The sequence below is a fragment of the Ochotona curzoniae genome, unplaced genomic scaffold (assembly GCF_017591425.1).
Source record: "Ochotona curzoniae isolate NIBS_2020 unplaced genomic scaffold, NIBS_Ocur_1.0 contig_584, whole genome shotgun sequence".
NCBI lineage: Eukaryota > Metazoa > Chordata > Mammalia > Lagomorpha > Ochotonidae > Ochotona > Ochotona curzoniae.
Window position 1 is genome coordinate 286,073 of NW_024466480.1, and position 71,245 is coordinate 357,317.

Sequence of the window (71,245 nt, forward strand, 5' to 3'; positions counted from 1 at the left end):
GCAGTTGCTGCTGGTTTACGTGAGGGTAGTGTTTGTATTGGGCAGGATTATGTTAGGCTGCAGCATCCATTGTTTCACATAAGAGCGCTCCAAAGATAGGTGCCAGGAGATTCCTCCAGGTCTCCCATGTGTGTGCAAGGGCCCAATACTTGGGCCACTCCCTGCTGCTTTCCCAGGCAGGTTAGCAAGGAAATGGATCAGAAGTGAAACTAGAACACAAACTGGTTCCTTGTATATCTGGATTTTCATAATACGTCTCTCAAGGGTAGGCGTTTAACGTCATGGTTAAGACGTGGAGATGTCTGGGTTGAATTTCCAGCTCTGCTTCTGATCTCCCTGTTCTGTTAATGGAAAACCTAGGAGGCAACAGAAAATCACTACAGCATACACTGCTGTGACAATATGGGGGGAATTTACAACGAAGGGGATTTGGGGGAAAGTGGAAGGGAAGTTCCAGAGCCTATGGAAATGTATCACAAAATAATAATCAAAGATTAAAACAATAACAAGGAGAAAAGATTAAAAAGAGTACACATCAGTCAGGATCATCCTACGCGGTCTGGTGCTCTGTGGCGTTGTGGGTAAATCCTCCGCCTGTGGCTCTGGCAACCCTTATGTCACAGCTTTGAGTTTCAGCTGCGATTACGTTCCAAGGGGGTTTTTTTGCCCCTTGATCCACGTGGAAGATTCATTAAAAGCTCCTGCCTGGTGCAGCCATTTGGGAAGTGAACAGCGGATGTAAGATTTCTCTGCCTCTTTCGTGTACCACTCCTCACCTCTCTCTGCAACTTCATTTTGACTTTCACATAAACAGAAAAATATGTAAAATTAATAGCCTGTATATAAGTGTTTTCAGAATACTGTTTTCGTCAGCAGGCTTTTAGCATCATGATTACCATGCCTCTTGGGATGTTTGACAAGTGTGTGTAGGTTTCTGGGTTTCCATTTCAGCTGTAATTGTAATACCCACTGTAAGTTAATATACCCACTATAAGTTAACATGCTGTTGTAAAGCAGCAGAGGTTGGCTACAGTATTTGGGCCTCCTCCCTCTGTGTGGAAGATCCAGGTTCTGTTTTCAGTACTGGCTCTAGCCTTGCCATTAGCTCTTGTTGGGGACTTTTGTGGGTGGACCAGCAGATGGGATTTGTGAAATAAAAATAATATCTAAGAAGGCTGGCTATGTGTTAAAATCTTTCCCTAATGGAATGCTAAGCCTATAATTGGGAAAGCAAAAATATGCAAAATAAATATTTAACTTAAAAAAAAAAAGAAGGGTGATAGTAGTTGGAGAATGTGGGCATAGGCAGGGTCAGTGAGAAGCAACAACATGCCTATGAATATGTTTTGTGAAATCTGCTTTTTTTATATAAATAAGTTGTTTAAAAAAGTGTTATTCTAGTCTGGTAAAATTTGTAACTATCTCTTCCCAAACTCATGGAGTTTGGAAGGCTCAGGCCTGTCTGTCTTCCCAATAGTCCTGGTGTGAGAGCCCCAAGGCATGCATGGGGATGGACCCTCATTTCCCAGTGAGGCCCCTTGTTATGGACGTCCATCCCAGTGAGTTTTGTTGGACCCAGAGGCAGAAGGAGGGTGAGTGGAAGCATTGCAGGTGAGCAGGATAATGGAGATCATTTGTTTCATGTGGGGAAACCAAGAGTTGGTGGAAACAATTCGTTCTTTTCATGCTGGTTCATTGTAGAGTAAGTCAAGACGTGTACATCACACTATATAATAGGAATAACTGAATCATTTTACATGCATGTCGTCTTTCAAAAATGCATATTATAAAGCTTTTAATTTGTTTTATTTTCTACAAACTTTTAAAAATAATCTCTTAGACTTCTATTGTAGTATGGATGTCAAGTATAAAATAAAGAATAAACACATAAGTCAGGACAACTCCAGATTGGGCATGCCTGGAGGCACCTTGATCCTGCTTGCCCAGTAGAGGTACTGGGCAAAATCAAGGGACCTGTGCTGGTTCCTCTTGCCTCTGCTCACCCAGTGGTGGCAGAATTGAATCCAAATTGGGTGACCCGGAGCCAGTGGTGCCAAGTAAATTCCTCTGACCGCCCAGCAGCAATATGGTCTAAGGATTTTGGTGTGTCAGCTTACATGGCATATGGACCATGGCCCAGGGGAAGCTAAGCAGGGACCTCAGGGTTCATGTACAGTTGAGGAATGGCTCCAGAGGGACATGCATGGACAAGGCCAGTGCACTTTCGGATGAGCAAGGGTGCTGAAACCAAGTAGTTTGGAAGGGGTAAGAGGAAGGCTTTTAAAGGTCAGTCCAAAGCACCAGTACACATGGGAGACCCAAGCTGGGGTAGTTAGCAGTGACAATTACACACACTAACTGGCACAACATTAAAGCTAGAGCTGGAGGCCTACCTGGCAGGGCTAGGTCACAGTACCCACAAGTGAGAGTCTGAGCAGGAGACAGGTAATGTTAGGTAAAGACACTAACCAACACATGAGAGAACCAGGTCTGACGGACGGATATGTTGGGGGTGTGTATGGGCTTAGCGCAGTACAACAGCAGTCTTTGCTGGCACATGCAAGATCTGTGGCTGGGGACAGGCATGGCTGGGGAGCTAAGGGGATGTCCCAGCTGGGTTGGGGTGCGAACACTGAATGCGACAGCCAGAAAGGACGCAGTGGACTGGGCTGTGCATGGCTGTAGGCCCCCTCAACATGAATATGGACTCATTTTTTAATTTTAATTATATTGCATTATGTGACACAGTTTCATAGGCTCTGGGACTCAGCAAGGACTGGGACACATGACCCAGGTCCTTGAGTCCTCCTGTGTGTTGGTGATGGGGTATGAGCCTCAGAATTCAGGGGTCTGGCAGGATCTGGGTCTCTTGGCCCGGGGTCTTAGATCTGCCTGTGCAGTGGGTGCTAGATCTGTGAGCCCTGGGGCTTGGGGATCTGGTGAGGTTTAGGTTGCCTAGCCTGGGTTGTTAAGCCTTCCTGCATGGTGGGTGCCAGCTCTGTGAGCCCTGGAGATAGGGAGGGTTGGCATGGCCTGGTGCCCCTGATCCTTGAGCCCACCTATGTGATGGGTGCTAGGTCCATGGGTCCTGTGGGCGGGGGAGGGTATGTATATCCAGTGAGCTCCAAGTTGCTCGGTCCTGGTCCTTGAGCCTGCCTGTGCAGTGGGTGCTGGGTTCATGAGCCCTGGGTGTTGGGGGTTCTCCAGTGCCCAGGTCACCTGGCCCAGGTACTTGAGCCTTCCTGCAAGGTAGATGCCTGGTCTAGGAGTCCTGGGTGTGGGGTTTCCTGAGAGGCCCATGACTCTTGGCCTGGGTCTTTGGGCCTGTATATTAAAGCTTAATCTCCTCAGTGGAGGATATGGCAGTCCACTGGATTCTGCAGAGGACATCTGGCGCCATAGCAGAGGAAGGAGAACAGAGCAAAATGGACATCTGCCCCAGCCAAATGATGACGCAAGAATCTGGGGGAATGGAGATCCTAAGATCAACTGCGTTGGCCAATGGACATGGAAAGTGTTCCCTCATCCTTCTAACGGCTATCAAAAACACTTGGGGAGAGATCTTGGACCATGTGCCACAATGGGACACTGGGTGACACTGAGTGGCTGGTCCCCAACCCCTGGTATTGGGGCAGTTGGGAAGTGGGGCAAGGCTTCACCCCTTATCTCCGCCCTTCCCCCAGAAAATAGGAAGAAGCAATAGAAAAAGCGATCACACCCATTGCCTCCTAATCCTCAATCCATGACCCTAACCAACAATGTATACCCCAGTAATTTTTTTTAAAAAGAAGAAAGTGTCAATAATTTTAATGTTACTGTACTTTGCTAAGAGACAAAATGTATAAGTGAATATTATATCAGTAAAATGTTGTAAGTGTTTTTGAAAAGAAATAGAAAGCAGTGTTTAGAGACTAATGACATGAAAAGGACTGAAAGAGATATTGGCTATTTTGGATAAGAAATCTAATCTCTTGATTTTATAATCAATCCAACGCATGTCACACATAAAACTCACACATTGAGTTGAAGTTGAAATCCAAAGTTTGGGCTCGGCGGCGTGGCCCAGCGGCTTAAGTCCTCGGCTTCAACGCCCCGGGATCCCACATGGGCGCCGGTTCTAATCCCGGCAGCTCCACTTCCCATCCAGCTCCCTGCTTGTGGCCTGGGAAAGCAGTGGAGGACGGCCCAAAGCTTTGGGACCCTGCACCCGTGTGGGAGACCTGGAAGAAGTTCCTGGATCCTGGCTTCGGATCGGCATAGCATCGGCCGTTGCGCTCACTTGGGGAGTGAATCATTGAATGGAAGATCTTCCTCTCTGTCTCTCCTGCTCTCTGTAGATCTGACTTTCCAATAAATAAATAAATCTTAAAAAGAAATCCAAAGTTTGAGTTTTAAGCCAAGATCCTGTATTGGAAAGTCAGCAGCAAAAAAAAAACACAGATGAGATGTCTTGTGTCTGGAACCCAGGGATACTTCCCCATTCCCTCCTCTATCAGTGTCAGCCAGTCCTCAGAGACTGGGGCACTCTGGACCTACTGTCTAACGAGGAGCTCTGAGCCCTGAGCCCCCAGGGTCTTCCAAGTGTAAATAATGAGCCAGCACCTTCAGACCTTGACTTTGCCGGTGGAAATCTGGCAGCATCTTTCTATGATAAATGCCCCTGCGAGCACCTGCTGGTCAGTAGTTCCCCTCTGTAGTCCAGAAAGTTGGGAGACGCCACTGGGATGTCAGGAGCATCTTTGCTTCTCATCAGGAAGAAAATGACAAGAATGAGGTACAAAGGGAGAGGGGATGTTTTAGTTTAGGAACTTGTGACATTTTAGGAACTTGGGTCTCATCACTGTCTCAATGATCTCACTCTGTCTTGTTCTTTCCTTGACACTGACATCTTCCCACTGACGCCTCTCTCAGGATAGTAGCAACTGAGCCTTGTGTGAACTTCCTTCACGTTGCCAAACAGAATCATGATAGTGGTGACAAGGATGCCAGGAACAATAGCACCATAAACATTCAAGAACAGTCTCTAAGCTACTTCATCTGTCTTTTTTTTTTTAAGATTTATTTTATTTTTATTGGAAAGGCGGATATACGGAGAGGAGAGATAGAGAGGAAGATTTTCCATCCGATGATTCACTCCCCAAGTGAGCGCAACGGGCCTAAGCCAGGAGCCTCTTCCAGGTCTGCCGCGCAGGTGCAGGGGTCCAAAGCTCCCAAAGCTTTAGGCCGTCCTCCACTGCTTTCCCAGGCCACAGGCAGGGAGCTGGATGGGAAGCAGGGCTGCCAGGACTAGAACCGGCACCCATATGGGATCCCGGGCGTGCAAGGCGAGGACCTTAACCACTGTGCCATCATGCCGGGCCCAACTGCCTCATCTTTCTACCTAATACTTCCAAGAGCATTCTTGAATGGGATAGTCTGGTGGAAGATGAGTTGGGCTGCAGACTCTGTTGGAGCATGGTCACCTGCCCATCACCTACACCTACACCTCATCCTGAGCAATCATTTCTCATTCCTTTCCACTAGGGAGAGACCTCCTGCTCACTGCGCCCCAAGTGACCACAATGGCCGGAGCTGAGCTAATCCCAAGCCAGGAGCCCTGAGCCTCTTCTAGGTCTCCCACGCAGGTGCAGGGTCCCAAGGCTTTGGGCCGTCTTTCACTGCTTTCCCAGGCCACAAGCAGGGAGCTGGATGAGAGGTGGGGCTGCCGGGATTAGAACCAGGTCCCCTATGGGATCCCGGTGTGTGCAAGTTGAGGACATTGGCTACCGCACCTGCCCAGCTTTTAACTTTTTTGCACACCTCTTGTAATCACTTCAACTACTTTTGCCACTAAAAACAATTTGAGTAATGTATCTTTCAGAAATCTTCATTCGTGAGACATGGAGAGGAACAGAAATTTTGATCACAGTAATAGACAAGTCCCAGGAGGGTCTCTTAGTTGACGAGGGGACCGATGAAGCGCTTACAGGCAGAGTGTGCACTGAGAGAAAGACTTCAAAGGTCAACGCACACTCTTGGGGTGAGCAGCAGTAAGTGCAGTGCGCCTCGTAAAAGCACTAGGAACACGTTTCGTGCAACTTGTAAAGAAAACTATTGAGTGCTCTTGCATCCATACTGACATAAGGGGTGTGTATTGTGATGCCATGGGTTCAACTTTAGTTTCAGAAGACAGCATCCCGTGTCACATTGTCAGATTCAAGTCTCAACTGCTCCATTTTCGATCCAATTCCTGTTCATGTGCACTGGGGGAGACCCCATGTTTCGGCATTTGCTTTCAACCTGCCAAAGCCCCTAGGTTTCTGAACAGTGTAGGGAGTTAACTAATGCAAAGAGGATGGTTCTTTGTCTTTAGCTGTGAAGGAAAAAAATGAGCAAACAAGGAACATAATAAAAAAATCTACAGCTCCATTCTACAATAACTCCCTAAGGTCCGTAATTACTGTTTCCTTACAGTTGAAGCAAACGCTTGCTGTGTTCATATTCTTTTCTGAGATTCTTTGTTATGCAATTTTTCATTTACTCCAACAGAATCTGAACTGTTAATATCATAAACTAGAGTTGGCCTTTGCCTGCCAAAGTTAGAGAACTGCAATCCATGAATCAAGAGGGATGACATGAATCTATTTTAACAGTGCACAGAACATTTGCAACTCCATGCTGGCTTTGGACCTTCTTTACTTTATGCCTAAATAAGGGGGCTGATCATAAAAACCGCTTCTCCATAAAAGAGATGAAAAGATGAGATAGCTAAAAAATATTTGAGAAGTACAGCTCTAACATCCCAGATACGATGTGAAGATCATGCTGAGTGCTTAAAAATGTTCCTTCAGGACTAAAAATCCAGACACTTCTAAACAGGTCCCTATTTCTAAGTAATTGAGTCACAGAAGACGCTAAGGTACCGTTTGTGATCCCGTGCTTTCCTGTGGTTATCTGCAGCTGACGAAACCACATAGAACACAATTTGACAGGCTCTGAAGGAGAGAAGTTATAGATGAAATGATTTATTTTTAAGTCTTTGATTAGTATCAGAACAGGTTTTGTGAATCCTATAGGAATCCCTCTTACCCCACTTGCCTGCTTCCCCTAACACGCCCTGTCTCCCTTCAACAATATTTGCAAGTCATCACTTTCGTCCGCTGTATTCACAGGCTGCACTGGACACTAATCATAATATTCAACATGCAAGACTCAAGAAGATGGCCAGATCACATACAAACATGGGTACAAACATGGGCTCAAAATGATCATTCTATCCTAAAGTGACCATTTCTTTCCTGCACTTTTTGGCATGCTCTACATGACAGATTAAAATGTCTCCTCCAACATGTTTTGCTTCCTAGCTCTGGCTTAGGACTCAACCTCTTGCCAGTGCAGACTGTGTAAGGCAGGGATGATGGCACACACATGTTTGGTTCATGCTCCCCACGTTGGAGACCTCAATTAAGTTCCAGCTACCAGCCTCTGTGTTGGTCATGACACCAACAATACAGGCATTGGGGGTGGGGGTCAGCTCTCCTCTTCCCTGAATCTCAAAGCAAAAGAGATAAGGCAGGGACTTCAGAAAACTGAGAGTGACAAAATCCTAAGAAAAACAAACAAAAAAACAAATAAATAAAAAACCCAAACCACAGTATTTCCGTATCCTAAACAATCGGTGTTCATGCTTCAATAGTACAACCCTAGCTTTTGTAACAGTTGCAAATCACACTGCTCTCCATTGCTTTGGAGTAGCATGCTGCTAACTTCAAAGACAGAAAGATTATTTCTTACTATTTGGTTGGTAGAGTTGGGTGTCTTTGATGGCATGTTGGGGTTAATGTTTTTGGACATTTTAATATTGTTCAGATTAATGTCACTAAAGCAGGGGTATACAGAAGGTGATTGAACTGGCACTGTTGAGACAGATGGCAGGCGTTATATGATAATCAAACTTGGAACTGAGGTGGAGTTCTTGAAAATATGGGAATAAAACCTATCTCCAGAAATCATGAATTTCCAAATAACATACACCAAAATGTTTTTTAATGACATTTATTCTATCAATCCATGTGTTAGATCCATGATGTCCTCAACGGAAATGATGTACAATTTCTGTACAACTGTTAGTACGGTGCAGCGGGCTAACAGCACCCCGAGGTAATTCCAGGGTTAAGATGCAAGTTGAGAGATTGTGACACCTGAAGTGTTTTGAAATCTCTGGCTGCTGTGTGTTAATGAGAAACTGAAACCCCTGGCTCAGGCCATTGGGTGCTGCAGTTTCTGGAGTGTGGGCAGGAGTTGCCATTGTAAAGCTTGGAAAATAAAAACTCATCCTACGCTTTGGTCCAGCGTGATCTCTCGCTGCATGCCCAAGTGCCTGCTTTCCCTGAAACGAACAATATTTCCTTTTACACAAGGTTCCCAGGTTATTTTGAAAGCCAAAATGTCACACGTGTCTCAGAATTCCATCTCATCAGCTTCACAGACAGCGTTGAACTCAGACGGTCCCTCCTCCTGGGGCTGTTCCTCTCCATGTACCTGGTCACGCTGCTCGGGAACCTGCTCATCATCCTGGCTGTCACCTCTGACTCCCACCTGCACACACCCATGTACTTCTTCCTCTGCAACCTGTCCTTGGCTGATGCTGGGCTCACCTCCACCACGGTTCCCAAGATGCTTGTGGACATCCACACTCATAGCCCAGTTATCTCCTATGCCGGCTGCCTGACTCAGATGTCTGTGTATCTCCTCTTTGTATGCATGGATGATTTTCTTCTAACAGTGATGGCTTATGACCGGTTTGTCGCCATCTGTCACCCCCTGCATTACCAGGTCATCATGAACCCCCGCCGCTGTGGCATTCTACTTTTACTGTCCTTCGTGGCCAGCCTGTTGGATTCGCTGCTCCATAATTTGATCATCTTACAAAGTTCCTGCTTCAAGGGAGTGGAAATTGCTAATTTCTTCTGCGACCCATCTCAGCTTCTCAACCTGACTTGCAATGACACCTTCAGCAGTGACATAGTCACATATATTGTAAGCGTCATGTATGGCTTCATCCCAATGTCAGGCATCCTCTTCTCTTACTACAAAATTGTCTCCTCCATCCTGAGAATCCCATCTCCAGGCAGCAGGTACAAAACATTCTCCACCTGTGGCTCTCACCTCACTGTGGTTTGCTTATTTTATGGAGCAGGCCTTGGTGTGTATCTCAGTTCAGCTTTCTCTGGTTCTGCTGGAAAGGGTGCCTTGGCCTCAGTGGTGTACACGGTGGTCACCCCCATGCTGAACCCCTTTATCTACAGCCTGCGGAACAAGGAAATTAAGAGAGCCATGTGCATGCTCTTCAAAAACACAGCCTCAACTCGGTCCTTCTGCCACACATTTGGACTTGGTGGGGACAAGCAGCAGACCTAAACATTAGTTCTTCAAAAAATTAACCTCCTTCAACTCTTGATATATGAGGCCCATTTTTTCCCCATAGTTCTGTCTGAATATTGCCTCTTTTAGTACTTTTAATGTAGAATATTATGGTTATTTTTTATAATATGTCTCTACCGCTGCTCTCCTGAGACTCATTTACCTATAGACTTCTCTGTGTATTATTTTTTATATCTTTTACCTCTCCGTAATTCGTAGGTATGCTCCACACACATTTTGAATCTATCTAACTTAAATTTGTACATGCTTTTAGGGTGCCTGTTTAGGGAACCACCGTTGGTGATTTAACAAATCTCACGCCTGGGGCTCATCACAAAAGATTCTGGTTTCTTCAAACTTTTTGAACTGAGATGAGCACTTTCTCAGGAACTTTGAAGATTTGCTGGAAACTCCGCTCCTTTTTTTTTTTTTTTCTTCTGACTTTGAACAATCTGGTTATCATCTGCTCTGGTGATTAATTTTATTTGGATTGACTTTAGTGGAAGTTTGTTGAGCTTTCTGAGCGTATATTTTTGCTTCCTCATTCACTATCTGAAGGTTTTGAATTTCACTTTGTGGCTTCCACATGGCTCCACTCCCCGGCCTGGCACCCACCAGCAGCCAGCAGGCTGCTGGAAGTTTCAACCCTAGACCCAAGGTTGCCCCCTCCCCAATCCATTTACACCGCAATGATTGCTTCACATTTTTGCTGCAAAATTAAAACTACACTGAAACAACATGTTAAAAATAAACATATAAATGCTAGTGAATAAATTATTTGAAAAGCCAAAAATTGGCTGACTCTGTATATTTTACCTATATAGCTTGCTATTGAACACTATGATACATGCACTCCATGGCCAGACCATAGAAATGACTATTACCTCCATGGTTAGGGTTCTGAGTCCAGCAATTCAGTTGGGGGAATCCCCATAGAAACATCATCTGAGTTGATCTCAGAGCTGATTCTTGTGTGTGCTTACCAAGAAAGGGTCCAGCACCAGTCTATCACCAAAATTGGCTTAAGTACACGCTGGTGGTTGCAATTGCTGTGTCAGTTTTGTCTCCATCCTGTGTTTCATACAAACCAATGGGTGTTGCAGCCCAGCTCGATCCACTACACATTCGGCTCTCATGCAAACCAGTCACAATGACCTGCATTAACCCCCAACCGGCCCACATCCTTCCCTGGATCCCATGCTTGCCAGTACACAGAGCAGACTGGTCCAGTGTGTCCCACATCCCATTCAGCTCTCATACATGTCAATGGGCATTGAAGTCTAGTTCAACCCAATCAGCCCCACTATCCAGCCAATACACATCTACCAGTGGGTGCCACTCTCTGTCTAGCCATGCCTGCTCCAGTCTTGGTTCTTGTGCTCACCAGTTGCAGTGGCAACCCTAGAGTGAGGTGCCCACTGTATCCTTCCTGGGACCACCCCCACTCCCGTATCTTGCACTCTCCCGGTGGTTCTGCGGTTTGACTTGACAGAATGTGCCCCTCGTGCCAATATGTACCAGTTAAAGCACAGACAATGCCCAACAAAACCACACCTACTCTGAATTATGCAGGCACCAGTAGGAACAGTCAATCCAACCTGACTTTCCCCTGATCCAACTCACACGAGGCCAGTAAGTATTGTTGCTCTGCTCAGCCTGGTCTGCCCCCAACCTGCACCAAATGTGTGCCAGTGGGAACCATTACCCTGACCATTGTCAGGGCTGCTCCCTATTGTGGTTCTTACACTCACCTGCAGGGATTATGTCCCAACAGTGGAGTTCCTGCAGCTCCTCCATGAGAACCTCTCCCAATGTCAGATCTCACGCGCATTGGTGGGTGTATGGGCCAGTCCAACCTACTGAGTCCACCTCCTGTCCTAGCAGGAACATTCGCCTTTCCTGACTGGCCTTCACCCATTCTGATTTTAACTATGGGGTGCTACAGCCCAACCAAGCCTGATCCACATCCAGACACAGCTCACACATGGCTCAGCAGGGTTAGAGAACTAGCCCAACTTATCCTACACCTGCCTTGGTATTTAGGAGCACCAGTGGCTGGGAGATTCAGACACATGCAGCTTTGCCCAGACTATTTATCTGTAAGATGATTGTTTTGAGTCTGTCTTTGGAAAATAAAATATCACTACATATTTAAAGACAGTTAACTACTTTATTTCTGGTGATGCAATTTATTCCTTCAACTTGGTTTATTCCCAAATTTCTATGTAGTGCTTGTAGTCTCTGTTCAGGCATGAAAAAAAAAAATCTTTCCATTTTCTGAGTAGATTTCAAACAGGAAAAGACCCATACCAAGGGAAAAACCATCACCACGGATATACAAAGTTTCATCAGCAATGACTGCAAGCAAACACATAACAGCAAAGTGAGTAACACAGAAAAAAAAAATGGGTAGATTTCTGGATACATAATCTACCTGAATCAGGATAACACAGGAAAACTGAAAAAAACAAAAAAAAACCAAGAAACAAGACAGAAACTGAATCTGTAAGACACACACACCTAAAAACAAAAGCCCAGGAATGTGTGGCTTCGCTGATGAATTCCACCCAAATTTTAATGAAGAACTTACTACCAAAAAATTTTTTACATTATTTTTTAAAAGGAAAATTAGCAAATCCCCTGAAAATTCCTTTTAGGAGACCAGAGAAATGGACAGCAGAGAACCATAAATCAATACCCCTGAGGAACACAGATGCAAAAATTCTCAACAACATCAACGAAACAGGAAGCAAGATTCCTACTGTATACCTTATATAAAAATAAATTGAAAATCAATCATTTTGGATCTGACATCATCAAATTACTAGAAGGAAACATCTAGAAAGGGAAAAAAAATGCTACAAGGCAAACCAAAAGGAAATATTAAGGATACTGTTGCCAAGACACAGGCAGTAGGCAAAACTTTCGAGAAGATCCCAGAAGCAAAGAGAATGAAAGTTCATAGCAAGAAGCACAGATGAGGTTTTCCGCTGGAAATGTTCCAGATACACTTTGTCTCCATTCCCTCTTCACCACTGTCAGCCAGTCCTTTGAGACTGGGATACCCTAGACCTATGGGCTAATGAGGAGCTCTGAGCACTGAGTCACTGAGCCCCAAGCATCCTACAAATGTAAATAATGAGCCAGCACCTTAGGACCTGGACTGGCATTCTGTTCTACGACAAATACCACAGTGAGCACCTGCCCGAGGAGGACCTGGCGTGAGTGTGGCTAATCTCAAGACCTGAGCCAAGAATCGTGAGGCGCCACTGCATGAGGGGGAAGAAGAGGAATAATGGAGTCCTCACCCTGGGCCATGCCTCAGCTGAGAGTCATTCCGGCCCGGTAGGTGCTGGGGGAGGAGGGGCTGTTAGAGAGATCTGGGAATGTCAGAAGAATTGTTTTCTCATAGTCAGGATGAAAATGGTTGTTGCGATAGACAGAGGGAAAGCAGCCAACACAATGTGTTGGCAGTTCGTGGTCCTCCAAACAGGCCTGGATAATCTCAAAGTTTTTTCTTTCCTCTCTTGTCCCGTCCAGCAGGACAGTCAATGGGGGGTCGCAACCACCTAGGAGAGAATGGGGGACGAGAGACATGAAGAATGGACAGCAAGACAGGATGTCTGATCAAGCTGTCAGTTTATTGATTTTAATTGAGGGTTTTTATATTCTCCAGTAACTAAGACTCAGGGAGGAAAGGAGACACTAGGATGCAAGCCATGGTCTCCAGACCCATTGTTCTTGAGCAGCCACCATATTAACAGTAGTAACCAGCATATCGACAATAGCATAGGTAATCAGTAACATGATGTTGGCAGGTACAGCATAAATCACATTCTAAAACAGTTGCTAGAAACAATTGAAGCTAAGCATGTGATTAGTTTCATAACTTCTTTCCCAAGCATCTAGCCAGCCAGGGATTTTCCACTGGCCCATAGTTCTATATTCAAAATGGCTTCAGTGTGGCTACAGTACATGGTTCCTGACATGGCTTCAGTGTGGCTACAGTACACGATTCCTGACATGGCTTCAGTGTGGCTATAGTACACGGCTCCTGACACTCTCTCATCCACAAGTCTTCCCATTGGGAGAAAGGAGTGGCCACTGAGTCTATATCCTGCCTCTGCAAACACAAGCATGATCATGAAATTGAGCATGCCAGCAACCAAAGCATCATGGAACGTATGCTCTGTGATTTCAATAGCTTGCTCCATTGCACTACATCATCTGTCAAGTTGCATTTGCACACTTCATCTTTTTCTAGAAGACAAGTTCAACATTTAGATAGAAGGAAAAGAAGCCACATGTGGACCAGGGGATCGGACTCCAGTCCACGTGGCCAATCTTGCCCGCTGGGGACCCAAGCAATTGTTTCAGACTTCTGTCTTTTCAGGAAGAGTATCCCTGATTACCGTGCTCTGACGCCGTAGCTGGAGTGTCAGATTCCATGCTTACTGCAGGAGCTGGAAAGAGCTTGACAATGGATCCCAAATGTACCTGATGTTTTGATCTGCTGTCGGATAACTGGGAAAGAATGGACATCCTTAATGCATCAGACACAGAGAAAATAAACTTTTTGTATCCTGCCCACTGCACTGTTTATTTTCTTTTAATATATTTTTATTACATTTAATTTTATAACAACTTTTCATAAGCTCTGAGGTTCCCCCTTCCCCTCCCCTTGCCCTCCCCCTGTGGTGGATTGCTCCAGTATTACAGTTCAAATCTAGTCTTGTTTCTTTCAATGCAAGCATGTGCCTTGCCTAGTGTCCAGTATCTTATTGCCCAGCTGAATTCAACAGTTTCTTGGGGAGACCAACTCTGGTCTGGAGACATAGCTGGAAGATTATCGTTCTGACCAATTAAATGCCATAACATAACATCAACGACAGTTTCCGACATGATGGGGTTAATTAACATTGTAATAGTACATTTCACAGGTACCCTTTTACAAATTGTCAGCATTTCAACTTAAATTAAGGCAAACATGCACTGTTTATTTCTGTGCTGTGTTGGTGCGGAAGGTCTTCTTGGGATCCTTGACACTAGCCATTGTCATCCATGTTGACTCACTGAGGAGATCACATCAAGTGAAGGATGAATTGGAAATGGCAGCTGCCTATGTGTTCTATAAATAATAACAAATGGACCCAAGCTGGACAACATACATTTTAGGCAATGCTGTTATTAATTGATTCTTTTGTTTAATCTCTCAACTGAAATATTTCCTGCCTTCATATTATACTTTCCCTTTTTATAGGAGATTTTGTTGCTTTTATTTTTACAAGAGAGGATTTCAAAGCTGACAGAGACACAGCCCAAAGAATGTGACATTATTTTGGATCCAGCTTTTTTTTTTTACAATCCACGCACAAATTTTTGATAAGACATCTTTTGTACAATTACAAAATCATAGATTCCAACTATTTTCTGTGTTGAAATGATTTCGCACTTTAATTTCTATTCATCCTAAAACCTTGGAGCGTATAAATATACCCTTATAAACATACATACTCTGTACTGGAGGACAAGCAAAGATATTCTTTCTGTGATTGTACAGATATTGTGTTGCACAGAGGAGGCATCACCCGTCTCTATTCCACATTGAACAAATATTTCGCGGGCTCAGAATAATAACTTTCTGTGGTGTATGTGGCTTCAATACACCTGAGGCTTTCCAAGTTTTATCTGCAACCTTCTCAGGAATGCACAACAACTCGACACAACATGATCACATCGGCTTGTGTCTCATAAAGGACACGTAAAGGTTAACATCTACAACAATGCTACTGCTTTGGCTATTCCGAAACAAAGGCAGGCACTGTTTTAGATATGGGAGAAACATAGAGTCTGGGGTGGAAATTGTTTTGTCTGCAATGAGACATATTGTAGAGTTAGGCATTACTGTAGCTTCCAGTACTTTGGATCGTGGTATTTTTTCAGTTGAATCTTGTGATTTCCATCAGGATGGAATTCTGTGTTGAAAAAAAAAGCATCGGGGAAGACATTTAGGTTTTAAACATTCCCTGGATGTTGTACTGTTTTAGAAATGAGCATCACTCTGTTCATAGCCAGTGGAGAATACCGGCATGAACACAAAGGGGTGGAGAGCTTGGTACACGTTTGACTGAATGACTTTAATGAAAATTGGAAGTTCCTCAGAGACAAGGATAGTAGTTACAAACCGAATGATTGTTAAAAGGCATAGGATAAGACACCCACCTCCCACACACGGGAGAGCCTGGATTCATATCCAGGTCTGGTCAGACTCCAAGTTCCTGCTAATGCAGATGCTGCGAGGCCATAGGGATGGCTCAGCTTCTTGGATTTCTGCAGCATCTGTGGCATTCCTGGATAGCATGCCAGTCCCAGTTCCATTTTGGTCCAACCAGAAACAAGGCAGCTTTTGGGAAGTGCACCAGTGAGAACGCTCTTGTTCCCATTTCCGTTCCTGCTACTCATAAAGACAACTCTCATCTGAGTGCGTGCTTCCATGTGAACAGCAAGAAAATCAGAAAACTAAGAAAGATTAAACTTTACTCATCACAACGGCCAAAATAGTTCTTGATTGTGAGGCCGCAGCTTTTATTCCGTGTTTACAAAATGCAATCTTTTAGCAGGGAACTTATGAACAGCACAGGTAAAAGCCATGTGTGTGCTCTTAAAATCAAAGTCGATGTATCTGTTCATTAGAACACTGTATTTCTTACAGAGAAAGGAGCTATCTATTCTTTCTGGCATTTGCCGAAAATGGACTTGTTTGGTCTAACGCTGTTGGTCTTCTAAGATTTTTAGCGGAGTGTTTGCACAGCAAGTGTGACAGAGGAAGTGAAAAACAGAGAAGCCATTCTTGAGAATTCTAAAAAGATTGAGGTTGTTACCATCGAGGGAAATGGCAGACACAGTTGTGGCCCCAAATGGTTAACACGAGAGGGGTCGTCAGATTATCCCATACACCAAAATGGTTGGACTTCAAACTAGATTTCACCAAAACAAACACGTTTTTAAATTCCATATTCCATAATTCTTTTGAAGAACACTTGTATTGCAGCCATGACTGTTTCATTAAAAATGTATACAGTTCCATTTTCTGTTCCAGAAGGAGTCCAAGTTGTTCTGAAACCCGAAATCTCACGCGTGTTGTCTCAGAATTCCACCTCTTGGGCTTCTCCGAGGATCCAGAGCTGCAGCCCCTCCTCCTGGGACTGTTCCTCTCCATGTACCTGGTCACGCTGCTCGGGAACCTGCTCATCATCCTGGCTGTCACCTCCGACTCCCACCTGCACACACCCATGTACTTCTTCCTCTGCAGCCTGTCCTTGGCTGACGCAGGGCTCACATCCACCATGGTTCCCAAAATGATTGTGGGCAACCTCACCCATAGCACAGTCATCTCCTATGCCGGCTGCCTGACTCAGATGTCTCTCTTCATCATTTTTGTCATCATGGATGATTTTCTTCTGACAGTGATGGCCTATGACCGGTTTGTTGCCATCTGCCACCCCCTGCATTACCAGGTCATCATGAACCCCCGCCGCTGTGGCACCCTACTTCTGCTGTCCTTTGTGGCCAGCCTTTCTGATTCCCTGCTGCACAATGTGATCTTATTACCAGTTGCATGCTTTAAGGAGGTAGAAGTTTCCAGTTTCTTCTGTGATCCTTCTCAACTTCTCAACCTTATTTGTTCTGACATATTCACCCACGACGTGGTCATGTACAGTGTCAGTATCCTATATGGCTTCGTCCCTATGTCAGGGATCCTCTTCTCCTACTATAAAATTGTGTCCTCCATCCTGAGGGTCCCATCTCCAGGTGGCAGGTACAAAGCCTTCTCCACCTGTGGCTCTCACCTCACAGTGGTTTGCTGCTTTTATGGAACAGGCCTTGGTGTGTATCTCAGTTCATCTTTCTCACTCTCTCCCAGGAGGTGTGCAGCAGCCTCAGTGGTGTACACGGTGGTCACCCCCATGCTGAACCCCTTTATCTACAGTCTGAGGAACAGGGACATCAAGAGGGCCACGAGGAGGCTCCTGGGCATGGAAATCTAACCTCAGTACCTCTGTCATCCTCCTCGATTGTAGATTGGTAAAGGATTTGGGTGTCAGAAAACCTTACCTCTCTCAGCACGTCATATGTGAAGCCATCATGGCTTTGTTTTCTGCACATTTTTAAAAAAGATTTACTTTGTTTTTATTGGAAAGTCAGATAGATAGAGAGTGGGAGAGACAGAGGAAAAGATCTTCCACCTGATGATTCACACCCCAAGCAGCCACAATGGCTGGAGCTGTGCCTATCCCAAGCCAGGAGCCAGGAGCTTCTCCCAGGTCTCCCACATGGGTGAAGGGTCCCAAGGCTTTGGGCCATTCTCCATTGCTTTCCCAGGCCACAAGTAGAGAGCTGGATGGGAGGTGAGGCTACCAGGATTAGAATCAGCTTGGAAAGCAGCTGAAGCTGGCTACAGTATTTTTGTGGAAGACCCAGGTTCTGTTCTGACTGGCTCTGGTCTCACCATCACTTCTTGTTGGGGTCTTTGATATGTGGTCCAGCAGATGGGATTTGTGAAATAAAACAATCTAAGAAGCCTAAATATGTGTTGAATCTTTGCATAATGGAGTGCTAAGCCTGTGATTGGGACAGGAAACCAAATATATGCAGCGTAAAAATTAAATTAAAAAGAAGGGTAATAGTGGATGGGGAATGCAGACCTAGTGAGGCCCATTGGGAATCAACACTATGCTTGTAAATATATTTTCTAAATTTATTTTCTTTAGGTAAACCAGTTGTTAGAAGGGAAATAAGAAGGAGACTGTAGAGGAAAAGTCTACTATTGCATTCTGTTAAAATTTCACAACTGTATTTCCATTCTCAAGCTCATGGAATTTGGAAGGCCCAGACAACTTGGCTGTTTTCCCAGCAGTCCTGGTGTGACAGCCCCAGCTCTCACTGCTCACAGGGCATGCCTACAGATGGACCCTCATTTCCCAGTGAGGTCCCTGGCTATGGGCACCCATCCCAGTGAGTTTTGTTGGACCCCGGGGCTGAAGGAGGGTGAGTGGAGTCATCAGAGGTCAGCAGAATAGTGGAGATCATTTGTTTTATGGGAGAAACCAACAGGTGGTGGAAAGAATTCATTCCTTTCACTCTGGTTCATTGCAGAGTAAGTCAGGATATTTACATCACACTTTATAACAGAAACAACTGAATGATTTTATGTGCATGGAGTCTTTCATATATCATGGAAAATGCATAATATCATGATGTTTTATTACCCTTTGTGCAAACTTTTCAAATAATCACATACTACTATGATTGCATGGACGTCAATTCTAAGATATACGCTTAAATCAATAGTTTGGTAAGAGACATAACTTCTAAGTGGAAATTCATTCAAATGATTAACAAGCCATATGTTGCCAGACATCAATTTCTAATGCAAACAAATGCCTTGAAAACAAATAAAACAACAACAACAACAACAAAACTGTGTTGAGTCTAGTAAAATGAAAGAAATTAAAAATGGTATTGCGTTTTTTGGATAGAACATCTAATGCTCTCTTGATTTTATGATTAATCCAATGCTTTCACACACACACACACACACGTTCCATATTCAGTTGAAGTTGAAATCCAAAGTTTGAGTTTTAAGCCAAGATGCTGCACTTGCAAGTCAGCAGCAAAGGAGCACAGGTGAGATGCCTTGTGTCTTGGTCCTACTGGCTAATGAGGAGTTCTGAGCTCAGAGCCCCCAGGGTCTTCCAAGTGTAAATAATGAGCCAGCACCTTCAGACCTTGGCTTTGCCGGTGGAAATCTGGCAGCTTCTTTCTATGATAAATGCCCCTGTGAGCACCTGCAGGAGAAGGAGGACATGTTGTGAGTCTGTCTCTTCTTCCATCCAGAGTCAAAGATGGGAGGCACCACTGCCTGAAGGGAAGGAGAGAAGCAGCAGAGCCCTAACAGGGCTACCCCTCACGTGCTTTCTGGTAAGTTCTTAGGGAGACAGCAAACGGATTTGCACGGATCTGTGGAATGTCAGGAGTATTGCTTTGTCATCAGCGGGAAGAAAAATCCCAGCTGTGTAAGGACAAAGCAGAGGGCTTGTTTTAGCTGCTCAAGTTGTGAAGTTTTATAAACTTGGTTCTCATCAGTGTCTCCAAGATCTCATCCTGAGATTGTTTTTTTTCTTTCCTTCCCACTGGCATCTCCTTCATGACAGTAGCCACTAAGTCTGTATATAAACTTCCTTCAAATTTCCAAACATAATTGTGATCGTTATGATAAGACTTCCGGTAATCAGTTTGTGAATTAGACCACCTCATCCTACTGTTTAATGCCTCAGGGCACAGAACACATATCCTTTCACTTTATGTAGAGAAGAGCTCAGCACTTTTGGGTAACTTTCTTGTGTCAGCTGTTCAGGTAGGAAGTGAAGCCACTTCTGAACCAGGAATTGGGTTCCAGACGCTATTGTAGCATGGCCACCCTCCCCTTCTCATGTCCCAAGCAATCCTTTCATGATTTTTTTCCTCTGGGAACAGAGCTGCTGATCACTGTTCTGTCTCTTGTGGTTTGCTTGTAGACCACAGTGGGCAGCAGCCAGTAAGTCATGACCAAGTTCAAAGCTAACATCACAGAAAGGGCAATCACAGGGTCATACAGGAACAGCCTTCTCTTGACCCTCTCTAGGATTTCACATCAGCCTTCAACTCCTTGCACGCCTCCTGAAATCACTCCACTTCATGTGAAAAAGTAACACGAAATTGAGGTGTTAGATCCCAATTCTACTGCAGGAAACGCAGAGAGATGAACACAGGAGCTCAGAGGTACCTCATGTGACCTGTTGGAACTCTACTGAAACATTCTGATGCTTGGAGCCAGTGGAGATCGCTAATACAGCAGACCCAGGGACAATGTCATTTGCAAGCTAGTCTACTCAACTGACCACTCTTCTTCTGTGGGGTGGGTTCTCAGAATCTGTGACAGTGGGCACGGCCAGCTGGCAAAACTGGTGCCTCCGTGGCAACACTGCTTTGAGCAATGAATGACCTTGTCATGAAAGGTTGCTCTCTGTAACAGACGGATATCCAAAGATGGATAAAATATGCTTTAGCTATTGTGATTGGGATTTGAAAGTTAATCTTCATAAATTTTAATGAAATATAACTTGGTTAACACTATTCATTTCTGTCTCTCTACTGGTACTTGTTACTCCTGCCACGGTCTGAGAGAACTTCAAATGTTCGTGGAAAACAGGAGCAGTTGTGGACAATTCTCAAACATTTTTTTTCTAATAATCTACATTCAAGTTTTTTGATAACATTTACTTTCCACATATAGTTATACCAAAAAGAGTTACACCAAGAATGATTTTTGCATTAAATGAAACACACTTTCAGCATTCCCAAAGCATGTTTAAGCCAGAGCATGTCCCCACAAAGGTGGACTCTGTGTGTTTGGGAAGAATGACTGACTCCCACGCCTGCATGTGTTGCTTACACAGAGGAGGCCTCCAGGGCCTATGTATTCCATCCTGAACCGAGTGGTCCATGCCTCACGGTCACTGGCCCTAGCCAGTGTGGCTTCCACACATCCACTGCTGTCTTGCCAGTAACTTGATCCCTTCCAGGAATTTGATGGAATCAGGGATGCATGGGCACATCGGAAGAGCATGGGCTGGTAAGTCCGAGGTGGACATGAAGGTCTGGTAACTTCACTTCATGGAGTCTACAGTACAACTCTTCTTGAGGAATCCTGACAAACGAAGGCAGAGATATTCAGGTGTGCAATAAAAGAAGCAGATGAGGCAGATGTTCTACCTGAGGTGAGACACGTTATAAAACTGGGCATCATTGCAGCTTCCGGTCTGTTTTGACCATGACTTTCAGGATAAACTTGCTCTTTCTGTGACAAAATCCATATTAAAAAATAAGAATAATAAAAACCACAAGACGTGTGCAAGTTCTAACCTCCCCCTGGATTCTAAACCTGTCACAGATACGAGATGTTCTGTGTATTTCCAGAAGATGATGGAATTACAGAGAGGTGGCAAGATTTGCAGGCATGTGTGTATCCCAGGTGAATGATTCTTGAGTGGCATGCTGATTTCTTTATATCTTTCCCATCTCACTGGTTCCACCATTCAGCAGAAAGAAATCAATATCCCCCTCTCAGGTGAGATCTCATGAAATGACTGCTTCCAAACATTCCACTGCGAGATATTGATTGTTCATCTTAAAGGACAGAGAAGGCAGTAATCATTTTTTTTCCCAGGACAGCAAATACAGCCGGTGTATAGCAAGATGGCATTTTAAACCAAAACCAATTTCAGGAATGGTCTTTAAGAAATTTGCACATGTGAGACATCGAGAGAGGTACAAAAATTATGAAAATGTGGTCATTGTAATAGACAAGGCAAATTATGTCCTCCCTGGCAGGGATGGGACAGACCCACGGATTAAACGAGATGCGTGTGCCCAAGAGAAAGAATAAAAATCAAATGTCAGAGCACACTCCGGCATTTAGCGGTAGTATGTGCAATGCACTTCTTAAAAGGACTATGAACATGTTTCTTGCAGTTTGTAAAGAAAACTCTTTCGGTGCTCTGAAATCAGTGCTGACATAAAGGAGTTTGTGTTGTGCTGCTGTGGATGAGAGCTCCACTTGGGAAGACCACAGACTACGTCACAGTGCTTGTGGCTGCTTGATCACTCCACTCCTGATCCATTCCTGTTCTTGTGCCCCTTGGCGTACACCAGATGTTAATACAAGACATGAGTTCCTGCCATCACGTAGGAGACTTGGCTGCAGTCTCTGGCTTCAGATTTGTTAGGTATTATGGGCATTTGAGGGAGTGAACCAATGGATAGAAAATGGCTATATCTTTCTGCCTTGGGAATAAAAATGGAAAAGTGATGAAAATAATATAAAATTTACAGCAACTGCCTATAATAGTCCCTGAGGGCCATATTTGTTGTTCACTTACAGATGAAGAAATTGCTTGAGTGTGTTTTATATTATTTGATTTCATGGGCTCTAAAGGATAGAAATTACATGCAAATTGATTTATTTTTAAATTTTATGTAAATGTTTCAGTAAAGGTATTTTTTTATTCTGTAGGTATAGTTCAAGACAATTCCACATCCTTCACTACCCTGCTTCCCGTAAAACACCTGCCTCCCTTCAACAGCATTTATGAAGTCCTGACTTTTATGCACTCCGCATTCACAGGCTTAATTTGCCACTAATCATACTATCCAACATGGGAAATGCAAGAAAATGGTAAGAATGTCTTATCCATGGGCATATAAAGATAGGCTAAAAAAAGAATCCTCATGTTCCAAGTTGACCACCTCATTCCTACACATTCTGTGTGGTCTAGTTTAGCTGCCACACGGCATGGAAAATCTATGTGGGTTAACACGTTTTGTCTCACACCTTTTGCTTTCAAGTGATGGCTAGTGACGGCCTCCTGCCAGGGCTGACTGTGAGAGGCAGTGAGGATGGTGGCATTCATGTTACCCATATTGGAGACTGGGATTAAGTTCCAGCTCCCAGCCTCTGTGCTGGTCCACACAGGGACACTGTAGGTATTTGGGGAAGTCTTCTCAAGGCTAAGTCTCAAAAAGAGAACATGGAGGGACTTCAAAAAAAAGATGACAAAATGCTGAAAAAATAATACGTTCCTATCAAAAGCAATCAAATTTTATAGATATATTTATTTAGATAATGCAACCCTAGCTTTTTAAAGAGTATGTATAAACATTCTAAGTCAAGAAAATAATTATCAATGATTTTTTTTTCACCTTCTATGACGCTGTCCTGCAGGTGGAAACGGCAGTTCCTGTTGCTGTTAACATACTTGGGTGCATTTTGCTTTGATCAATGGCATGCTAAGCCTAACATTCTTATCTTTTAATATTTTTCAGCCAATTGTTCTAAAACAGAGACACACGGAGTGTCAACAGGAGGAGGTGAATATTGCAGAAATCAATTCTGAAGGTGACTTGAGTTTGTGAATGTTGAGCTGGAAGTGAGAAGTTGTATGCTCGACAAACATGGACCAGAGGTGGGTGTGTTGAAAACCTGGGGGGGAAAAAAAAACACATCTCAAAAATGCATGCAATTTAATAGTAATATTGAGTCCAAATTTCATAATAATATCGAGTCCAAACCTTTTCTTTTAATTCTATTGATTCTACCAAATCTTAAAGTTTGCCCATGTGTTCTCTAACTGAAATGCAGAACGGAGAAATATACAATTCCCATGTGCCTTATTATCCTGAGACTAACAGTATTTTCTATTACACACAGTTCCCAGGTTATACTAAAAACCAAAATCTCACACATGTCTCAGAATTCCACCTCATGGGCTTCTCAGAAGATCCAGAGCTGCAGCCATTCCTCGTAGGGATATTCCTGTCCGTGTACCTGGTCACGCTGCTCGGGAACCTGCTCATCATCCTGGCTGTCACCTCCGACTCCCACCTGCACACACCCATGTACTTCTTCCTCTGCAACCTGTCCTTGGCTGACGCAGGGCTCACCTCCACCATGATTCCCAAGTTGATTTCTGCCATCCTCACCCATAGCACAGTCATCTCCTATGCCGGCTGCCTGACTCAGATGTCTTTCTCCATCATCTTTGGATGCATGGATGATTTGCTCCTGACAGTGATGGCCTATGACCGCTTTGTTGCCATCTGCCACCCCCTGCATTACCAGGTCATCATGAACCCCCGCCGTTGTGGCTTCCTCATTTTGATGTGCTTTGCCATCAGCCTTTTTGATTCCTTGCTTTATAATTTCATGGTCTTACAAATTACCTGCTTCAAGGAGGTGGAAATTTCCAATTTCTTCTGTGACCCCACTCAACTTCTCAACCTGACTTGCTCTGACACCTTTAGCAGTGATATATTTACATATATGGTTAGTATCCTATATGGCTTCATCCCTGTGTCAGGGATCCTCTTCTCCTACTATAAAATCATTTGCTCCATTCTGAGGGTCCCATCTCCAGGTGGCAGGTACAAAGCCTTCTCCACCTGTGGCTCTCACCTGACTGTCGTTTGCTTATTTTATGGAACAGGCCTTGGTCTGTATCTCAGCTCAACTTTCCCTCTTTCTGCTGGAAAGGGTGCCTTGGCCTCAGTGGTGTACAGTGTGGTCACCCCCATGCTGAATCCCTTTATCTACAGCCTGAGGAACAGGGACATTAAGGGAGCCATGCGCATGGTCTTCAACAAAACAGTCTTATCCCGGTCCCTTTAGCATACATTCGGTCTTGGTGAGAAAAGACATCAGACGTAAACATTACTTCTCCAAATCTCACCTCCCCAAATACTGGATATGTGAGGTGCTTGTTTTCCACATTCTGTGTCTCAGTATTGCTTTTTTTTTTATTATTTCTTCAAGTAGAATCTTTGGGATGTTCACAATATCTTTATCAGTGCTTTCCTGAATATGTTATTCCTTTATTGATTCCTAGGCACCTTCCACGCACATTTTGAACCAATCTAATTTAATTTGTAATTGCTTTCAGCATGGCAACACAACATTGTCCCTTTTTAGGGAACTGACATTGGTAGCTTAACACATCTCAGGCGTGTGGCTCATCCCAAATGACTCTGATTTCTTCAGAATGTTTGAAGGCTGAGGTGAGAACCTTTTCAGGAGCTTGGAGGGTTTGCTGAGAATGCCAACAGTTTTTCAGGAGCCCCACTGCATGGAATGAGTCGCTTTTCTGTCACTGCTGCCAGAGAGGTGTGTGTGTGTGTGTGTGTGTGTGTGTGTGTGTGTGCATGAGTGTGTGTGAGTGTGCAAGTGTGGGTGTGTGAGTGTGCATGAGTGTGTGGGTGTGCAAGTGTGGGTGTGTGAGTGTGCGTGAGTGTGTGCAAGTGTGAGTGTGGGTGTGTGACTGTGCATTAGTGTGTGTGAGTGTGGGTGTGTGAGTGTGTGTCAGTGTGGGTGTGTCAGTGTGCGTGAGTGTGTGTCAGTGTGGGTGTGTCAGTGTGCATGAGTGTGTGCAAGTGTGAGTGTGGGTGTGTGACTGTGCGTGAGTGTGTGTGAGTGTGCAAGTGTGAGTGTGGGTGTGTGAGTGTGCAAGTGTGTGTGAGTGTGCGTGAGTGTGGGTGAGAGTGTGCGTGAGTGTGTGTGAGTGTGCAAGTGTGAGTGTGGGTGTGTGAGTGTGCAAGTGTGAGTGTGTGTGTGTGCGAGTGTGCGTGAGTGTGAGAATGTGTGTGCGTCTTGGAACAAGTTGATTATCATTTGCCTTGGTGATGAACTTTTGTTTTCACTTTAATTACGTTAAATTGGAGCTCATTGGACTTTCTGAATGTAAATGCTGGCTTCCTCATTCCTGTTCTCTTTTGATGTTCAATAAATACCTAAGTCTCCACTTACTTTGCTCTATTTGTTTTGTTCTTTTGAGTTTGTATTGTGAAACGCCAAATAAGTCAACCTGAGTCCCAAATGTTGATGACTGGAGCATGGAAATTATGAAAGTGGTTTGTGTTTAAAAACTAATGGAAGAAGAGTGTGGTAAAAGGAGTCAATGGTATTCACATGAAATAGACAAAATGAGATGGGGAGTACAGGAACTCTTTGCGTGACGGGTTCACAATTTTACTGCATATTGAATCTATTCTGAAGTAAAGTGTTAAAGATATAAATTTTTTTTTAAAGATTTATTTTTATTATTTTTTATTGGAAAGGCGGATATACAGAGAGGAGAGACAGAGAGGAAGATCCTCCGTCCGATGATTCACTCCCCAAGTGAGCCACAACCGCCGACGCTATGCCGATCCAAAGCCAGGAGCCTCTTCCGGGTCTCCCACGTGGGTGCAGGGTCCCAAAGCTTTGGGCCGTCCTCCACTGCTTTCCCAGGCCACAGGCAGGGAGCTGGATGGGAAGCGGGGCTGCCGGGATAGAACCGGCCCCCACATGGGATCCCGGGCGTGCAAGGCGAGGACCTTAACCACTGCGCCACCGCGCCGGGCCCAGAGATATAAATTCTTACAAATAAATTATTTGAAAAGCCAAAAGAGCTGGCTGATTCTTTATTTTGCCCATATGACGCCACCCTTGAGCACTCTATGAAATTCAGTTATATTCTTTATTGCCAATATTTATCTTTTAATACTTTGTTATCTTTATGCTTAGTCTCCCTTTTGCCTGCATTTTCCTGATGTTAGAATTGGATTATCTATGTCATCTACTGACCATCTTAAAGATGTGTGTTTTGACCTTGTGTTTTGAAGATAAAAGAGGATTAAGTTATTTGTGGTGATGCCATTTGTTCCTTCAACTTGGTCCATTTTTAAATTTCTGTACAATTTTTTGGGCTCTCTGCTTAGGCATGAAAAAAACAAAAAATCTGGCCAGGGAGCTGCTCGGGCAGTCTCCAGCTACCATACCAACTAGAAGGAATCAAAATAGCAAACTAGAGAAATGTACAGGAACTGTAAAGCAATCAGTGCGAGCAACATACATGCAAATATCCTCCACACAGTGCCAGGTACTTAAATCCAGCACCATGTCAGAAAGACCTTTCACCCAGATTAAGTGGATTTCTCCCTGCTATGTGGCGACATCTCTGGAATTCAATATATGGACATTGATTAGCGTGACACATCCTGTAACAAGCTAAAGAGGAAGAACTGTGATTCTTTCCATAGTTACAGAGCATTTGATAAAATACAAGATCCCTCCGTGACAGAAAGCTTAAGCAAATTGGCTATATATAAGGATCATTCCTTAATAAAGTTAGGGAAACACAGAGTCTCAGCCAGTATCATACCGAATGGGGAAAACCGGAAGCATTTCCACGAAGACCTGGAAGCAGATGAGGATGCCCACTTCCGTCATGGCTGCTACTCAATACAGTCCGGAAGAGGCTCCTGGCTTCGGATCGGCACAGCACTGGCCGTTGCGCTCACTTGGGGAGTGAATCATCGGACGGAAGACCTTCCTCTCTGTCTCTCCTCTCTGTATATCCGCCTTTCCAATGAAAAAAATAATAAAAATAAATCTTTAAAAAAAAATCCATAGCCTTGTTATACACAAACAATTCCATGGCTGATAAAGAACTTGTAAGAATTCAAGCTTGATTAGTCCCACTAATCATAGCTATAAAAAATTCAAATATATTGGAATAAACCTAGTCAAAGATAGGAGAGATCTCCACCATGAAAATTACAAAACATTAAATAGATAGAGGGAGACATGCCAAAATCCACCATGTTCATACATTGGGAGAATTAATATCATCAAAGTGTCCATACTACTGAAAGCAATCTACAGATTCAGTGCAATTCATTCAAAAGTGTATGCTTCTCAGATCTAGAAAAAAATGATGCCAAACTTCATATGGAGACAATGAGAGAATAGCAAAGCAAATCCTACACAGCAAAAACAAAGCTGGAGGCATCACAGGACCCAACTTCAGGATGTACTGTAGGGCAGCTGTAATCAGGACAGCCAGACGCTGGCACAAAAAGAGACATGCAGATCAATGGAACAAATCAAGTTCCCAGGAATTAGCTGACATATGATTGGCACACTGTGCTTTGCAGAGTCAATAAATCCAGGGAGAAAGTACTGTCTCCTCCACAAATGGAAAGAAATCATACTGTAGGAAAAAAAAGTTTCCTCCTGTCCAGGACCACCATGATAGCTTGGGGTTGGTAGAATGACAGAAGAAAAATTTGCAGCGCCAATACCTGAATTGTAAAATTTTGCTTCAAGGGTGGAATTCCAGAACAACCAATAAGAATGCTACTCTCCTTTTACAAGTATCTCTTATGCAATTATTTCAACAGCTCACATTATTTACTGAATCCTAAGGCTAAATGAAGATATTCTTGTATGTATAGAGACCTTCAAAATCACCAGGAAATTCGAATTTTGAAACATTTTAATCCTATATTTCTATTAGCTCTCAGTGTATACCCTGGATTTCATTCTGCTACTCCCAGAACAACAAAGAATGTGTGTGATCAATTGCTTTAAGATACATCACTATATTTAATCAAAACACAATTTACCAAGAAGAATTATTTAAGTGTTTTAACAGCCCATAGGCCTTCAACACCTAAAATACCAACCCAAGCATGAATTTAAGCAATGAATATTGGAAGCTATCTTGAGTGACAAATTCTGAGAAAAAACGGAAATAGTGTCAGATTCTTAAAGAGAACTCATTATCATCTTCAGGGTTAGTTCAAGGACGTAAGATTCACATTTTGGTTTGTGAAAATGAAAGCCAGTAGCTGAGCTTTATGTAAAGATCCTGCGTGTGGCAATGGAAACACTCCAGGTACATCTGCCTTTTTCATATTTCTTTTCCATTGGCATCAGCCAGACACCATGGATGGGGAAACCATGGGACTCTTGGCTAATTAGGAGCTCTGGGCATTGAACTCCCAAGGTCTTCCCAATGTCACTAAGGAGACAATGTCTTCAGGCTGTGACTTTGCAATATACATAGAATGGCCCCACATGAATGTCTGCTGCCCACGTGAGCATCTGGAGCAGGAGGACACAGCCTGAGCATGTCTCCTCTCCATTGCTAAGTGTAGAGCCCAAGACTCTTCATATTGCAGGCAGAAGAGGATCAGTGGAGCCATGTTCCTGTCCAGACCCAGCCGAACCCAGTAAGTACAGACTGGGATGACAAAGGAAGCAGGTGGAACCATGCAGGGGCATTGTTTCCTTATCATCTGGACAAACAGGACACTCAGGGAAGATAGCTGAGAGAGAATCAAGAAGCAAAGTTTCAGCTCAGAGGACTGTGATGTTCACGTACTGTGTGCCAGACTCTGAACCCTAGGATGTAAGTAGCTCATTTCATGTCCTCTATAGGATTGCTCACACGGTGTTCCATACATTATTTTGATTATATAGAAATCAGTCTTCATGAGGTAGTGATGTCATGTGTGAGTCAGGTGGTCCACAGGCAGACACAGGCCAACATGCCCAGTCCTCCCTCTCCAGCCCTTCCTATAGCTGCAGGAAGAGACTCCTGTTTGCTCTGACCTTTCCCTGGGGTTTCAGGGTAAACCACAGCAGGTAGCAGCGGGTAAAGTGGCTGGGTGTCAAGTCCAAGATCTCAGCAAGGGCAGGTGCAGGGTCGTTGAGGGAGGAGCCGTGTGTCTCTGAAGAGCCCACTCCAAGATTGACTCCAACCATTCTGTCTCCCAACTCCTGCAGTCATTCCGCTTAATTCCAAGTCTACAGCATGACTATTGTTTGTGATTGCCCCAGCATGATGAATTCTGTATTAAACACCAATTACAAAAAAACACTCCACATTAACAAAACAAATGGAAACATCCCATATAGATGACATATTCAGTCAGTTCCCATACGTGGATGATTTCTGGAGATTATTCAGTGTTCTACCAGAATGTATATCTATTTTTAAAGATTTATTTATTTTTATTGCAAATTCAAGTACATATAGAGGAGGAGGAGAGAGAGAGGAGTATCTTTCATGCATTGATTCACTCAAAGCCAGGAGTCGGGAGCCTCCCCCAGGTCTCCCACGAGGGTGCAGTGTTCCAGGCTTTTGGACCATCCTCGACTGCTTTCCCAGGCCACAGTCAGGGAACTGGATGAGAAGTGGGGCCGCTGGAATTAAACAGGAGCTCATGTGGGATTCCAGTTCCTGCAAAGTGAGGAATTTTGCCCCTATTCTATCACACTCAGACCCTGAATGTGCAGTTTAAAAACATGTGGCTGATAATGATTTTTAAATCGGGACACAAAATGTTCATTACTTAATAAGTAATATGGCACAACTATCAAATTGTATACTATATTCCACGCACGTAAATTGCAGAAATACTCTTATGTGTGACAAAGAAGGGGACAGAATGCTGAACAATAATGAGCAATTTAAATGATGCTTCTCTCGGATAAATATGGGAAACCACATTAGGGGTAAAATACACATCACGTAACAATCATGAATTTCAAATGCCACCTCCTCCAAAAAGTCTCTAGATTTCTTTTTCAATGTATTCCATTCCTCTCAGGAAAGTTAGTGCTATGTTTGAGTTATGCCCATGACTAGAGGAGCTAACCACGCATGCTAGTGCTAAGCAATTGCTTATCTTATTTTACCAACATTGCTTTCTTTCCAAAAAGTAATTCAGGTTATGCTGAAACCTTAAACTTCACACTTGTCTCAGAATTCCAACTCATGGTCTTCTCCAAGAATCCAGATCTGCAGCCCCTCCTGTTGGGACTGTTCCTCTCCATGTACCTGGTCACGGTGCTCGGGAACCTGCTCATCATCCTGGCTGTCACCTCTGACTCCCACCTGCACACACCCATGTACTTCTTCCTCTGCAGCCTGTCCTTGGTTGACGTGGGTCTCACCTCCACCACAGTTCCCAAGTTGATCGTGGCCATCCTCACCCACAGCACCGTCATCTCCTATGCCGGCTGCCTGACTCAGATGTCTTTCTCCATCATCTTTGGGTGCACGGATGATCTATTACTTACAGTGATGGCCTATGACCGCTTTGTCGCCATCTGTCACCCCCTGCATTACCAGGTCATCATGAATCCTCACCGTTGTGGCTTCCTAGTTGCAATGTCCTTTGTGGGCAGCCTTTTGGATTCCCTGATGCACAATGTGGTGGTTTTAAAAGTTGCTTGCTTCAAAGCTTTGGAAATTTCTAGCTTCTTCTGTGACCCTTCTCAAATTCTCAACCTCATGTGCACAAACGCCTTCACACATGACATGCTTATATACTTTGTTGGGCTCGTATACAGCTTCATTCCTTTCTCAGGGATCCTTTACTCTTACTATAAAATTGTCTCCTCCATTCTGAGGGTCCCATCGCCAGAGGGGAGGCATAAAGCCTTCTCCACCTGTGGCTCTCACCTCACAGTGGTTGGCTTATTTTATGGAACAGCCTTTGGGGTGTATCTGACCTCAGCTTTCTCAATATCTACGAGGAAGGGTGCAGTGGCCTCGGTGACATATGCAGTGGTCACCCCCATGCTCAACCCCTTCATCTACAGCCTGAGGAATGGGGACATCCAGAGGGCCATGTGCAGGGTCCTCCACAAAGCAGTCTCATCTAGTCTCGGTGTCCTCCGCCTGAACCACAGATTGGACAACACAGCAACGCCAAGCGTGTAGACAGGAGACTCTCAGTTCATTCACCAATCTACATATGAGACTCTCATCATCCATATTTTCTGATTGATTATTGCTTCTTTTTGCCTTTCTGTAACAGAGACTATGAAATGACTGCGTATATATCTTAACCACTGAATGCCTCAATTGTTTTCATAGTATGGGGCCTCCTATAGTGGATAATTTGATTATCCAAATATCCCTTAATGGTCTGTTTTACATGGGGAAAAAACGAACAATCTTAACACAGAATTTAGATTATCAGAGGCTAGACGAGATAAAATAGGTTTGTATCAAAGAAAGGGGAAGCCGAGTGTGGCTCATTAATTGTGACAGATATTAATATGAGATGTGAAGAGGAAATAGGGGGTGATGAGTATGTGAGAATTACTTGGTTTTTTTTAAGACTGCATTATTAAAATTTTCGTTGTACAAGTTTAAAAATAATATGAAAATGAAATGTTAGAGCGTGAAATCCTTAATCATTTGAAAAGTTAATAGAATATTGGCTGACACCTCCTTCTGCCAGAGTTTGCCATTGATCACTGCACTGAATATCTGACATAGTTATGGTATTCCTTATCTGCTATATGGGTATTTACTTCTTCTGATCTAATTCTTTTATTTTTTTAAAGATTTATTTATTTATTGGAAAGTCAGATCTACAGAGAGGAGGAGAGACAGAGAGGAAGATCTTCCTTCCGATGATTCACTCCCCAAGTGAGCACAACGGCCGATGCTATGCCAATCCGGAGCCGGGATCCAGGAACTTCTTCCGGGTCTCCCACATGGGTGCAGGGGCAGGGAGCTGGATGGGAAGTGGAGCTGCCGGGATTAGAGCGCCCATATGGGATCCCAGCACATTCAAGGCGAGGACTTTGGCCACTAGGCCACGCCACCAGGCCCTTCTGATCTAATTCTTCCGATCTAATACACGAATGGATTGTATCCATGCCCACACATGCCGGAAACCTGCCCCGGCTGACTCAAGAGCTTGCAAAGGATGCGTGGATCCGCAAAACGGTACGAAGAAGAGATAAGACGTGGACGACTATGGCATGATGCTCAAAATGGGCAACTCAGAAAAGTTGCCTTCTTTATTTATGCAGAAATCTTCACAAGCTTTTGCACAACATCCAGTTATTTCGTTTTTACTTCATTACAAAAGCATGATTACAAAATCAATCCTAAAATACGTTATTATTATTCTACCTTAGAGAAAATATTTTCAGTGAGCTATTACTCATTCAAACGTGCAGTGACCTGGACGAAGCCAGGAACTCCACGGTCGGCAGCACGTGCGGTTACATACTGACAAGTGGTTTACTTATATTCAAAACCAATTTTTACTAAACACAAACTAATATTGCTTAAAATATTAAGAGTACAGAGTTAAAAGATCATCAATGAAAGGAATTTATAAAAGCATATGACATAGATGCTTTGCTAAATCTTATCATCAAATCATGCATTAATTACCTTCCTATTCACCTAGTGCCGATTCAATTGTTTTTGTTCTTAATGCGGATTTGGTTTTTGTTCTTTTGTTAAAGGGCAGTGAAAGGGATCAAGGCAACTCAGCCAATCTACAAACAGAGGGCCTGTACAAGAAATTTCCTTTTATCTTTATAAATTGTTTTCTTTCCCTAAATATGAGTGCCAGTATAAGGTTGAGATTTTAAGCCATTTGCCGGCGGGGGGCTGGGGAGAGGGTTCACATTTGTCTCCCTTTAGGAGATGCCCCATATACTTTTTGCTTTCTGTGATGAGAAACTAAAATGCATTATATCATATGCTGTAACAGTTCGAGGAGCATGGTAAACAAACTCCTTGTACCTCCATGATTGCCATCTGTTCCAACATATTATCAAGCCATTTCTTAAGGAAAACATTACTTATATTGGGGCAAACTTCAGGACAAAGGTGGGCACATAACAGGATGTTTGGAGACATTGTGGGCTTAATTGTACTATTCTATGCTTTTAGTTGTGTGTCATTGCCTTATGTCACTAAAGATGTTTTTATCATAACATGATTGATCAATTTGATCGGTTACAGGAATCACTTCACATTAGCAGAAATACAACAACACCCTAAGCAGAATTCTAGAAAACATCAGAGAGGTGATTGAGTGTCTGTACAACGGGGTGAGGCGGCAATGAGGTGACCAGAGACATTCTGCCAGGCCCTGCCACGCAGCCAGAAACTCCTCATAGCCTTGCTAACCCAGAGCGGTGCTCATCACACACCCATGCCATCTGACCCAACTGCATGGCTTCCCCTCACCCCCTACACACACGTATATATCCATATATATAAATTCAACATCTCAGTATTACGTCACTATAATTTAAGAAAGGATATCATATATAAATAATATTTTAACCAGTAAAATTTCCACAAACCCCAATGCATAAACTGCCAACTCAAGAAAAGGAATAGGCAATGAAAATATGAACCCATCATTAGATTGTAAATACTGCCAACAAAAAATTTAAATAGCATATGATCTGTAATGTACGGAATTGGATTCTCCATGGATATCCTGATCACTAAGAAGTATTGACAATATTCACACACGATGGTGTGTGAAAATGAAAACCAGGACCAGACTTTGATGTGAAACCCTGCATGGTGGAAATCAGCAGCAAGAAAGAGAAGGGAATCTCTTTGGAAACATTCCACTTGCATTTACTTTTCTCTTGTTTCGATTAGCATCAGCAAGCCATCAGAGATGGGGGCATCATGGACCAATTGGCTAATTGGGAGCTCTGGGCATTGAACTCCCAAGGCCCTCCCAGTGTCACTAATGAGACAATGTCTTCAGGCTGTGACTTTGCAATATACACAGAATGGCCCCATATGGATGCCCAGTGCCCACGTGAGCATCTGCAGCAGGAGGACACAGCCTGAGCATGTCTCCTCTTCATTGCTAAGTGTAGCGCCCAAGACTCCAAAGCGCAGGCAGAAGAGGATCAGTGGAGCCATCATCCCTTGCCATGCTTCTGCCCAGACTCAGCCGAACCCAGTAAGTGCAGACTGGGGTGACAGAGGAAGCGGGTGGAACTGACAATGAATGATCACAAGGCAGATTATTCGTAGAGCAGAATGCAAGTTACAAGTTATTTTGTTACTGTTATCAATAGTTTGACATTGGCAGTTGCCCTTCTTAAAAATTCTTGAGTCGATATAAATTGAACAGCTTTCGCATATTTTTGAATACTGATTTAAGTTCACATACGTAGATTTCTCACGCTCTCCTGACTGCATTCCCTGCCCATCATGAACTTTCCTTGATGCTTTTCAAAATATGAATTTGTTTATTTATTCATTCATTCATTCATTCATTCATTCGCTCATTCAGTTGGGTCTTCTGTCTTTTAATTGAAACATCTTCTAGCCTGGTGTAGCAGCTTCCTATCTGCATCACAAGATAGTTTGTTTCTGTCTTATGCGTGGATATTGATAATTGTTCTTGAACAAAAGAAGCATTTCTTCATTTTTGGTGCAAATATCATTTGAAATGCATACCTAAGTGTTTCAGGATATACACTTTCCACATAGCATGGGAAAGAAATAAACATTTGCGTTAAAGAGCTTTATGTACGCTCACGAATCAAGCATACCACGTTCTTTAAAAATTCCTTTATGTATAATATACCTGCCTATAAGAATATGCTATGTGTTTGGAGACTGATGTCTTAGACCCTGTGCCTTACTTGAAATTGATGCTGTATCTCCCTGCCCCTTAATTTTGCTAAATGCAGAAGGGAAGCTTCCTTGAACCCCAAGATTTGTTTAATAAGATGGGATGTTCCCACACTGGGTGGTTTCCTGTCTGCAGTGCAGGTCCTCTCAGCAGTGCCACGCACGCCTAGGAAACAGCATCTATGTGTGTCTGTGAAGGACTCGTGGGTTCTGTCTTTTCCTTTAAAGGCCTCTGCAGCATTAAAATTGATTGTGATTGCTCCAATAGCACAGCCTGAGACAGTGAGAGGGACAACCCTACAAAGAGAAGAAAGTGAAGGCCACATAGGCATTTTGTCTTGGGTGAGATTCATTTTACTTGCATTCATTGAAGTCCCCAGTGCCCTGGACAATGGTCTTCAACAACATACCCTTCCAAAATGATGAACACCCACCCACACAATGACTGAATGTGTAGATTCTAAACCTCATCTTGATGTTTCAATGGTCTTAGACTTGTCTTTATAAATTCTACATCCCGGCCCAGCGGCGTGGCCTAGCGTCTAAAGTTCTCACCTTGAATATACCGGGATCCCATATGGGCGCCGGTTCTAGTCCCGGCAGCTCCACTTCCCATCCAGCTCCCTGCTTGTGGCCTGGGAAAGCAGTGGAGGACGGCCCAAAGCCTTGGGAACCCTGCATCTGTGTGGGATGCTGGGAGAAAGTACCTGGATCCTGGCTTCGGATCGGCATAGCATTGGCCATTGCGCTCACTTGGGGAGTGAATCAATGGATGGAAGATCTTCCTCTCTGTCTCTCCTCCTCTCTGTAGATCTGACTTTCCAATAAGTAAATAAATCTTTTTTAAAAAATAATAAATTCTACATCCTGTAGAGAATGTGGCCACAGACAGGTGGAGTGACTCTTACCTGCTCTATCTATAGTGGGTAAATGACCTCAACAAAAATACCAATATTCTTACTCCCTTCTCAGGCAGTGCCTTGTCTGCCGGAGACAAATAGAAATATCCTGCACAAATGACATATTTAGTGAGTTATCATGGGTTGAATGCAAATTTTAAGAGCACGTGGCTGATCATATTCTACATTGGAACAAAAACATGTGAATGACTTCACAATAAGTGGGCACATCTATCGAAGTCTACAACTGAAACAACTGCATTGCATGCATGTGTATTGCAGAAATATTCTTACACGTGAAAAGAAAGGAGGCAGAACACTGAACAACCATCATAAAAATAATGAACAATTTAAATGAGGCCTCTCTCAGGTAAATACGGGAACCACATTAGGGATAAAATACACATCATGTAACAGTCATGAATTTCAAAATTCCTTTCCAACCAAACAGCAACAACAACAAAACTTCTACTTCTCTAGTTCTTTTCTTTTCTATTTCCTTCCGTCATTCAGGGACCTTCGTCCTATAATTGTCAGAAGCCCATGACTGGGTGAACTGACCATTCATGCAAGTGCCAACGGACTGTTTATTCATTTTAATTTACCAACATTGCTTTCTTTCCAAAAAGTAATACAGGTTATACTGAAACACGAAACCTCACACATGTCCTAGAATTCCAACTCATGGGCTTCTCCAAGGATCCAGACCTGCAGCCCCTCCTCCTGGGACTGTTCCTCTCCATGTACCTGGTCACGCTGCTCGGGAACCTGCTCATCATCCTGGCTGTCACCTCTGACTCCCACCTGCACACACCCATGTACTTCTTCCTCTGCAACCTGTCCTTGGTTGACGTGGGTCTCACCTCCACCACAGTTCCCAAGTTGATCGTGGCCATCCTCACCCACAGCCCAGCCATCTCCTATGCCGGCTGCCTGACTCAAATGTTTTTCTCCATCATCTTTGGGTGCACGGATGAATTACTTCTGACAGTGATGGCCTATGACCGATTTGTTGCCATCTGTCACCCCCTGCATTACCAGGTCATCATGAACTCTCACTGCTGTGGCTTCCTAGTTGCAATGTCCTTTGTGGGCAGCCTTTTGGATGCCCTACTGCACAATGGGGTGGTTTTAAAAGTTACCTGCTTCAAAGCTTTGGAAATTTCTAGCTTCTTCTGTGACCCTTCTCAAATTCTCAACCTCATGTGCACAAACGTCTTCACACATGACATGCTTATATACTTTGTTGGGCTTGTATATGGTTTCTTACCTATCTCAGGGATCCTTTGCTCTTACTATAAAATTGTCTCCTCCATTCTGAGGGTCCCATCTCCAGAGGGGAGGCATAAAGCCTTCTCCACCTGTGGCTCTCACCTCACAGTGGTTGGCTTATGTTACGGAACAGGCTTTGGAGTGTATCTGACCTCAGCTTTCTCAGTACGTACCAGGAATAATGCAATGGCCTCGGTGGCATATGCAGTGGTCACCCCCATGCTCAACCCCTTCATCTACAGCCTGAGGAATGGGGACATCAAGAGGGCCATGTGCAGGGTCCTCCACAAAGCAGTCTCATCTAGTCTCGGTGTCCTCCACCTGAACCGCAGATTGAACAACACAGCAACGCCACGCTGGTTACTGGTGAGCGAGAGCATGGATGGGATAATAGGTTTTTTGGGGTTAAAATTAAGGAATTTGGATGTTCAATAACTCTAATAAACATGTTAACATGAGATGCAACACAGGAAATGGGTTGAGGAGTAAAACGGGGACCATTTTTACTACCTGTCAAGTTTAAATTTAAAACTAGTCTGAGGTGTTATAAAGGCACCTAATAAATAAAATCATTATATGAAAAGCCAAAATAGTTGATTTATTTTTTTTTGGACAGTCTGCTTGAATACTCCAGTAAAAGTCACAATTTTCATCTTGTATTCCGCATTTCCAACGTTTTGATTCTTTTTTTTTCAGACTTTATGTTTCTTATGTATATTCTCAGCCTCCTTTTGTTCATGCATGGATGGATTTATGGGTTGTATAACATGCTGGGACAAATTTGGATACCTGCAAAATACTGGGTGTTTGCAGACAACCTCGGGAATCCTCCCTAGTATGTAACATGCTCAAGACATGTGAAAATGATCAAACTGTGGGTTCAGTCTTTAAAATACCAGTCCGTGGGTCAGGCAGTTTCCACAGTGTTTGCGATGCCCCTTGGCTTGCTGACGCCCCATGTCGGAGTGCCTAGCTTTGGAGCGCCTGACTCTGGAAGCGGTTACCACCTCTTGCTAACTTCCAGCTGAGATGAAGCAGATAATGGCTCAACAGTTTGTCCCTGCCACCTAAACGAGTGTTCCTAGCTTTGGCTGACTGCACACTGGCTCTTGGGGGCATCTGCGGAGTGAGCCAGTGGACATAAGATCATTCCCTTTATCTCTCTGTCTTTGTCTCTTCTCCATGCAGATAAAATAGAAGATTCCGAAATTGATTCCATGAGAGCAAACATTGTGCCTGCTTCTCCCAGAGTCGACTTAATAGGAGCCCCAGACCTGACTGTCTTTCTAACAGTCCAGATGGAAGAAGCTCTGCCCTCATGGCTAAGAGACCAGGAAGGGGCAATGGTCTCTCACTGCATAGTCAGTCCCCACAGAAGGAAGTCCATCTGATGAGCTCTGTGGGACACAGTGGGTTGATTTTCTCCTTTCCATCCTCTCCATGAGTATCATCCAGTCCTCAGACACTGGGACAGCATTGGTCTACCAGCTAGTTAGGAACCCTGGGCTTTGAGGACCTACAACTCTATGAAGAAAACGAGTGAGCCAGTGACTTCAGACCTTGACTTCCTGTAGAAATACAGTGGTTCCATTCTAACATCCACTGCTTTGTGAACACCTGCATCAGGATCCCGTTTGGGCGCCAGTTCTAATCCCGGCAGCCCCACTTCCCATCCAGCTCCCTGCCTGTGGCCTGGGAAAGCAGTGGAGGACGGCCCAAAGCCTTGGGGACCCTGCACCTGCGTGTGGGAGACCCAGGAGAGGTTCCTGGTTCCCAGCTTCGGATCGGTGCAGCACTGCCTGTTGCAGCTCACTTGGGGAGTGAATCATCGGATGGAAGATCTTCCTCTCTGTCTCTCCTCCTCTCTGTAGATCTGACTTTGTAATAAAAAAATAAATAAATCTTTCAAAAAAAAAAAAAGAACGCAGAATAAAGGTGTCAAGAATATTGAAAGTTAACAGCTGTGTTATATACCAGATATTTCACCGAGGCTATAGGATAAATACAAAGAAACTTCTATATATATATGTGTGTGTTATAATATATATATTATATTGCACTAAGTATATAATAATTATATAATATATGATCATATATTATATAATATACATGATGATTATACAATATATTATAAAGAAACATATATAAATATATATAAATATATATATATAAATGGAAGTGGTTCTCATTTATTATTTTTAATTATTTTTTTATTGTTATTAACATTGTATTATGTGATACAGTTTTATAGGCACTGGGGATTCTTTTAATTATTGAGAGGTGCCGAATGCACTGTTTTTTCCTTAGTGGTCACTGATTTCACGCACTACGTGCATTGGACATCTCTAATTTCTTCTGTGAACCTTCCAAGATCCTCAACCTTACTTGCTCTGACACCCTCACTCACGACAGAGTCATATATATTTTTGGCATCATATATGGCTTTTTCCCCTATCTCGGGGAATTTTTACTATAACGTCATTTGCTCCATTCTGAGGGTCCCATCTCCAGGTGGCAGGTGCAAAGCCTTCTCCACCTGTGGCTCTCACCTCGCAGTGGTTTGCTGCTTTTATGGAACAGGCAGTGGTGTGTATCTCAGTCCAACTTTCTCACTTTTTGCTAGAAAGGATGCACTGGCCTCAGTGGTGTACACGGTGGTCACCCCCATGCTGAACCCCTTTATCTACAGCCTGAGGAACAGGGACATCAAGAGAGCCATGTGCAGACTTCTCAGCCAGCGATCTATGCGGAGTGTAGTTTGGAACAATCAGAAGAACTAAGCATCTGGTTCTGAAGATCTCACCTCTCATTGTACATGTGAGGGTCGCAAGCATGGCTTTCACCTGCTTTGTTTTGGAACTGAGTAGTGACTCCTTTGATCTTTCTTCACGAAAGGAAGCATAGGGCCTGGCACGATGGCGCAATGGTTAAGGCGCCTTGCACGCCTGGGATCCCATATGGGCACCGGTTCTAATCCCGGCAGCCCCGCTTCCCATCCAGCTCCCTGCCTGTGGTCCGGGAAAGCAGTGGAGGACGGCCCAAAGCTTTGGGACCCTGCACCCGCGTGGGAGACCCGGAAGGGGCTCCTGGCTTCGGATCGACTGTTGCACTCACTTGGGGAGTGAATCATAGGACGGAAGATCTTCCTCTCTGTCTCTCCTCTCTGTATACTCACCTTTCCAATAAAAAATAAATAAATAAATCTTAAAAAAAAAAGAAAGAAGCATAGATCCTTTGTATGTGTTAACCACAGACATCTGACACATAGAGTAGCTACAGTGCTTTCTCAAGTTCATTATTGATGATCCAGGTCTCCCAGACATGGGCTTTTTTGTTGTTTAAAATTCACATCTTTCCCATTATCCACACACACTTTCCATACACACATCCGTATACATCTGGTTAACTGTGAGGATGCCTAATGACCAGTCCTTTAATATGAAACCTTCCTAGGCAAATGTAAAATTTCTGAGAGCTGGGTTTCACCATCAGAGATTCTAACTTCCACTGATGTGTGGCCTGGGCAGGACAAGTCAAGGCACCCTGGGCTTGAGGGCTGGGCTCCATGCAGTAGGTGTGAATAACACGAAGGTGGGAAGAGAATAGCTCCCCTGCTTGGCAGGGCCCGGGAGAGCTTCCAGCTGTTTTGAAGGGCATGGCTGATTTCTCTATGACCACCTTGGCACAGTCTCACCCCCTTCTTACTTGGGCACTCAACCATCCCACTAAGAATTCTGTAATCTATTGAGGCATTGTTGTTTGCCCCTGTGAGATGGCTTTTGCAACCAACGTGAGCTTGAGAGTTAATATTATTGATGATGTCTTGGTGAGTGGGCCTTTAACTGCGCACAGGAGTACAATTAAGCCCATGCCATTTCTGGACACCTGATTGTGTGCCTACCCATTGCCCTGAAATCTGGCCCAGACATATAGCATGCCATCTGGCTATTCACTATGTGACAAAACAAACTGGAAATATGTGTACACGTGTAAACTCAGAAGCTCATGAAAAAAAAATGTATATATTAGAAACTTATCTTTAAGTACATTTTTTGCAAGTCTTCTGAGTTATTCTCTCCTTGACCTAAAACACCTGAGGCCAAAACAGTTTTGTGTTATGCCAATGAAGTATTACGCAATGAAGACTTCTCAAAATTACTAGCAAGTAATAAATTGCCATCAAAGCAAGATCTCAGGACACGAAGAAAGGAAGTTCTCTTGAGAGACTTAGAAAATGGATTTATAGATTGTTGGTGTACAAAATCTAATTCTCCTAAGATTTCATTAATATAACGGATTGGCAGCCATGCACGTGGCTGTCAAATTGCGAAACAGAAGTCTGAATTTTTCTGCAATACCATGCCACTTGGAGGTCAGCGGCAATGAACTTTTTTGTGAACAGGTTGCAGGTACACTAACTTTTTTCCTTTTGCTCTTCCACTAACACGGTCTAGCCCTTGGGGAATGGGACGATGTGGACCTAGTGGCTAATGAGGAGCTCTGTGCATTTTTCTAACAAGGTACTAAAAATGAGCCAGCACGTTTTCCTTACTTTGCCAGGGAAAATCCAGAGCCTCCAAACCAACGTTCTTCCCATTATCAGCATCCACATCAGGAGACCCCCCCAACCCAAGTCTGTCTCCTTCCCAGATCCAGCACAGATCCTGAAGCGCTCTCCACTACACACCAGGAAAGAGACGTGGAGCCATTGCCCTTGGTCATGCTTCAGCCGAGACTCAGCACAGCCCAGTAAGTGCTGATGGGGGCAGTGGAAGGAGGGTGGGACGCTATGGAGCAAAGTCTCTTTTTCGTTTGGAAAAGCTAGTGATACTTGGGTTAGGCACGTGAGAGAAGATCCGTACAGAGGGTCTCGGCTCAGAGGACTGTGGAGCTTGTGTTTCTGCTCCTCATGGGAGTCCCAGGTCGCTCAGCTCGACTTTTGCTTTCCTTTCGTGTTGACTCTTACTACCCCTGGAATCCAGTTCACAAGACCAACAACTATATCTCTACATTATCTCCTGCACCGCCCATCTGATCGTAAGGGTGGTGATGACAATGGTGATCACCTTAGCATCTTGAACCTCTACTGAGGGTTTGCTGAATCCAGGCTCTGAACTCTATTGTAATCAGATTGTTTCACACCATCTGCACGATCCCCCAAGTCGTGCAACACCTGTCAGTTTTATCTGGTGGGTGAAGAATCGCTGGGCTCTTGTGCGCTGTTAGGGACAAAGAGCTGAAGTTTCATCTGAATTGGGTGGTCTGACCCCAGATACAGGCAGCATAGCCGCCCAGCCCTCTGATGCTCTCAGCAGTGATGTCATTCTCCAGTCCCTCCAGAAAGACACCTGCTCATTGCACTCCTTCCTTGAGTTTCTCTACAGTTTGTAGGGGCGCGGTGATGGTTGATATGTGGCTGAGACCATGGATGGCCCAGCTACCATTTAGAAGAAATGGCTCTCTGGATTCCACTGGCAAAATTCGCTACTCTTTCTTAAGAGTTCTTTATTTGTATTGGATAGGCAGATACGTAGAGAGAAGCAGGTACAGAGGGAAAGAGCTTCTGTTCACTGGTTCATTCCCCACAAGTGACCAGCGGATAGAAGATCTGTCTCTTTACACCTCCTTCTCTCTATAAATCTGAGCCAATCCAAAGAGCTGAGCCAGTCTGAAAACAGGATCCAGGAGCTTCTTCGAGGTCTCTCTTGTGGGTGCAGAATCCAAAGGTTTTGGGTCATTCTCTACTGCTTTTCTACAGGCAGGGATCTGGATGGGAAGTAGGGCAGCTGGAACATGAATCAGTGCCCATATGGGGTCCCACCACATGCAAGGCAAGTGTTTCAACCCCTGAGACATCATGCTGGGCAGTCTTATTTAAGATCTGTTCATTTTCCTTGGAAAGACAAACATATAGGGAGAAGAAGAGACAGAGAGAAAGATATTCCATCCTGTCTCACTTCCCAAATGACAGCAAAGGCTGGAGCAGAGCTGATCTGAAGCCGGGAGCCAGGAGGTTCCTCTGGGTCTCCCACACAGGTGCAGGGTCTCAAGGCTTTGGGCCATCCCCCACTGCATTGCCAGGCCAGAAACAGGGAGCTGGATGGAAAGTGGAGCAGCCAGGACACGAACCAATGTCAATTGGAATACCTGCAGTTGGAAGCAGTTGAACCAATGTGCTTGCCCCATGCCCCCCCAAAAAAAATCTTTGAAGTTTAAACACGGCCTCAGATCTATGTTCTGTGTGTTTTTCTACAAAAATGATCAGCTGTCTCTCATATCTGATACCCCAGGTCGTGTGCCTTAAAGCATCAAAAGCAGAAATGTATTACGCATCCAATAGACCCTTCCTTAGCTGGTTCCTTGACTGACCATAATTACTGCAATTTGGACATCCTTGGTGCTTTCTTGTCAGTAGATCCATCCCTTTCAGAAATGTCCCAAAGAACAACCTGTGCTTGTGTCCGCTGAAGACCAAATGGACCCTGGAATTCCATAAGCGGCACTTACAATATCGCTGCGGTTGTGTGTAATCACGACAGGGACCCTTTCAGATGTAAGAGAAACTCAAGAGAAAGAGGCAGGGTGACCTCTTTGCCTTAGAGTCGGACAGCAATGCAGCCCCCCATGTCTGGTGACAATGGTATCCAACTGTCTTGCTAGTTCTATGTAATGATAACATCAGTATTCTTTTTATTGTTGTTAACATTGTATTATGTGATACAGTTTTATAGGCACTGGGGATTCTCCCCACCCCTCCCATATCCCTCCCCCCATGGTGGATTCCTCCACCTTGCTGCATAACCACAGTTCAAGTTCAGTTGAGATTCCTTCCTTGCAAACACATACCTAGCATAAAGTCCAGTGTCTTATTGTCCAGATAAGTTCAGTGGCCTCTTGGGGAGACCTTCTCTGGTCTGAAGATAGAGCTAACAGAGTAAAGATCCGGTCAGTTAAAAGCCCCAACAAAACCTCAGTATCAATATACAACATTATGGAATTAATTGACATAGTATTGGGTAAACAATATGTTAAAAATAATGCAAGTTCCATTCTTCGAAACATCTGGGTTGAGACAGTATCAATGACAGGTTCAAAAAATAACCAACAACCAAACAAAAATTACAAGTTAAATCAAGGCAAACATGTGGAGCATTATCTAAACTCTCCATCCCCCTGATGCTAAGCCTGTGTAACAAAGCAATTATTCTCACCCTGCCGGGCAGAAAATAAGTCAGTGTGTGTGTGTGTGTGTGTGTGTGTGTGTGTGTGTGTGTGTATCGTAGGAGAATGATCCAGGACTCAAATGTTGATTTCTTCATTCCCTTCTCAGAGCAGTGCCTCCTCTACAGGAGCCAAGTGGTCATAAAATTCCTCTCACAAGCTGAGATTTCCTAAGGCGTTATCTTGGAAGCATGACTACCATCTATTACATGGGAGAAACATTTGATGGTCCACCTCATGATATATTTGATGGGTTTTTTTTATTGAACAAAAAATAGAGGTTACTATTTCTAAGAGTGCAGATCCATCACATTTTTTTAAAGATTTATTTTTTATTATTTTTTATTGGAAAGGAGGATATACAGAGAGGAGAGACAGAGAGGAAGATCCTCCGTCCGATGATTCACTCCCCAAGTGAGCGCAACGGCCGATGCTATGCCGATCCCAAGCCAGGAGCCTCTTCCGGGTCTCCCACGCAGGTGCAGGGTCCCGTTGCTCTGGGCCGTCCTCCGCTGCTTTCCCAGGCCACAGGCAGGGAGCTGGATGGGAAGCGGGGCTGCCGGGATAGAACCGGCACCCATATGGGATCCCGGGCGTGCAAGGCGAGGACCTTAACCACTTGTGCCACCGTGCCGGGCCCAGATCCATCAAATTTTGCAAACCAATATGGAGAGGGCACTACACTTTCCAATAACTTGTCACAATCCATGCGTGAATTAGAGGCTAGCCCTGTCTCAGATCATGATGTGAAGTGGATAAAAGAACCTGATGTTAAACACTTGCCAAAGGGACATATAACCAAGTAGCAGTGTGCCCTAAGATGTTTCAGGGGAAGCGGAAAGCCTTCAACGACTTCACAGGTAAGATTTATAGAAAACTAGTTAGGGACACACATGCTCAACTAACATGGAGAGACACAGGTAGTTTGGACACAGTGTGAGAAGCGTGCATGCCCTATTGAAGTGCCTGATTCTAATCTCGGGTCCATTGCTTCTGCCCCCTCTTTCTGATAACACGGCTGAAAGGCAGCAGATGCTGGCACGAGGGCTCAGGTTTCCGACACCACACAGGAGGCCTGGATGGAGTTCTTGGCTCCTGGCATCCGTTGGCTCAGCTAGAGTTCATGTGGGCATCGAAGAAGGAGAGAAGGTATTGCAGTGAGTGGAAGATCTCCGTCTCTGCCTTTCAAATAAGTGAAAGTGGATCAATAAGAAAACATCCTTATAACAGTCCTGTAGCAAAAGCAATTACTGTTCCCACTTTCACATAGGAGGAACTTGCCCACGTATGCTGACATTATTCTATGGAATTCTACCTTTTCTATGTGTTCCCCAATCATAGAATTATCTGCTGAAACTACCATTGTCTCAGACACTTGCCATCCATGACCTACAAAAGGGTCTCATGAAAAAAATATTTTCATTATGCATTTGACTATTGGAACTCAAGGCTGGATTCTTTGAGCTTCCTTGAGGTTAAATACTTTAATCATAAGAAAGAGGATTCTTGACCCCCCCAAAAAAAACATGTGCATGGACCAGACAGATCCAATGTTTTGTAAAATTTTTTCAGTGGGGTCTCTAAAGCGGATGTGTAAGGGACGAGTTCAAAACCAAAGCAATCATGAATGAGCATTAAAAGCATGGAGTTTGTCACTGCTGAGAGATGTCAGAAGTTGTGGGGTCCCCATGTGTAACTGGGAGGGGGAGATCTTCAAAAATACTTTGGGGGAAACACATTTCATGCAGCACTGTGACTTTGTCCAAAATCCATTCTTTTGATTCCATTTATTCTATGAACTTTTGAGTTACTCACCTCCCCCCCTTTATGCTTGTGAAATTGAGGTGCACCTGAGTGCAAGCACTGCGTATCTGCTTCCTTCTGGTATCATTTTATCGTGCTTTTCTTTTTCCAGAAGTATATCCTATGTTGAGACACAGAATCTCACCCATGTCTCAGAATTCCATCTCATAGGCTTCTCGGAGGATCCAGAATTGCACTTTTTCCTCGGCTGGCTATTCCTGTCCATGTACCTGGTCACTGTCAGCGGGAACCTGCTCATCGTCCTGGCCATCCTCACAGACTCCCACCTGCACACGCCCATGTACTTCTTCCTCTGCAGCCTGTCCTTGGCTGACGTGGGGTTCACCTCCGCCACGGTTCCCAAGATGATTGTGGCCATCCTCACCCACAGCCCAGCCATCTCCTACGCCGGCTGCCTGACTCAGATGTCTTTCTTTCTCCTCTTTGGATGCATGGATGATTTGCTCCTGACAGTGATGGCCTATGACCGCTTTGTTGCCATCTGCCACCCCCTGCATTACCAGGTCATCATGAACCCCCGCCGCTGTGTCGGCCTAATTGCAATGTCCTTTGTGGCCAGCGTCTCTGAGTCATTGTTACATAACCTGTTGATATTACCAGTTACCTGCTTCAAGCAAGTGGAAATTTCTAACTTCTTCTGCGATCCCTCTCAGCTTCTCAACCTCACTTGTCTTGACACCCTCACTCATGACACAATCCGATACCTTATTGGTGTCATATTTGGTTTCATTCCTATCTCAGCAATCCTCTTCTCTTACAGTAAAATCATTTCCTCCATTCTGAGGGTCCCATCGCCTGGTGGGAAATCCAAAGCCTTCTCCACCTGTGGCTCTCACCTGTCTGTGGTTTGCTTATTTTATGGAACAGGTTTTGGGGTGTATCTCAGTTCCGCGTTCTCCACCTCCTCCTGGAAGAATGCCGTAGCCTCACTCATGTACACCACGGTCACCCCCATGCTGAACCCCTTCATCTACAGCCTGAGGAACAGGGACATGAAAGGAGCCCTACAGAGAATTGCCAACAAAATCGCCTCACATCTCTGACTGTGGTAACTCCTTTGTTTCCGGGATTGAACTTGGCAACTACAAGGAATCCTGAATCAGAGCCTGGAGATCAGAGAACACGAAGGATACACTGATATCCATGGGTCTTCCTGGCTTTCCTTTGCACAACGGCTGCTCTCAACATTGCTTTCTGCTTCTGGCCAACCTCTCTGGCCACAGTTATTCCAGGATTATATAGCCCTGCGAAAGTGGGCCATCATAGAAACAGACATCAAGCAGAGAGAGAGAGAGAACCACAATAGAACGAGCACGCATAGTGAGATTGCCTGCTGGGTTAGGGCTCTTGAAATTGCTACTCAAATTTCCCACCCCGTTTTCTTTTTATGCAATATATATTATCTGTGGTCACGTACCTTCTCTGCATTAGAAGCGTAATGCATTGCACTAACCCCCTCTCTCCAATTATCGCTATTGCAACATTTTGACCTTCTTGGTTTTTGTCCTTTGACACGCACTGCCTGCATTCATTCTCTCCCCTGCACATGCCTGGATTCCCCTCTGTTCCTTCACGGATCCATACATCATGGTGTGGGTGAAAAGCTACCGCGTGACCTTGTGCTGGATTATTTCAATGTGCTCGAGAAATAGCCAGTTTTACGGACTATTGGTCTTCTCTCACTCATGTTTTTCACAAGTCAGAATCTAGAGTCCTTCTGTTCCGTGAAGAACGTTCGCCACGTAAGGTGGTACCACTTGGAATGTTGACATTTCGTGTTCTTCCGGTCTACGCGTGAGTCCCAGCTCCTCTTCTGAAGCTGGCTTCCTGCTAACGTGCATCCTTTAAAGGCAGCAGGTGGTTGGTCCCTGACACTGATGTGGGAGACCTGGAGTGAGTTCTTATTCCTGGCCCAGCCTTAGCTGCTGTGAGCACTGGGGGGGGGAACCTCTCAATTTTTTTTTTCTTTCTGAATAAATATTTAAATCCCATAAATAAATATTTAAATTAATGATGAATATTTAAATCTCATGTGACAAAATGCAGCACGCGAAAGAAGAGCAAAACAAATGACTCCTTTTCCTGTACAAACATAACTTGCCCGGGTTTTTGTGCATCATGTACTGTATACATTTTCAACAGGTGGCTTTTTTTTTTTAGATTTATTTTTATTATTTTTTTTTATTGGAAAGGCGGATATACAGAGAGGAGAGACAGAGAGGAAGATCTTCCGTCCGATGATTCACTCCCCAAGTGAGCGCAACAGCCGATACTATGCCAATCTGAAGCCAGGAGCCTCTTCCGGGTCTCTCACATGGGTGCAGGGTCCCAAAGCTTTGGGCCGTCCTCCACTGCTTTCCCAGGCCACAGGCAGGGAGCTGGATGGGAAGCGGGGCTGCCGGGATTAGAACCGGCACCCATGTGGGATCCCGGGCGTGCAAGGCGAGGACCTTAACCATGACACAATCACACCAGGCCCTGTTTTGTCCGTTTTTATACAAGGGATTTGAATTGGAAGAGATTCCTGGCTCCTGGCTTCAGATCGGCATAGCACCGGCCGTTGCGCTCACTTGGGGAATGAATTATCGGACGGAAGATCTTCCTCTCTGTCTCTCCTTCTCTCTATACATCTGCCTTTCCCATAAAATAAATAAATCTTTAAAAATAAATAAATAAATGGACAAAATAATGTATTGTATGCTCTGCTGCCTACTTTGTTTTAGAGTATTGGTTGGGAGGGGTGAGAGAGAGAGAGAGAACATGAATGAATAGATCATAATATCTCTATAGAATATCTCTATTTTCCATCTGTTGGTGCACTCCCCTGAATGGCTACAATAGCTTGGGGGGGGGGGTGGGAACAAGGGACAGGTAGAATCCTGATTTCCTCCAAGGGTGGCAGGAACCCAAATGTGTAAACCATCACCCGCTGCCTCCTAGATGCATTAGCGGGGAACTGAATCAGAAACAGAGCGAGTGGGACTTGACCAGGTGCCATGATGGTGGTCCCAAGCTGCTGTTTCACCTGCCGTATGATACTCATCATGTATGCCGTTGCCTACCGTTCTGCAAGTAGTTGGCACACCTCATTGTTTAGATGCCAAGCACAAGAGAAAAAAAGTTTGTGCTCAGCAGTCACACACACACACACACACACAAACACACACACACACGTATCTTATATCACTGATTTTTCCACACAAATGTCTGCAACAGTCAGGGTCTGGGCCAGGCTGAAGCCAAAGAGCAGGAATTAAAACTGTGTCTAGGGCCCGGCGTGGTGGCGCAGTGGTTGAGGTCCTCGCCTTGCACGCCCAGGATCCCATATGGGCGCCGGTTCTAGTCCCGGCAGCCCCGCTTCCCTTCCAGCTCCCTGCCTGTGGCCTGGGAAAGCAGTCGAGGACAGCCCAAAGATTTGGGACCCTGCACCCGCGTGGGAGACCCAGAAGAGGCTCCTGGCTTTGGATCGGCATAGCATCGGCCCGTTGCGCTCACTTGGGGAGTGAATCATCGGACGGAAGATCTTCCTCTCTGTCTCTCCTCTCTGTATATCTGCCTTTCCAATAAAAATAATAATAATAATAAAAATAAATCTTTAAAAAAAAACTGAGTCTCCTACATGCCAATGGGAACCCACACATTTGAGCCATCACTGGCTGCGTTCCAGGGTCTGCATTAGCAGGAAGCTGAGCTTGGGATGTGGAGCTGCGGCTGTGACCTTGGCACTCTAACACAAGATGCAGTTGCTAAGCAGTATCTTAATTTTTTTTTTAATTACGTTGCATTATGTGACACGGTTTCATAGGCTCTGGGATTCCCCCAGCCCCTCCCCCCATGGTGCATTCCTCCACCTTGTTGCAGTATTGCAGTTCAAATTAAGTCAAGATTCTTTTGCAAACATATACTAAGCATAGAGTCCAGCATCTTACTGTCCACATACATTCAACAGTTTCTTGGGGAGACCATCTCTGGTCACTAAGCAGTATCTTCATCACTGTACCCAGTATTCGCCTCTCAACTCATTCCAAAAAGTTGAGGGTTTTTTGATTCTGAGATTCCTAGAATCCCAAAGGCGTCTTTTCTTAGGGGAAGGTCTAAGACCTTTTTTTTCAAATAACATTTGAAATAATGTCAGATAACTGACATCATCTTCTTCTGCCACTGATATCAAGCAAAAAAAAAAAAAATCCTCAGGGCCAATTTGACTAATGATGAGCTCTGGGCTCTGGACTCCTGAGGCCACGAGGGTGTAAATAACGGCCCTACGTCTTGCGCTATTCATGTACCTGCTCAAACCTGGCCATCACAGACGAATCTCCTCTTTCCAGAGCCACTGTTTGCACCAGGGATTAGGGGGTCCACCTCTGAGTACCTGCTCGTCTGTCCCAAAGAAAACTCCACAACTTTCATCAAGTAAGGGAGAGGAGAGGAACGGAGCAGATTCGGAATCATTGGCCATGCTCCAGCAGGAAACAAGAGGAGCCCACACAGTGCCGAGGGAAATGCAGGCTGGAGTGAAGGCTGCTGACACTGTAGGCTTCTTAGGGTTCCAATGTGCCAGCTGGGATAGACAGTTGGGAAGACACAAATGTGTCAAGTTTCAACTCAGAGATAGGTGAAAATGTGTATTCCTGATTTGGCAGGAGGTGGGGAGGGATGTTGAGAATTTTCAGGATATTCCATTTGCTTTCTTCCCATGCTGGTTCTAGCTCCTGTGGGTGTTTCTCCTACCAAAATATAAAAAGAAAAAAGTCTACATAACTAGCCTTTTAGCACCCAAAAGGATCATGTAGTTGAACTAGATAACAGTGACAAAAAGGATGACAGTGACCCTATAATCGGCACCCTTCTCACCCAGGGTTTCCAAGGGACAGGTTCTGAGCTGAGCTTCTCAAAAATGTAGCTATGTTTATGTTTACATCTATATCCTATTTTTATATACCTATAGATGTGTTCTCTTTTTTTTTCTGCATAGCAATCCTACAAAAAGAGCAATTTCTGTGATATATACCTGAGCACAGGTAAGTGTCAGTTTTGTAAACTTTTTTCTGTTTATTTCGTTTTTAATAATCTTACTTAGTTGATTAGGGCACAAAGGGTCAAGGCTACAGGAAAGTGGGCAATACCATTGTTTCCACAATAATATCATCTTTTCCCCCCTCTTATCTGGGGTCAGGGGAGAAACAAAGGGAGAAGCCCCACCCCGCCTCCCACCCATCCCAGGTCCCTGATCTGAGGCACGCTCCAAGGGTCCTGCTCAAGCAGTTTTGATAGTTCAACAGGTCCGAATTGCTGCCAATCTCGCCATTCCAATCGTGTTGAAACCTATTCAGAATCCACTGGCTGACATAGTCTCTTCATGGTTTGGGGTTCTGAGATCAGCAGTTCAGTTGGAGGGATCCCCAAAGAAACTTCATCTGAGATGATCCCAGAGCTGTTTCTCGTGTGAGTTTGTCAGTACAGGGTCTGGCAGCGTCCATCGTCCCAATTAGCTTATGCACATGCTGGTCGTTGCAATTGCTGGTATGTTCGGTAAGTGTAAATTCATGCAATTTTTACTTTTCTTTAACTGACACATAGATATTGTAGCATGAAGGTGGCATGTTTGTTTGCTGTGGTTAGGCTATCACTTTGGGCCTTTGCAATATACATGGAAGACAGAGTCCACCCTCCTGCCTTCAGCCTGACACAGCCCTGCCTGTAGAGGTTCTTAGGATTGAACAGACAGATGGGAAAATTATCTTTTTTCTAACTTTACCTTTCAACTAAATTAATCTTTTAGAGACAAAAACCGTATAATGGTAATAACAATGAGTAATATTAAAAAAACAATTTTCACAAGTACCTGACAATATTCTCTATTCTGTCTGCATCTGTTTAGAGGAGTTCTCTGTAGATAGCATTTCAATTGCTCCCCAAGATATTGTCAGAACAGCAATCTATTTCAAAAAGGAGAGGGAATTATGCGGGTGAAAGTAACCTTGAGAATAACTTTTAAGCCACGCATAGGTATATTTCTATTTAATATTCCACAGCCACCATAAGTAAGGTAGGTTCAATTGATATGTCTATTTTATCGATGTGCAAACTACTCAGGACTTTTAAATACACTTTTCTGTCTTTCCCTTTTCATTTCCCCCCTAACTAAACTTAACTTACAAATCTGACTTGGGTCATACGTTGCTCATAAGGGCAATTAGATGCCCTGTTCATAAGGGCATTAGATTGGACTTCAGGACAACAGGTGTTCAAGAATGTTTAACATCACATATAATTTAAGAATCCTATCAAGCCAAGGATAAAACCATCAAAAGCAAACTTCACATGAGACGCTTCGAGACTGCATAGGATTGCAAGAAAATAACCCTCCCGTAATGAAAAAAAGATAAGTACAGATTAGAGATTTTTGTGTCATGGTTGTTACATTATAAGTCATTAATAGTTTCAGCATCCATGGTGCCGTGTGAGTTTTTGTTTTATCTGAAAGGCAGAGCCTCCATCCGCTGGTTCATTCCACCAATGATCGCAACAGCCGGGGCTGGGGCAGGTGCCTGGAACTCCAACCAGGTCTTTCTCCCACATGACAGATGAAGCACTTGGGTCATCGTCCACTGCTTGGCCCAGGTACATGAACAGGAACTATATCAGAAGTGGAGCAATCTGGACACCAACTAGTGTTGCTAAAGAATTGCTGGCTTGGGGCCCGGCAGCGTGGCCTAGCATTGAACACGCTGGGATCCCATATGGGCTCCGGTTCTAATCCCGGCTGCTCCACTGCCCATCCTGCTCCCTGCTTGTGGCCTGGGAAAACAGTGGAGGACGGCCCAGAGCTTTGGGACCCTGTACCCGTGCAGGATACCCAAAAGAAGTTCCTGGATCCTGGCTTCGGATCGGCGCACTACCAGCTGTTGCACTCACTTGGGGAATGAATTATCAGATGGAAGATCTTCCTCTCTGTCTCTCCTCCTCTCTGTAGATCTGACTTTCCAATAAATAAATAAAATCTTAAAAAAAAAAGAAACAGAATTGCTGGCTTGGTGGGCAGCTTGTTAACCTGTAACAACAAAGGCTTCCCAGAGAAATTTCTTAGGCTGCACTTGCAGACGTATTTGTGACTGCTTATTGTTCTTTGATTCGATTTTAAGAAAAGGACATTTTCTAAGCTTCCTTTAAAGTTAACATTTAAGGTGATGCCTCAAAGTGCCCGAGCACTCTTTGGCCTACTGTTTCTAGCACGGGGCGTTTAGAGGTAAAAGCAAACAGCTCAGACAACATGAAGAAGAGTTCCACACGGACGTCACTTCTGAAACAAATGTCTCCGAGAGTCACTGTAGTGAGTGGCCCTTCACTGTCAAATAGGTCACCTGTTGTTTGTCTGATTTCAAAACACAGATACTCAGCCGGCTGCCTCTACGCTGCTGCTCTATCCGCCAAAGTCGTCTTCTTGATGACAAGGGTGTCCCATCTCCATGGAAGCACAGAATCTAACACGTGTCTGGGAGTTCCTCCTACTGGGCCTGTCAGAGGATCGAGAAACACAGCTCTTCCTCTTGGGGCTGTTCCTCTCCATGTACCTGGTCACGCTGCTCGGGAACCTGCTCATCATCCTGGCTGTCACCTCCGACTCCCACCTGCACACACCCATGTACTTCTTCCTCTGCAACCTGTCCTTGGCTGATATAGGATTCACCTCCACAACCATCCCCAAAATGCTGGTGAACCTCCAGACACACAGCAAATCCATCACCTATGACGGCTGCCTAACTCAGGTATCCTGCTTTTACTTTTTTGGGTGTTTGGACAATTTGCTCTTGACGGCAATGGCCTACGACCGACTGGTGGCCATCTGTTACCCTCTGAACTACGTGGTCATCATGAAGGCCCGCCTCTGTGGTCTGTTGGTCCTGGCGTCACTTCTCATGAGCCTTTTGGACTCCCAGCTGCACTGTTGGGTGGTGTCACAGCTTGCCTTCTGCACCCTTGTGGCAATCCCTCATTTCTTCTGTGAACCTCCTCAGCTCATCCGTCTAGCCTGCTCCGACACTTCCACCAGCCGCATGCTGATCTACACGATCGGGGTCATCTTCGGCGGGGTTCCAGTCTCAGCAATTCTCTACTCTTATACTCGGATTGTCTCCTCTGTTCTAAGGATCCCATCCACAGGCGGGAGGCAGAAAGCCTTCTCCACATGCGGTTCCCACCTGTCTGTGGTTTGCTTGTTTTATGGGACAGGCCTTGGGGTGTATCTCAGTACGGCTGTCTCGTCCTCCCCCAAGAAGGGTGCCGTGACCTCGCTGATGTACACCGCGGTGGCTCCCATGCTTAATCCATTCATCTATAGCTTGAGGAACAGAGACATGAAGACAGCCCTCTGGAAGGTTCTCAGAAGATCCATCTAATGGCACTGCCTCTTCAGTTTCCTTGGATTCGTAGACGTGAACGAGGCAACAGAATCAAACGTGTTTGAAAAGCAGTACTGTCCCATCTATAGCTCCTTTGCATATCTTTGTTTCTCCTCTTACTATAACTTAACTATAACTAAATTATAACTGTAACCATAACTTAACGATAACTAAAATAGTCTAGCTCTTCTTCTGAACTCTGCAGTTGATAACATTTTCTCTTTCTCACTTCATGTCCCAAGAAGGATACTATAAATGTTCTTGTTGTGTAATGTTCCTTAATGGGTTCTCTTCAAATTATTACGACTTTCTGCTTTATTGGTAAGAAAATGGAAGGGCTGGGGCAAAAAAAAAAGACAGATCTGTGAGCTAGTTCACACCACAAATGTCAGTAACAACCACGTGGGTAGTAGAGACACAAGCGTTTGAGCCATCACCTGCTATCTCCAAAGATGCCCATTAGGATCCAAATCTCGTAGCTAAGACTCAGTTCACCTCTCTAACCTGGAACTCCTGTGTCCTAAGAGTTCACCAAACAGCCGTCCCTCTGCAGAACCTTCCAGAGCCATCTGTTTCTTAATTATCAGTCCAAGAAAGATACATTGTGACAAGAAGGGGTCACTGTGAAGGCTTTAGTTTGAGCGAACAATCAGGAGCTTGAACTTTCCTGGGGAAAACTGGGAGGCCCAAATCTCACAGTGCAATTGTAAATTACATCACTACTTTTTTGCAAAAAAAATAATAATAATAATAATAAGTTAAAGGAGGGACAGGTGTTTGGTGATGCATTATGAAGTGTTAACGTGGAGACCTTCTCCCCACGTCTGGGTCGAAGTCCCATCTCTTGTTCTGATCCAGCGTGCTGCTACTGTGCATGCTGGGATTCCTTAAGCAGTTATGTTCCTGCCCTCTTTCCACTCCACGTGAGAGTTCTGGATGAAGCCCAGCCTCGTGGCTTCAATCCAGCCCAGCTACGGCTAGCTCGGGTTTGTAGGAAGACAGCCAGCACACGGCAGAGTTTTCACTCCGCTTCTCAGAAGTAAAAGACAGCTGTAGGAGAAAAGTTCAAACTATGGAAGTGTTACACATCCAACTAAAGAGGCAGAACGGATGACATCACAGTCAGAAAAAAGCCGGAAGGATGCAGGACAAATGCTAAGAAGCAATAAATATGGGTTAGAAAGTGTTACTGAGGACCAAGTCTGATTCCCGAAAAAAAAAATTAATAAAAATCTATAAATCTCTGGAAGATTTATCAAGAAAAATAGAAAACAAACATGTAACAATATGAACAGGGGCCGGGCGCGGTGGTGCAAGTGGTTAAGGTCCTCGCCTTGCACGCCTGGGATCCCATATGGGCGCCGGTTCTAATCCCAGCAGCCCCTCTTCCCTTCCAGCTCCCTGCCTGTGGCCTGGGAAAGCAGTCGAGGACGGCCCAAAGCCTTGGGACCCTGCACCTGCGTGGGAGACCCGGAAGAGGCTCCTAGCTTCGGATCGGCACAGCATCAGTCGTTGCGCTCACTTGGGGAGTGAATCATCGGACGGAAGATCTTCCTCTCTGTCTCTCCTCTCTGTATATCTGCCTTTCCAACAAAAAATAATAATAATAAAAATTTTAAAAAAAATATTAACAGAAATGAGGACAGGACCACAGGACAGACGCAAACCAAAAGAGACCATTACCTTAGTAAGTTTACAAATCAAATGGACCATTTACAAGAAAATCAAATTACGCTGGAGTCAACAGGAAATCATAATTCACCTTTTGATAGCTAACCATAGGGCCCAGCATTGTGGTACAATGATTTAAGCCCCATAGCTGGAGATATTTGGTATCCTATATGAGCACTGGTTTCAGGCTTGGCTGCTCCACTTCTGGTCCATCTCCTTGGTAAAGCCAGCAGGTGCACAGCAGGTGCAAACCCACGTGCTGGACTCCTTCTACCCATGTGGGAGACTCAGATGGAGTTCCTGGCCCCTGGCTCAGCCATGTCCGATGCCAAAGCATGGTGGCGGTTGGTGAGTAAAGCAGAGAATGGAAGATTTCCATCTCAAGGGTGTCTCACTAACCTCACATGGTGAATAAATATTTTTTTTTTACATTTTATTTTTATATATACATTTTTTTATTGGAAAGGTGGATATACAGAGAGCAGAGACAGAGAGGAAGATCTTCCGTCCAGTGATTCACTCCCCAAGTGAGCGCAATGGCCGATGCTATGCCAATCCAAAGCCAGGAGCCTCTTCCAGGTCTCCCACGCGGGTGCAGGGTCCCAAAACGCTGGGCCGTCCTCCACTGCTTTCCCAGGCCACAGGCAGGGAGCTGGATGGGAAGCGGGGCCACCAGGATTAGAACCGGCGCCCCTATGGGATCCCGGGCGTGCAAGGCGAAGACTTGAACCACTGTGCCACCGCGCTGGGCCCTAAAGAAATATTTTTAAAATGTCCACATCTGTAATCCTTGAAAATGTAAAGACCTTTCCTAACGAGTGCTTTGAAGTTCTATAAAGACGTTTTCGGATAAATTTACACCAGTTATCCAAAACGTAGATTAATTCACCCTGGTGTGAGTTTGCAGGTAACAGAACAGACAGCTTCAATTTTGTAAGAGTCAAGGAAGCCTGACGCCAGAAATTTACTCTCACTGTAGTAGACAGACTTGTGGGCTCAGCACGATGGCTCAGCGGCTAAATCCTCACCTTGCAAGCACCAGGATCCCATAAGGGTGCCAGTTCATGTTCCAGCTGCTCCACTTCCCATCCAGCTCCCCACTTATGGCCTGGGAAAACAGCAGAGGGTGACCTGAGGTCTTGATACCCTGCACCCGCGTGGGAGACCCCGAGGAAGTTCTTGGCTTCAGATCAGCTCCTCTCTGGCTATCACAGCCATCTGGGGAGTGAACCAGCAGAAGGAAGATCTTCCTCTCTGTCTCTCCTTCTCTCTGTACTTCTGCCTTTCCGATAAAAACCAACTGTAAAAAAAAGAAAAAGTAGACTTTTAAAGATCCCCAAAAGGCCTAATCCAGTCATGTATATTAATATTGAACTGTGGTATAAAGATGCTTTTAAAATATGAGGAGAGGGCCCGGCGCGGTGGCGCAGTGGTTAAGGTCCTCGCCTTGCACGCCCGGGATCCCATATGGGACGCCGGTTCTATCCCGGCAGCCCCTCTTCCCTTCCAGCTCCCTGCCTGTGGCCTGGGAAAGCAGTCGAGGATGGCCCAAAGCTTTGGGACCCTGCATCCGCGTGGGAGACCCGGAAGAGGCTCCTGGCTCAGGATCGGCATAGTATCGGCCCGTTGCGCTCACTTGGGGAGTGGATCATCGGACGGAAGATCTTCCTCTCTGTCTCTCCTCTCTGTATATCCGCCTTTCCAATAAGAAAATAATAAAAATAAATCTTTAAAAAAAAAAATATGAGGAGAGACCAAGCGTAGTTTGCAACATGATAAATATTACAACTCCCCCAGAATCCAAAATCTGAGAACATAATAAGAATAAAAGGAGGATGCAGTATGCAAGGTGGGGGACCCGGGGGGGTTCAGGTGTTACTGCCTCTTGCAAAAGCTCCAACTAACGTCTTTCCATAGACAAGGACCATTGGGAAAACCCCCTAACATCGGAATGGGACAGAAAAACCAAACCCATCTGCGTCAGAGCTTGGTAAGACAGGCTTCGCAGGCCTGGTGCAGAGGCCTAGCAACTAAAGTCCTCGTCTTGAATGCGCCCAGGATCCCATATGGGTGCCAGTTCTAATCCCGGCAGCTCCACTTCCCATCCAGCTCCCTGCCTGTGGCCTGGGAAAGCAGTGGAGGATGGCTCAAAGCCTTGGGACCCTGCACCTGTGTGGGAGACCCGGAAGAGGCTCCTGGCTTCGGATCGGCATAGCATCGGCCGTTGCGCTCACTTGGGGAGTGAATCATCGGATGGAAGATCTTCCTCTCTGTCTCTCCTCCTCTCTGTAGATCTGACTTTACAATGAAAATAAATAAATTTTTTTTTAAAAAAAGTTTGAACTTGTGAAAATTCTCAAAAGACACTCATTATAAAACTGTGGAGGGGAGATAGTTTTGGGGAGGAGAAATGGAGACCCCAGTGCCTAGTAAATGATATCATATAAAATTTTAAAAAAAGAAGAAAAAATCTCCGTTTCCGACAAAAATAATTTTGTAATTAATTTATTGATTTTTAATAGTCTTAGTTGATTAGGGTACAATGGTCAAAGGATATAGGAAAGTGGGCAATACCATTGTTTCCACACTAATTTCATTTTTTCCCCTGTATCTCGGATCAGGGGAGAAACAAAGGGAGAAGCCCCACCCAGCCTCCCACCCATCCCAGGTCCCCGATCTGAGGCACGCTCCGAGGGTCCTGCTCAAGCGGTTTTGATAGTTCAACAGGTCCGAATTGCTGCCAAGCTCGCCGTTCCAATCGCGATGAAACCTATTCAGAATCCACTGGCTGACATAGTCTCTTCATGGTTTGGGGTTCTGAGATCAGCAGTTCAGTTGGAGGGCTCCCCAAAGAAACTTCATCTGAGATGATCCCAGAGCTGATTCTCGTGTGTGCTTGCCAGTACAGGGTCCGGCAGCGTCCGTCTCCCCAAACAGCTTATGCACTCGCTGGTCGTTGCAATTGCTGGGTCAGTTCTGTTTGTCTGAATGGCACATAGGCGTGAGGAAGGAGAGTCTGAAACACGATGTAGCTTACCTGTTAGCAAGAAAGGGTAGCCCTGCGAATCCCAAAAGGTTAGATACCACATGTTTGCCTTAATTTAACCTGTATTTTTTAAAAAATTTTTTCGATGCTGTCATGGATACTGTCTCAACCCAGATGTTTCAAAGAATGGAACTTGCATTATTTTTAACATATCGTTTACTCAATACTATGTCAATCAATTCCATAACACTATATACTGTTGCTGATGTTTTGTTGGGGCTTTTAACTGTTGGGGATTTTACTCTGTTAGCTTTGCCTTCAGACCGGGGAAGGCCTCCCCAAGAAGCCGTTAAATGTTATTAGGACAATAAGATGCTGGACTCTATGCTGGGTATATGCTTGCAATGAAGGAATCTCAACTGAACTTGAACTGTGGTCATGCACCATGGGGGGGAGGGTTGTGGGAGGAGCGAGGGAAATCCAAGCACCTATCAAACTGTATCACATAATACAATGTTATTAACAATAAAAAAAAAAAGAAAGAAAAACTTGTGTGAGAGGGGTGAGAAAACCATGTCATTCTCACTGCACTGCCCCTTCATCTCTCAAGTCCACACAGTGACCACACAAAAGATTCCCATGGGCTCGGGCTTCCCACAGCAAGAAAAAAGAACTGGAAGACAGCAGACCCCTGAGCCTTCCTGGAATTCTAAGTTGCTTCCCCGGAAGCCGACTCATGTCCGGCCTAACAGTGAATTCTGGGGATAATGACAGGTGGACATTACCTGGCGTAAGGTAGAAAATAAAAGGACCAAAGATGGAACTCAGCGAGCCTAAGTTGTGCCAGCGGCTCTGTCCCCAGTCACAGACCCCAGCTGATGGCAGAGTCCATTGCGAAGCTAGGTAGTCACTGCGACAAGCACGGTGGGAAGTTTAACTTGACTGCTTCCCTTATGAGATCAGCCCTCCCAATGCACCTCATAGCCCACCCCAACCCCCACACGGGCAATGTAATATCCTCCGTAGAACACAGGAATTGGGCACGCCTGATCGGACAGATCCAAGCGGTCATTCATGCCAGGTTCAGAGTCCATCCCAGTGCTGAGCCTGTTGGAGGAACTTAGGGACTAGATCTATCCGACTTAACAAGCCTAGCAACTGGCAGGCAGCGTTGCGACACAGTGTGTTAAGCTGCTGCCTGCGCCACAATCATGTCATGGGAGCACTGGTTGGAGTCCCCGCTGCTCCACCTCCAATCAAGCTCCTTGCTAATATACCAGAAAAGGTAGCAGGGGATGACCCAAGTGTTTGGGCCCCTGCAACCCATGTAGGAGACCCAGATGGAATTTCTGGCTTCCGACTTTGGCTTGACCCCCTGCCTGTCCGTGGAAGGCCTATAGTTTCACTATTTGGGCAGTGAACCCCTAGGATGCAAAATCCTTCTCTTGTTTCTCCCTCTCTGTAACTCTGTCTTTCAAATAAATCAATCTCTGGAGAAAATGGAAACAAGGGCTCCGCCTAGGTTCAGAGAACACTCCGAGGGCTTCGCAGCAGAAAGGAAAGCCCCACCTGTGCTGTCCTATGGGGCGCTGCTTTTGGACCCATTCACCTTGATGTATTACCGGGCAGGACTTGAACGTGGGAAGTCCAACATGGGATGTGGGCATCCCAAGACAGTCCTAACCGTTGCACCAAACACATATTCCTCTACCAAACAAATAAAGAAAAATTAAGTATATATATATATGTATGTATATATACGTATATATACATATATACATGTATATATAGCTGAAAAACAAAAAATCCTAAGTAGAATTGCATTGTAGGGGACCCAGTACAGTAGCCCAGCAGCTAAAGTTCTTGCCTTGAATGCACCAGGATCCCATATGGGTGCCGGTTCTACTCCCGGCAGCTCCACTTCCCATCCAGCTCCCTGCTTGTGGCCTGGGAAAGCAGTCGAGGACGGCCCAAAGCCTTGGGACCCTGCACCCATGTTTGGAGACCTGGAGGAAGTTCCTGGCTCCTGGCTTCGGATTGGCTCAATTCCAGCCATTGCAGTCACTTGGGGAGTGAATCAATGGACAGAAGATCTTCCCTTCTGTCTCTCTTCCTCTCGGTATATCTGACTTTCCAATAAAAATAAATAAATCTTTTTTAAAAATTACATTGCAGAGTTCTAGTAATAAAGGCAGCATTGCAATGCAAAAAAAAGACACAGACGTCGATCAACTTTTGACAAAAGCATCAAAAACACTCAACACAAAAATAATAATTTCTTCAGTAATTGGCAATTGGAAAACCAGATACTTACATGCAGAGTAATGACCTTAGACTCTCATTCAGATCTCTCTCTCTCTCTATCACACACACACAGAAATTTAAAAACAAACACACAGAGAACTCAGAATGCATCAAAGACAGCAGTGGGTCACCAGCTACAGGCAATGGCCTAGGTTGCATTATACCTAGGCAAGTGTTACATTGCTGGAAGGAAGGCAGCTAATAGTTTGTGGGCATCCTGTACCTGGTTAATGCCAAATTTATATTAACTATACCAGTGTGCCAGCACAGTCACCTATTCTATGTTTTTTTTTTTTTTCGAAAGATATGTAGGGGGCAGTCACCGGCATGCCAATACACAAGGTCTAGGGACCAATGTGTGAGGGTTTGTGGGCTCTGGGCAGACAGGCAGGGCTCTAAGCTGGCATAGCACACCACCAGAAGACCAAGCTTGGAAACCTGCAGGCATGGGGGACTGTAGATTGCTCAGGAAAGTGAGTCTGGAGATGTGTGGGAGGGAGGATGCTGAGGGAGAGCATGACAGGTGAGGAGTGACTTCCGGGGACTTCCACCAACCTGGATACTGCACTTGCAAGTAAATGATGGAGCTAAGACTGGATGGTTTGATGGAGGGAAACCGGAAGAACTTTCAGGGTCAAACCAATATGCCCAACCATGTGGAAGATCTGAGTTGTTGATATCAACCACAGCCTACCAGCCTACCAGCACACACCAAAGCCACTGCTTGGGGGAGGGTCTTCTTGCCAGGGCTCAAACACAGTGCATGCTAAGGCAAGGGGCAGAACATGTTAGGCTGGGCCATGACACTAACCAGCTCATGAGAGAACTTGGTCTGGGAACAGATTCTGTGGAGGATCCTGGGCGCACTCTGTGGGACTGTCATACCAGACCGGGGATGGTGGGGTAAGCCCAGCAAGGGAGCTGTGGGGGCTCCCCTACTGGACCAGTGCTCCTGCTGGAAAGGGCAGCTGAGATTTGGGTATATCAGATTAGGCAGGGCTACAGCACCCATTGGCCTGAAAAGTGAGCTGCATTAGAGAGAGAGCCAGGCTGGACTAGGAAACCACTAGAACATGCAAGAGCCAAAATAAGGGCAGGCAGGTCAGGCTTTGCCGCAGCATCAACTGGCAAATGCTGGGACTGGGGGCAAGTCCTGTCAGACTAGACTGTAGAACCATTTGGGTTTTTTAAAAAAAGATTTATTTATTGGAAAGCCAGATCTACAGAGAGGAGGAGAGACAGAGAGGAAGATCTTCTGTCCGATGATTCATTCCCCAAGTGAGCGCAATGGCCGATACTGTGCAGATCCGAAGTCAGGAGCCAGGAACTTCCTCCAGGTCTCCCACACAGGTGCAGGGTCCCAAGGCTTTGGGCCATCCTCCACTGCTTTCCCAGGCCACAAGCAGGGAGCTGGAAGGGAAGTGGAGCTGTCGGGAGTAGAACCCATATGGGATCCCAGAGCGTTCAAGGCGAGGACTTTAGCTGTTGGGCTACGCCACCGAGCCCTGTAGAACCATTTGGAAAGTTCAAGATCTGGGGTTGGGAGTGGGCCTAGTAGAGAAACTGTGGGAACTTCTCTGATGGGTTGCAACTGCCACTGTTGGCATGAGAATCAGATCCGGGGGCAGGCCTGGCTAGATAGGTGGTGGCACCTGCTGTCCGAGTGTGGGCTGGATATTGGGGTTGGTTGGGTTAAACTAGGCTCCAATGTCAATTTATGTATATGAGAGCTGAATGGGAGGTGGGACAGACTGGACTAGTCTGCTGCATACACTGGCAAGCACAGGATCCAGGGCTGAGGGTGGGCATAGTGGGGGTTACTGGGGAGTCGCTCCAACTAGGATGCTGGTGTACATAAGGGCAGTGTGCATAGTGGGCAGGTTAGGCTGGGGCGCAGCATCCCCTGATTTGTGTATGAGATGGGATAGGGGACAAAACTGAGCAGGTACCTGCAACTACCAGTGTGTCTAGGCTGATTTGGGTGATGGACTGAGCTGGACCCCACACTGGCTGGCACATAGAGGAATCAGGTCTGAGGTCACTCCTGGCAAAGTTTCTTTGGGGAGCTCCACCCCTACAGCTGCATCACTGGATTCAGAAGGCCAACTACAGTGAAAACCACAGGATCTGTGATCTGACCGTGGAGTGCATGTGTCAGCACTGGATCCCCAGGACTGCTGAGGTTTTGCAGTGGGCTCATGGCCAGATGCTCATGGTGGACATTAACAACCAGTTCATTGAGGCCTGCAGAGGACAACTAGTATCCTAGAGACCAGAACAAATTCAATAGCTCTCCCAGACAAGTGCCTAGGCGAATCAAGACTCTAAGATGGACTGCGTCAGTCAATGGACCTTCTCAGATCTATCAAAACCACTTACACGATGTCATTGGAACAGGCTCCACATCGGGGACCCTGGGATGACTTTGGGTGTGGCCTTCCACCATGCCCAGGTATTGATGCAGTTGTGTTGCTGGAAGTGGCCCTCTCCGATTCCCACTCTACTTTCCCCAATGCCGGGGAAAAGAAAAAAGAGGTTGGAGGAAGTTGTCCCGCCCACTTTACCCTATTCCTCAACCCTCCCCACCCTATGAGGAGGTCCACGTGGGCATGTATCGCTCTCAACTATGTAAACATCATTCAAAAAAGCAATTTATCAAAAAAAACCAGTAGGACCAGCTCCATGTCTGATCCTCTGCCATAAGCACCATTATCCTGCATTAGCACCAGTTCATGTCCCGGCTGCTTCACTTTCCACGCAGTTCCCCACTTATGGCCTGGGAAAGCAGCAGAGGGCAGCCCCACGACCTTGGGATCCTGCACCCCAGCCGCATAGGAGATGCAGAAGAAGCTCCTGGCTCCTGGCTTCAGATGAGCTCAGCTCCGGCTGTTGTGGCCATTCAGGAAGTGAACCAGTAGATGGAAGAGCTTTTCTCTGTGTCTCTTCTTCTCTTTGGAAATCTTTCAAATAAAAATAAAATTTAAAAAAAAAAAGATGACTTGGAAGATTCCCAGTTCAACTAGTAGAAGAAAACCAAAAAGTTCTATGACGGCATCAGTCTTAAAAATTTTCCTTGGATAGTCTAAAAATACAAGTAACAATAGCAAAAGTAGACCAAAGAAATTGCATCAAACACCTGCAATTCACCAGACTTAACAGAAAGCCTACATTTTTTTTATTTTTTAAATCAGTTCTTTATTTAGGTAACAGGTTGGTTATGCTCACTGCGTTGTATGAAGCGTCACAATAGCTTACTGAAAGACAGGAGCAGTACAGCTTTGGATCAGAGTGGACAGTTGGAACAAGAAACCATTTTGCATTCCTCCATCCTTATCTTTCAACACACACCAGGAAGGGACAAATAGCTTTTAGCATCATTATGTAGGGCCCGGCGGCGTGGCCTAGCGGCCAAAGTCCTCGCCTTGAACACGCCCCGGGATCCCATATGGGCACCGGTTCTAATCCCTCTAGCTCCACTTCCCAGCTCCCTGCTTGTGGCCTGGGAAAGCAGTGGAGGACGTGTGGGAGACCTGGGGGAAGCTCCTGGCTCCTAGCTTGGGATACGCTCAGCTCCGACTGTTGAGGTTACTTGGGGAGTGAATCATCAGACGGAAGATCTTCCTCTCTGTCTCTCCTCCTCTCTGGATATCTGATTTTCCAATAAATAAATAAATAAATCTTTAAAACTATATATGAAGGTCTTCCAATAAACTAAAAATTGAATTTATTCCCAAGAGTCAAGATCATGCAATTCATCTATGTCCACTGATGGTTGAATAGCAGAAGTGTGGTCTGTGTATAATATAAGACTATTCAGTCTTTAAAAACAGATTCTGTCATTTGCTGTAATGTAGATGTATTCATGAAGTGAAGTAAGCCAGGCACAGAAATAAAAGGTGTAGTTATTTCAACTACAGAGTTGAAACCCAGAGGGTTGAACTCATGGATGTAGAGTAGAAGGGGCTTAGGGTGGGGGGGGCTGAAGAGATGTGGGTCAAAGCGTACAAAATTTCAGTGAGAGAGAAAAAAGTTAAGAAAACTATAGGAGGTTGGACCAAGCACGATAGCCTAGTAGCTAAATCCTTACCTTGCACACACCAGGATCCCATGGTGCCATTGATTCACTACCCAGCTCAGTAGGACTTAGAATATCTCAAAGAAACTAACCAGAGGCTTCCTTGTGAGGGAGAGACACTTGGTTCACTCTTGAGAGCGAACTTAAGTACTGCCAGTGGGTCAGTAACCTGTACTTCTTGGCCAGAGCACGCATTGTTTTTTTTTTTTTTTAAAGATTTATTTTTATTATTTTTTCATTGGAAAGGCGGATATACCAGAGCACGCATTGTTAAATACTAAACTGGTGAGTCCAGCGCAGTAGCTTAGTGACCAAGGCCCTTGTCTTGAACACACCCATATGGGCACTGGTTCTAATCCTGCCAGCTCCACTTCCCATCCAGCTCCCTGCTTGTGGCCTGGGAAAGCAGTGGAGGACGGCCCAAAGCCTTGGGACCCTGCATCTGCATGGGCTCCTGGCTCCTGGCTTGGGATTGGCTCAGCTCTGGCTGTTGCAGCCTTTTGGGGAGTGAACCATTTTGACAAAAGGTCTTCCTCTCTGTCTCTCCTCCTCTCTGGATATCTGACTTTGCAATAAAAATAAATATTAAAAAAAAAATAGCAAATGGGCTAACAACTGAAAACCTCAAGCTGCTGCTATATTTGGCTTGCCATTGCATTCTCCACCAGAGGGTCCTTAATGCTTCCTCTGGGGGGGCGGGGGGAGGGGTCCGTTCCCGGAGGCCACCCCCAGAACACAGAAGGGGCAGCATCCCAAGCCTTCCCCTGTAGCTGATGATAAGAAATTTAGACATGCTTCAACTTCAGGATGTCTGTTTATGCTCAGGTGTACCATAAATATTTGTCTCTTTTTTGGAGTGAGCAAAGCAAGATTGATTAAAAGCTGCCTGCTGCATCATCAGGGTAGAAAATTCCAGAAAGACCTCCTGCGCAAATATTTCCAGCCGATAAAAAGCAAAATCTATTTGATACTTTTCAAAGTCAGATGCAAATAGTCCAGGGATGCAGGTTGAAAATGATGGATACTGTTCATTCCGCCCCCCCCCCAGGGAGAGATAACATTCAATTGAATGTGAAAGTACTAAGAAACACGCAAAAGAAGGTTGCTAAGAACCGTTCAGATAAATACCTAAACCGGTAACTCTAAAGAGGGCGGAAACATCATGAGGTGAAAGATAAGGCACAAGCATCTTTACAGAACCCCCAGGTCCCTAAAGACGTCCTCCTGTGTGGTCCTTCATCATGCACACCTCCTACTGTAGCTAATCAAAGATGCCTCCAGTTGGAACCACGTGTGAGACTCACCGGGAGGGCTTATTTAAAAACAAAAGGCTGATCCTGGCCTCAAGAGTTTCATTTAGCACGACTGGGCCAAAGGCCAACCATCAGCAGCTCTAACGAGCTCCCAGGAGACACCCATTGTGCTAATATGGTGTCTGTAGTTCTCATGGCTAATAAAACATTTCCCTCCATGGGGATCTGTGCCTTATCCAATGTCCTCCTGATTTAACACCTGTTTGTTCTGGTGAAATGACTTTTGCCCCTGAGGAGACACAAGGGGGCAAGCCTCAGGCAAGGAATTCTTAATCTGTCTGTCCAGGAGACAACAGAACTTGCCTTGGGGATATGAAAAAAAATTTACTTAGTCTTCCTAGGAACTCGGGGACTGATGGCTCAGAGCGGATCATTAAACAAAGTGTTTCTCTAATCTTTAAACAATTACACTCCCTTAGGGTACGGAAGAAAGAGAAACTTTTTTGCCACCTGTCTCTCCCTGGAGGTCGTCTGCTGTGGTTACTTGTTTCAACCAATTATTCTTTCTTTACCTGGCATCCTCAAGCACCTGCAGGCACCTGGAGCCTTTTAAGCCTGCTGCATCTTTATTCCAAACGGTCTCCTGGTGCTGCCCTAATTATTATCTTCTCTTGCTTTCTTCCTGAGGGATGTGTTCCTGCTAGAAAGACTCAGCAGCATGTTTAGCATGTTTAGAATCCCATTGCAATGAATTGTACTGTGTTGCTTCGCGTGCAGACAATGGAACATACAGAAGAAAAATTTTTAAAAAGGATATGCGCGGATGTAAATTCCTTGAAAAGTGGCGAAGGGACCCAAAGCTCAGGGGAAGGGTGAACTGCATCACAGAATTCATCACGTTTATGCCTACCCATCCACGCAGGATTTCATGGTTCAAATGTAATTCAATAGTGTCTATTTTAAAAAAAAAAAAAAAAACCATAGTGTTCCAGTAAGATAGATTTTAGGAATGGACCGGGTGAACATCGAGATGGTTGTTAACATAATTCACCATTAAAAAGGGGTCCATGAATAGGAAGGATTTCAATCAGACACACACACACACACACACACACACACACACGACTTCGTGAAAATATGCCGGCGCACAGAGTGGTGCCTCTTGACAATAAAGGGCAATTTCTTAGCCCCACAAAAGTGATTGTTGTAAAAAACCACACAAAAAGCTGTTGTATCAGTATGACAGTATGCACCTATCCCTTCATAGGTTCCTTCCCACCAAAAGGGATTGCCAATATCAGGGAAGGAAAGTGAAGTGTTGAAAATTAGCAACATTCGAATGGCTGATGTGAGCCACGTGAAGATGGAAACAATTATTACAAAAGTAGCAAACCAAAGCTGTCAGGGAGATCTGCCTGTGAAAGCAGGGAATAGAAAAGTCCCATCATTTTAGGAGCACATTAGACAACATACTGCATGCATGACAGATCTTGGGGAAAATTGAAATAAAACAGTGGGGGGACTTGAGAAGACAAAACGGTGCCATCAGAATCCGCAGACCTGGGCGCGGTGCGATAGCCTGGTGGTTAAAGTCTTTGCCTTGAATGCGCCCGGGATCTCATATGAGTGCCGGTTCTAATCCCGGCAGCCCCACTTCCCATCCAGCCCCCCTGCCTGTGGCCTGGGAAAGCAGTGGAGGACAGCCCAAAGCCTTGGGACCCTGCACCTGCGTGGGAGAACCGGACGAGCTCCTGGCTCCTGGCTTCAGATCGGCACAGCTCTGGCTGTTGTGGTCACTTGGGGAGTGAATCATCGGATGGAGGATCTTCCTCTCTGTTTCTCCTCCTCTCTGTATTTGCAAGAAATAGATATCATACAGGGTGGGACAAATATGTGTGTGTGTGTGTGTGTGTGTGTGTGTGTGTACATATCTGATCAAGAATCCAAAATATATAATGAACATCTCAGGTCAAATACAAAAATAAAAACTGTACTTAAACGCACACACAGCCCCCCACATGAGGAAATACTTGAAAAGACATATCTGCATAGAGGACAGACCCACTGTCGGCAAACACATAGAAATTCAAAGCAAAGGAGGTTAACAATTCATGCCCATGAGGAGGCCATCCTTAGGAATATGATGTTAGGAATGATGTTAAGGTAACAAACCCTTGCTACATGTTTTTCAATGTAGAATGTTCCAGGTGCCATAAAAAAAAAAATTGGGGGGCCCTGCGCGATAGCCTAGTGGCTAAAGTCCTCCCCTTGAACGTGCTGGGACCCCAGATGGGCACCAGTTCTAACCCTAGCAGCTCCACTTCCCATCCAGCTCCCTGCCTGTGGTCTGGGAAAGCAGTGGAGGACGGCCCCAATGCTTTGGGACCCTGCACCCGCGTGGGAGACCCGGAAGAGGCTGCTGGTTCCTGGCTTCAGATTGGTGCAGCTCTGGCTGTTGCGGCTACCTGGGGAGTGAATCAATGGATGGAAGATCTTCCTCTCTGTCTCTCCTCCTCTCTGTAGATCTGACTTTCCAATAAATAAATAAATCTTTAAAAAAAAAAACAAACAAAGAAGGTTTTCTTATTTTTCATTTCTTCAGTGATACATTAGTCACTCACGAGCATGCCGTTTTTCTATGTTTGTCTATGTTTTTCTCTGTTATTGATTTTGTTCATTTCTGGCTATTCATGGAAAGGGAGGTCGTAGTAGCTGTGTAATAGACGCTGCCATATCCAGATGTGAAGATACAAGGCAGTATGCAGCTCCGCTTCCAAATCAAAAATGGACTCCCAATGAAACTGTTCAATCTATCCTGATAACAGGATGCTGGACTCTGCCTGCCGTTGTCCACACCCACAATGGCAGGAGTCACTTAAGCAACAGAATGGGGTGCTTAGGGCTGTTTAGGAACAACTGTGCTATTGTAACAACATCCTGGAAACCTGGGGTGGGGGTGAATTGTGGAGGGGAGGGAAAGGGAGAGTGTAGTTTAAATAAATTTTTAAGAATATGTAATCCTTACCCAGTTTTAACAGTTTATTTCTTCATCTGCAAATGCAATTGGTTCACATCCAACAACTCTGCAACAGCGAGGGCTTGAGTCAACCTGAAGGCAGGAGTCTAGAACTTTCTCACTAAGGTCGTCAGGACCCAGACATGTAAATTACCACCTGTTGTCTTGCAAGACACATTAGCAGGGAGCTAGATCAGAAGCAAAGTGCCCGGGATGGAAAATGGCATCTATTAACACCACGGCACCAGCCCAAATTTTATGCAGTACACTGGGCTATTTCAATTACAGTATAAGCCGATCCAACCAGGCAACTGGCTTTTCCGTGTCTTGATCTTGTGTGTGTGCTTGTAATGCAAAGGTGCCTCTCTTCCACTTCTGCCTAAGGCACGTGATTGTGAAACAGAGTCGCCTTACTTTGTGGTAGAGTTGGCTGCCTCTGAGAATTCAGTCAGGAAGTGACGAGGTACTCCGAGACTCAAAAGAAGAAACGCGAGTGGCCCGCAACGCACGTGGAAGCGTGGCCATCTTCTTGGAACTGTACCTTCAGAATGCGCAAAAATCTGTTCTTCATAGTCATTTTTGTAAAAAGATACAGCTAGCCATGAGGGAAACTAAACACACACACATACACACGCACACACACACACTTGTGGGTTGCTCTGACAAGGCCATAGTACCCACTGGGGATGCTAGGAGTGGGGAGTGGGCAAAGTCACAATGAGCCAAAGACCCACCAGTGTGAATAAGATCGGTGATTAGAGCTGGTCTGATAAGAGGAGTTTAGAGACCTCCCTAAAATGTAGCCAGAGCTAGTGAGTGCAAGAACCTAGCCTGGGGTCAGTCCAGGCAAGGCCAAGCTACCAGAACCTGTTGGTATACACGGGTCAGGTCTGGGGAGTGGGCCAGGCTAGGCTGGTTTGCAACACTCACTGGCAGGTTTGAGAGTCAAGATGGGATACAGGCCAGGCCAGGCCGGGCCAGGATGGGTTACAACACCTGTCAGTTCACATTAGGGCTAAGACTGGGGGCTGGCAGGCTGGGTTAGGCTGCAGCACCCTTCAGCATGA

General features: G+C 45.0%; 7 protein-coding genes across 7 annotated transcripts; all 7 read left to right on the top strand.

Moving 5' to 3' along the window:
* Window positions 1-8,065: 8,065 nt before the first annotated feature.
* On the top strand, window positions 8,066-9,399 carry LOC121162878 (olfactory receptor 18-like). The gene is made up of 2 exons (XM_040990113.1): window positions 8,066-8,139; window positions 8,295-9,399. Exons 1-2 carry the CDS (start codon window positions 8,066-8,068, stop codon window positions 9,397-9,399), a joined length of 1,179 nt encoding a protein of 392 aa, XP_040846047.1.
* A 6,920-nt stretch (window positions 9,400-16,319) lies between these two features.
* On the top strand, window positions 16,320-17,450 carry LOC121162879 (olfactory receptor 18-like). Its single transcript, XM_040990114.1, has one exon. The coding sequence runs from the start codon at window positions 16,320-16,322 to the stop codon at window positions 17,448-17,450; it is 1,131 nt and encodes a 376-aa protein (XP_040846048.1).
* A 6,239-nt stretch (window positions 17,451-23,689) lies between these two features.
* Window positions 23,690-24,667, top strand: LOC121162880 (olfactory receptor 18-like). Its single transcript, XM_040990116.1, has one exon. It carries the CDS (start codon window positions 23,765-23,767, stop codon window positions 24,665-24,667), a length of 903 nt encoding a protein of 300 aa, XP_040846050.1. The 5' UTR covers window positions 23,690-23,764.
* A 5,899-nt stretch (window positions 24,668-30,566) lies between these two features.
* LOC121162881 (putative gustatory receptor clone PTE01) lies at window positions 30,567-31,550 on the top strand. The gene has a single exon (XM_040990117.1). The coding sequence runs from the start codon at window positions 30,600-30,602 to the stop codon at window positions 31,548-31,550; it is 951 nt and encodes a 316-aa protein (XP_040846051.1). The 5' UTR covers window positions 30,567-30,599.
* A 5,264-nt stretch (window positions 31,551-36,814) lies between these two features.
* On the top strand, window positions 36,815-37,861 carry LOC121162882 (putative gustatory receptor clone PTE01). Its single transcript, XM_040990118.1, has one exon. The coding sequence runs from the start codon at window positions 36,839-36,841 to the stop codon at window positions 37,859-37,861; it is 1,023 nt and encodes a 340-aa protein (XP_040846052.1). The 5' UTR covers window positions 36,815-36,838.
* Window positions 37,862-46,572: 8,711 nt separating this feature from the next.
* Window positions 46,573-47,514, top strand: LOC121162883 (olfactory receptor 18-like). Its single transcript, XM_040990119.1, has one exon. The coding sequence runs from the start codon at window positions 46,675-46,677 to the stop codon at window positions 47,512-47,514; it is 840 nt and encodes a 279-aa protein (XP_040846053.1). The 5' UTR covers window positions 46,573-46,674.
* Window positions 47,515-53,940: 6,426 nt separating this feature from the next.
* Window positions 53,941-54,870, top strand: LOC121162884 (olfactory receptor 18-like). The gene has a single exon (XM_040990120.1). The coding sequence runs from the start codon at window positions 53,941-53,943 to the stop codon at window positions 54,868-54,870; it is 930 nt and encodes a 309-aa protein (XP_040846054.1).
* Window positions 54,871-71,245: the final 16,375 nt, after the last annotated feature.

Excerpts from the sequence above, each read along its gene's own strand:
- LOC121162878 (XM_040990113.1), top strand. The coding sequence starts at position 8,066 with ATGTCCTCAACGGAAATGATGTACAATTTCTGTACAACTGTTAGTACG. Across the intron at positions 8,140-8,294 it reads CGGGCTAACAGCACCCCGAG|CTTGGAAAATAAAAACTCAT; the intron begins GTAATTCCAGGG and ends GCCATTGTAAAG.
- LOC121162880 (XM_040990116.1), top strand. The coding sequence starts at position 23,765 with ATGGGCTTCTCAGAAGATCCAGAGCTGCAGCCATTCCTCGTAGGGATA.
- LOC121162883 (XM_040990119.1), top strand. The coding sequence starts at position 46,675 with ATGTACCTGGTCACTGTCAGCGGGAACCTGCTCATCGTCCTGGCCATC.
- LOC121162882 (XM_040990118.1), top strand. The coding sequence starts at position 36,839 with ATGGGCTTCTCCAAGGATCCAGACCTGCAGCCCCTCCTCCTGGGACTG.
- LOC121162881 (XM_040990117.1), top strand. The coding sequence starts at position 30,600 with ATGGTCTTCTCCAAGAATCCAGATCTGCAGCCCCTCCTGTTGGGACTG.
- LOC121162879 (XM_040990114.1), top strand. The coding sequence starts at position 16,320 with ATGGTTAACACGAGAGGGGTCGTCAGATTATCCCATACACCAAAATGG.
- LOC121162884 (XM_040990120.1), top strand. The coding sequence starts at position 53,941 with ATGGAAGCACAGAATCTAACACGTGTCTGGGAGTTCCTCCTACTGGGC.